Raw genomic sequence first — 72,089 nt, 5'->3', positions numbered from 1 at the left:
TTTTATATCATGACCTTGTTGTCGTTTACTAACACTGAGATATTGGTGGGGAGATTGCCCCATAATTCTCCCAACAAATCTCCTTAACTCAAATTTCAGTAAGCAGAGGTGGAGTGTTACAGTACCTTCTTACCCCAAAGGAGCTTGGGTACTTTATGCTAATACATCTACTCATCCCCACCATCCTCCAGTCCTACTTACGGGAGGGGGAACTTTTGCTAAGCTGTACAAAAGATAGGAGACCAGTTACACCCTTTTCTCCAACACCCTACATTTCTGCTGTTCAAAGGACCCCTCAATCAGCAGCACATCAGTAACTGTTTAATCTCCAGGCCTCTGAAAAAAATAAAAAGCCCTGATTGTTTATTAGCCAATTTCTATGGTGTAAACACTCTTACCAATTTCAGCCTACCAAGGTGATGCCATGGGCCTGGGAGCTGGAACTGGTGCATGCCTGGGCACACTCTGCTCTTCAGAGTCCAGCAAACTCCAGGACACTACTGCCTCAGGTGACCAGGCATGACAGAGATCTGCTCTGAGGGCACCTTTTGTCTTGGCGTACCAGAGAATTGCTAGAAGTATTTTCTAAGTATGTAAATAAACAAAGTGTACCACATTATATACTTAAAATGGGGGATCATACCAAACAATATATTCTCTAAACATTTTTGAAATAAAGCTTCTGGTATTCAGGGTATTTTTGGTAATTATCAAATACCTTAGAGAACCAGATTTATTTTTGTGTGCATATTTAATTATTAGGTTAAATAAAATGTGCCCATCACTTCAAGCACCTCCATCTTAACCAACTCCATCATTTATGCCTTTTCTTGATCCCTCCCCCATGCTTCTTCCCCCTCCATCCTTCCTGCCTTCCTTTATAACTGCCAGGGAAATCAAGACATTGAAAAGCTAAGTCCACTGTTCAGGCAGCTCTGAACTCAATTCCTAGACCCCCAAGACTTGGACGTTGTTGTTTAAAGCTGTGTGATATTTTGATGAAGAATCTTTATTATTTATTAAGCATTTAGTCCAGAGGTGTAATCAATATCTGGTAGCCCCCATTTCCTTTAGGAATCTTAGTTCTAAATTATGATACACATTTGCTTTAATATCAAAACTGACAGTTTTGTCTCAAAGACTATCTAAGGATTCAATAAAAACTAAGTAATACTATGAAAAACCCTTCTGCCTTTTCAGTGTTTTGAAAGATGAGCATTGGTACTGAACTACTGTGTTAGTTTGGCATCTGGTACAGAGAGGACCCCCTCTGGGCAGCTTCCTCCCACAGCCTTTTCCTTTTCTTCTGGGGATTTTGCCTATGGCCTTAAACACAGGTGGTAGTGAGATATCACTTAGTCAAAATAGGGAACTGTGTATTTATTCAACATGCTTTTATTCAGAGCTTACAATGTGCAAGGCACTGTATGAAGTGTGAGATTTTTCAGTGAACAAAACAGACAAAAATCCCTGTCATCATGGATCTTATATCCTAGTAAGGAGGGGCAGACAATGAAGGAAGGAAGGAAGGAAGGAATGAATGAATGAATGAATGAATGAATGAATGAATGAATGAAAGAAAGAAAAAATTAAGTGCTGTCTGTGCAAACAAGGACCAATGTCCCGCTGGGGCAGAATTAACTTTTTGCTAAAGGTCACAGAAGAGTCCTGGAGTCTTTCAGAAAGACTTCAAAACTCAGTTATTTTGTTGCAGGCTCTTGAAAGGCACTATTTGGGGTCAGGGAGATGACAAAACAGTTCTTGGCTTTCAAGTCACCGTTTCCATCATCCCTCAAGACTCATGGTGGTGGGCTGGCCTCCCTTCCTCTCACTCCCCTGCCTACTCAGGGAGCCTTGCACTGATGTAGTAAACAGGTAGCAGCAGAGGGAAGGGCAGAAGAAGCCCCTGACCCTCCACCAAGATGCAACCACAAGTCCCAGATTCAAGTCCTGGCCCTGCAATTTACTAAATGTAAGATTCCAGCTTGCTTACCTTCTCTGAATCTATTTCCTCACCTGAAAACAGGCCGCTAAATACACCTTGAGGATCATTCTGAAGTTTCCAATAGCTGATACATGGGAAAGCATGTTGCAAACATAACACGCTGTTTCAATGCAATCTGTTTAATGCTATGTTGATGATGAGCTAAAAAATCTGGTGATGGAGGTGCATCAGTTTGGAAATCTGTCACGTGCTTTCTTTGTGATCCTTTCTCTCTCTTGCCATGCAAATTGCATTTCCAATACAGTATTAGATGCTAAGCTATTTTCAAGTGGGGATTTAAGCCAAAGATTAAAGAAGCACGCAAGGCACTTTGTGATAGTGTGAGACTTCTGTTTAACTCTGAACCTCCTTTGTCATAGGAGAAGGTTCTTGGGATTTGACCTAACAGCAAGGTGGCAGTGGGGGCTTCCCAGGTCCTGGGGGCTGAAAGGAAGGGGTGGAGCTTCACAGGGTGTCGTGGGGCTCAGATGGAGGTGGGGTATTGGGTGACCAAGTAGTCGAGTGGAGAAGCACTAGAGGGAATGCTGCCTAGTCGGTTTGCACAGTGTTTTTTCACAAGTACGAACTTCTCTGCCATTCTGTATTACAGTCCATCAAATTTCATTGAATGGCATTAAATTCCACTCTGTAAGGTCTAAGAACAAGCCGTTTTCTGTGCTCCGGAGCTCTGAATTGCACACACAAGGTGTCCCTTGTTGTAACTTAATAACAAACTTACTTTTGGTTGTTACTTTGCCTGATACATCAGTGCTAACTGTAATCTATGAGCGGCCTTTTTTTTTGTCACGCTCAAGATGTTTATTGTGCTCTAAAAATATCAAATTTATATCAAGGCATTTGCATGAATGAAATGATCGCTTTTAAATTTGGTAATTAAGCCCTAACCAGTGTGGTTCCGTTGCTTGTGCTTTGTCCTACAAAGCAAAAGGTCACCAGTTCGATTCCCGGCCAGGACACATGCTTGAGTTGCGGGCCTCATACCGGGCGCGTACCAAAGGCAACCGATGGATGTCTCTCTCCCACATCAATGTTTCTCTCTCTCTCCCACCCTTCCCCTCTCTCTAGAAATAAATAAATAAAACCTTTAAAACATTAAAAAAATAAAATTTGGTAATTAAATCTTTTTTAAAAATATATTTTATTGATTATGCTATTACAGTTGTCCCGTTTCCTCCCCTTCATTCCCTCCACCTGCTCACCCCTCCCACCCACATTCTCCCCTTTAGTTCATGTCCATGTGTCATAAGTTCTTTTGCTTCTACATTTCCCATGCTATTCTTACCTTCCCCCTATTTTCTACCTACCATCTATGTTACTTAGTCTCTGTACCTTTTCCCCCTCTCTCTCCTTTCCATTCCCCTGTTGATAACCCTCCACGTGATCTCCATTTCTTGGTTCTGTTCCTGTTCTAGGTGTTTCCTTAGTTTGCTTTTGGTTTTGTTTTAGGTGTGGTTGTTAATAACTGTGAGTTTGCTGTCCTTTCACTGTTCATTTTTATCTTCTATTTCTTAGATAAATCCTATTAACACTTTATGTAATAAGGGCTTGGTGATGATGAACTCCTTTAACTTGATGTTAACTGGGAAGCACTTTATCTGCCCTTCCATTCTAAATGATAGCTTTGCGGAATAGAATAATCTTGGATGTAGGTCCTTGCCTTTCATGACTCCAAATACTTCTTCCCAGCCTCTTCTTGCCTGCAAGGTCTCTTTTGAGAAATCAGCTGACAGTCTGATGGGAACTCCTTTGTAGGTGACTGTCCCCTTATCTCTTGCTGCTTCTAGGATTCTCTCCTTCATTTCAATCTTGGCTAATGTAATTATGATGTGTCTTGGTGTGTTCCTCTTCAGGTCCAACTTCTCTGGGACTCTCTGAGCTTCTTGGACTTCCTGGAAGTCTATTTTCTTTGCCAGATTGGGGAAGTTCTCCTTTATTATTTCTTCAAATAAATTTTCCACTTGTTGCTCTTCCATTTCCCTTTCTGGTACCTCTATAATTCTGATGTTGGAATGTTTAAAGATGTCCTGGAGGTTCCTAAGCCTTTCCTCATTTTTTTGAATTTTTGTTTCTTCATTCTTTTCTGTTTGGTTGTTTCTTTCTTCCTTCTGGTCCACTCCATTGATTTGAGTCCCAGTTTTCTTCCCATCACTATTGGTTCCCTGTGCATATTCCTTCATTTCACTTAGTGTAGCCTTCATTTTTTCATCTAATTTGCAACCAAATTCAACCAATTCTGTGAGCATCCTGATCATCAGTGCTTTGAACTGATAGCTTGCCTATCTCTTCATTGCTTAGTTGTATTATTTCCAGAGCTTTGATCTGTTCTTCTGCTTGGGCCTTTTTTTTTTTTTTTTGGTCTTGATGGGCCTGTTACATTGAGGGGCAGAGCCTTAGGTGTTCACCAGGGCAGGGCAACCCAGTTGCTGGGTTGTGATGCTGTATGTGGAGGAGGGATCCAAAAGGGAACAATGGCGCTTGCTCCACTCTCTGCTCCTGGATTTCAGCCACTTTCGCTGCTTCTCCCAAGCAACCGGGGCTCTTCTGGTGCTGATTCCGGGTGGGTGGGCTTGTGTATGTTCTAGGACCCTGTGGGTCTCTCCAATGAACTCTCCTGTGAGGAGGCTGGGAGTCTCTCCGGGCACCTCAACCTCCACAGGTGTTTTCAATTAGTGTTTTGAGGCTTTATTTCCTGGCCCTAAGACCCTGGGTTGTGCAGTGTGTCTCACTCCTCAATTTTGCCTGGTTTATCTGCGTGCAAATGTGGGACTGCCCCGTCAGCCAGCCACCTTGCGCACAGTGCCCCACTTCACAATTGCCTCCTTGCTGGCTCTGCTTGTTGCCACCCCATGCCTGGGGTCTGCCAGTCGCTGCCCGTGCAGCCAGCGTCCACCTCCTGCTGCCTTGCGTGTCTGGTGCCACCGCTTTTTTTTTTTTGCCGCAACCCCTCTCTGCCAGGCCACTCAACTCCGCCTCTCCTGCCGGTCTGGATGAATGTGTGCAGAGGAGTTAAAATAACTTCTTGGTTGTCAGACTTCCATACAGTTCAATTTTCTATCAGTTCTGATTGTTATTTTGTTTCTAAATTGTTGTTGTCCTTATTTTGGTTGTGCGAGGAGGCATAGTATGCCTACCTACGCCTCCATCTTGGCCAGAAGTCCTCTGGTAGTTAAATCTTTACAGCTGGGGATTCAGGAGCAAGGAGAAGAGAGACAGCAATTGGCAGTGTATGGACCCAAGCCAATGTTTGGAACCATTATCTGTACTCTTCAACACCACATCTTTCAAGTGTGTGGACACATTGTGTTTAAAAACATATGCCAACCACCCCAAGACACATTATAATTAAAATGGCAAAATTCAAAGACAAGGAGAGAGTCTTAAAGGCAGCAAGGGAGAAACAGAAAGTAACATACAAGGGAGCCCTGATAAAGCTAGAAACTGATTTCTCAACAGAAACACTGCAAGCCAGAAGGGAATGTTAGGAAATATTCCAAGTAGTGAAAAGCAAAGGCCTGCAACTAAGGCTACGCTCCCCAGCAAGGTTCTCATTTAAAATGGAAAGCAAGCCCTGGCTGGTGTGGCTCAATGGATTGAATACTGGCCTGCAAACCAAAGGGTCACCAGTTTGATTCCCAGTCAGGGTATGTGCCTGGATTGCAGGCATGATCCCCTGTGAGGGTCGTGAGAGAGGCCACCACATATTGATGTTTCTTTCCCTCCAATTCTCTCTCCCTTGCCCTCTCTCTAAAAATAAATAAATAAAATGGAAGGTGAAATAAGGAGTTTCTTAGACAAAAGAAGGTTAAAAGAATATACCACCAACAAACAAGCATTGTAAGACATGCTAAAGGGACTGCTTTAAGAAGATGAATAAAAAGAGTGGAGAGAGAGGAACACAGGTACAAATGTGAAAAATGGCGATGAATAAGTACCTGTTAATAATAATCTTAAATGTAAATGGATTAAATTCTCCAACCAAAAGACATAGGACAGTGGAATGGATAAGAAAATATGACCCACATACATGCTGTCTACAAGACACCCACCTGAGAACAAAAGACCTACACAGACTGAAAGTGAAGGGTTGAAAAAAATATTCCAAGCAAATGGACAGGAAAAAAAAGTTGGGGCAGCAATACTTATATTAAACAAAATAGATTTCAAAACAAGGACCATAAAAAGAGACCCAGAAGGACACTTCATAATACTCAAGGGTAGTATCCAGCAAGAAGACATAAACATTGTAAACATATATGCACTCAACATAGGAGCACCCAAATATATACGAAAAATCTTTGAGGGCTTCAAGAAAGATAGAGATAGCAACACACTTAGAGTCAGGGATTTTAACATCCACTGTCAACAATGGACAAATCTTGCAAACAAAGAATAAACAAGAATATTGTGGCACAGAACAACACCCTAGATCAAATGGACTTAACTGATGTATATAGAACCTTTCACCCCAAAGAAGCAAAATATACATTCTTTACAAACACACATGGAATAGTCTCAAAGACAGATCACATGATAGGACGCAAAACAAGCCTCAACAAATTCAAGAAGATTGAAAAAATACCAAGCACTTTCTCAGATCACAATGGCTTGAAACTAGAAACCAACCTAAAGGAAAAAAACCCCAAATGGTCAAATTCATGGAGAATGAATAACATGTTATTAAACAATGAATGGGTTAATAATGAGATCAAGGAAGAAATCAAAATATTTGATTAATAAATAAATAAATAAAACAAACACATATTTATTTGGAAATAAATAAAAACAAACACAGAACAGCTCAAAACATATAGGACACAGCAAAGATAGTCCTGAGAGGGAAATTCATAACAATATAGGACTACCTAAAAAAGATAGAAATATTTCAGATAAACAACCTAATCATACATGTACAAGAACTGGAGGAACATCAACAAACAAAGTCTAGAGTGAGTAGAAGGGAGGAAATAATCAATATCAGAGCAGAATTAAATGACATAGAGATTAAAAGAACATTTCAAAGGATCAATAAATCCAGGAGCTGGTTCTTTGAAAAGATAAACAAAATCGACAAAGCTTTAACCAGACTCATCAAGAAAAAAAGAGAGAGGACCCAAATAAATAATATCAGAAACAAAAGAGGAAACATTACAACTGATACCACAGAAAAGCAAAGGATTGTAAGAAATTATTAGGAACAACTATATGTCAAGAAATTTGATAACCTGGGCAAAACAGACAAATTTCTAGAAACATATAATCTCCCAAAAGTGAATAAAAAAGAAGCAGAAAGCCTGAATAGACCTAAAACAACTAGCAAAATTGAAACAGTAATCAAAACACTCTCAGCACACTAAAACCCTGGGCTGGATGGCTTCGTAAGAGAATTTTACCAAACATTTAGGGAAGAGCTAACACCTACCCTGCTCAAACTGTTCCAAAAAATTCAAGAAGAGGAAAGACTCCAAAACTCTTCTTATGAGGCCAACATCATCCTAATCCCCAAACCAGGTAAAGACACAACAAACAAAGAAAACTACAGGCCACTATCACTGATGAACATAGATGCATTAAATTCTCAACAAAATATTGGCAAATCACATCCAGCAATACATGAAAAAGATCGTATACCATGATCAAGTGTGATTCATCCCAGGGATGCAAGGATGGTATCATATTTGTAAATCAATAAATGTAATACATCACATAAACAAAATGAAAGACAAAAATCACGTGATCATATGAATAGATGCTGAAAGACATTTGATAAAGCACAGCACCCATTTATGATAAAAACATTCAGCAAAGTCGAAGTAGAAGGAACATATCCCAACATAATAAAGGCTACACACGGGAATCCTACAGCCAACATCGTACTCAAAGTACAAAAGCTAAAAACTTTCTGCCTAAGATCAGGAACAAAACAGGGATATCTGCTTTCACCACTTCTATTCAACATAGTATTGGAAGTTCTAGCCACAGCGATCAGACAAGAAAAAGAAATAAAAGGCATCTAAATTGGAAAGGAGGAAGTGAAACTGTCATTTTTTTCCCAGATGACTCCACCAAATAAACTATTGAAATTAATAAGTGAATTTGGTAAAACAGTGGGATACAAAGTCAATACTCAGAAATTGAGGGCATTTTTGTATACCAACAATGAAATATCAGAAACAGAAATCAGGGAACAAGTTCCATTTGCTATAGCAACAACAAAAATAAAGTACATAGGAATAAACTTAACCAAGGTGGTAAAAGACCTATACTCAAAAAACTACAGAACACTGAAGAAAGAAATTGAAGAAGACACAAATAGATGGAAGCATATACTATATTCATGGATTGGAGGAATTAATATTATTAAAGTGTTAATGCTACCAAAAGCGATCGATAGATTCAATGCAATACTTATTATAATACCAATGACACATTTCATAGATACAGAACAAATATTTCAAAAATGTATATGGAACCATTAATGACCTTGAATAATCTTGCAAAAGAAGAACGAAGTAAGAGGGATCACAATATCTGATATCAAACTATATTATAAGACCAATGTAATCAAAAGAGCCTAGAACTGGTATATGAACAGAAACATAGGTCAACAAAACAGAATAGAGAGCCCAGAAATAAACCATATTTCTATGGTCAATTAATATTTGACAAAGGGGGTAGAAGCATAAAATGGAGTAAAAAGAGCCTCTTCAATAAATGGTGTTGGGAGAGCTGGACAGGTACATGCAAAAATATGAAACTTGACCATCAATTTACACCATACACAAAAAATAAACTCAAATGGATGAAAGATTTAAATATAAGTTGCAACACCATAAAAGTCCTAGAGGAGAACATAGGCAGGAAAATTTCAGCTATCCCTCACAGCAATATTTTCACAGATATGTCCCCTAGGGAAAAGGATTTAAAAGAAAGAATAAACAAATAGACTTCATCAAATTAAAAGGCTCCTGCATGGCCAAAGCTAACATCAACAAAATGAAAAGGGAACAAACTGTATATGAAAACATATTTGCCGATGACACTTCGGATAAGGATCACACAACTCCACTCCAGGATGACAAACAATAAAATAAAAAAATAGGCAAATGACCTGACCAGACACTTCTCCAAGGAGGGTATACAGAAGGCCCAGAGTGATATAAAAGCATGCTTACCCTCACTAGCCATCAGAGAGATGCAAATTAAAACCACAATGGGATACCACTTCACACAAGTCAGAGTAGCCATTATTAATAAATCAACAAATAACAAGTGTGGGTGAGGTTGTGGAGAAAAGGGAACCCTAGTACACTGTTGGTGGGAATGCAGACTGGTGCAGCCACTGTAGAAAACAATATGAAATTTCCTCAAAAACTTAAATTTGGAATTGCCTTTTGGCCCAGTGATTCCACTGTTGGAATTATAACCTAAGAATTCTGAACCACCAATTCAAAATAAGATATGCACCCCTATGTTCCTAGCAGCATTATTTACAATAGCCAAGTGCTGGAAACAGACTAAGAGCCCATCAGTAAATGAGTGGATCAAAAAAAGTGTGGTACATTTGCACAATGGAATACTATGCAGCAGAAAGAAAGAAGGAACCCTTACCTTTTGCAACTGCATGGATGGACCTGGAGAACATTATACGAAGAGAAATAAGCCAGTCATAGAAAGACAAATACCATATGATTTCACTTATAAGTGGAACCTAATCAACAAAACAAACAAGCAAGCAAAATAGAATTAGAGACATGGAAATAAAGAGCAAACTGACAGTTATCAGAGGAGATAGGGGAGAAGGATAATGGGAAAAAGAAGGGGAGGGGTCAAAATAAGGAACATGTATAAAGGACACAAGGACAAGGACAACGGGGTGCTGACTGATTGGGGGAGTGGGGTGTGGGGGTAGATGGGGCAGGGGAGAGCAATGGTGGTAGGGGTGGCGGTGGAAGGGAGACTACTGTAACTGAACAACAATACAAAAACATATACCGAATGTTTAACAATTAAACATCAACTAAGGTTTGAATCATTTTTTTCCATGATAATGGTTTCACTATTGCTGGAAGGAGCCTAAAGCACTTAATGTATTATGTAGTCCTAATACTTTTGGAAATAGGATATGGGTTGTAGTTATTTAAAAACAAGAAAACAAGCTCAGGGAGGGAATACTATTTTCTTCTGATACAAAATGACAAGCGAGGCATTATAAGAAGTCAGCTTTTTAACTAAACAAGTACCTGTTACAATTTACAATAAAATGTGTACACGGTTCCTAGCCTGTACTGTTCTCTTTCATCTCAGTCCAGCTCTTTGGGCGGCTTGCCCCTTTCCAGTCTGTCTTGAGACACTCTGGAATTTCTTCTCTCTCTCTCTCTCTTTCTCTTTTTCTTCTTTCCCCTCTCCCTCCCTAAATATACATTTAGCACTGATTAAATTTATTTCTCAGACCAAAGATGACTCACAAGACAGGAGCAAAGAAAAAATGGGACTGAATTATTTATGTAGTAGCAGACTTCATGTAAATAAAACAATCAAAAATCTCTCTGAGGATTTCTAGGGAGAAGCTAGGAAAAAAACAGCCCAGATGTGGCCTGCAGGTTGGCACAGCAGTTGTTCACAGAAATTTCTTTAGCTGTTTGTGGAAAGGGGTACCATGTTGAGGGCAGAACAAAGAGAGCCATCATGCCTTACATCCTTGGACCTAAGAAAATCTTGGATAATTAGTTCATTCTTTCCCTTATACTTGCAACCTCAGCCTGAGTATGCAGGTCACAGTGACCCAGATCACTGCAAGGAGCAAAGTATTTTCCACAGTGCACCATTCCTTTTTCTAAATGGGAAATCTCGTTATATGGAAGAGATTCCAAACTGGCTTTTTGTTTTACATTCAAATTGCTGGGGCAGCTACAAATGACTCAAGCAGTGATTCCAGCCACGTGCACAAAACAACTTTCTGCCTTTTTATTACCTAGAAATTCAGGCACTGGAGTCTATCTGATGTTATTCTGAAGTGGATTCACAATTCGGAAATGACTCATAATGCTCACATTCATACACACCTTATCTGTAATCTGGCACTTCATGTGCTCTGAGACTGTCCTAAGAACCAGCCAATAGCAAGTGGTGATTTTATTTTCTACAGTGACAGTTAAGTTCACTTAGACAGCTCATATGCACGACCTTCCCCATCCCACCCCCACCCACTCTGGGCTTTAAATCGCTTACTCAGTGCATCTGTCTTGTTGTTAAGTAGCAGTCAAGCGGGTTGCTTTCCTGCCACTTTCGTTTTAGCGGTCAGGCTTCTCATCTGTCTGCTCCATCAAGTCTGATTAGTTCTCGCAGGATGTAGCTTCCTGGGCTGCTGCTGAGGGGTAACCTGTGCGCTTCCCGCTGTACATCGGTGGGTGGTCAGCCACGGATGGAGGAGGGGAGGAGGGGAAAGAGTGCAGTGAATTCAGGTGTCATCCAGGAGAGGAAGGGGCTCGTGCATCCCTCCTGTGGTGTTTAATCTCATGCAAGACAAAAGCTAATTAGAAGTGAGGGCAGCTTGATCAAGTAAGGGAGGGTCTGGTTTCAGGGTATGAAACAGGCCACATATCACTTTGTTTTTGAGGAACTGTGTTGCTTATGCTGGGGAGGGGGAGGCAGTGATGAAATTTTCACCATCTCCCTCTCCCAGATATACTTAGGCTTCTCAAAACATTCTGGTCAGAGAGCGAGACTACTGTCTCTGCAATTCTGTCCGATTCTTATAATTTCACTATGACTCCTTTCAACGGAATGGTACCAGTACTCCTTAGAAGTAGCTATTTTTATTAACAACTTTACTGAGATATAATTTACATTGCATAAAGTTTACCTATGTAAATGCTCTTTAGTATATGTACAGATTATATACGCACCACCACAATCTAATTTCAGAATATTTGCATCATCCCCAACAGAAAACTTGTACTCATTAGCGGCCAGTTCCCATCCTTCCTTCACACCTACCTTCTCCTTCTCTCAGCCCTGGGCACCCACTAGTCTTTCTACCTCTATAGATTTGCCTACGCTGATCATTTTATATAAATGAGATCATACAATATGCACTCTTTTATGACTAAGTTCTTCACTGAACATAATTTTCTGGAGTTCAACTATGTCATAGTTGACCAAGGTGTAGTTACCTGTGTATGCCATTCCTTTTATGGCTGAATAATATTCCACTCTATGGTATATGATATTTTCCAAATCCATTTATCAGCTGATAGACCTGATTGGGTTGTTTCTGCTTTTTGAGTATTATAATGCTGATATTAACATTTATGTGCGAGTTTTTTTGTGAACATATATTTTTGTTTCTTTGGGGTATAATACGTAGGAGTGGAATTGCTGTGATGTGGTAAGTTTATATTTAACATTTTGAGGAACTGCCAAACTGTTTTCCAAAGTGGCTGCACCATTGAACATTTCCTCCAGCAATGTACGAGGGTTCCAATTTCTCTGTGTCCTCATTGACGTTGGTCTTTTGATTTATAGCCGTTCTGGTAGGTGTGAAGTGGTATCTCAGGTGGTGTTGCCTTGCATTTCCCTGATGGCTAATGATGTTAAAGATCTTTTTGTGTGCTTATTTAGCCATTTGTAGATCTCATTTGGATAAATGTCTACTCAAGTCACTAGCACATTTAAAACTGCATTGTCTTATTATTGAGATATGAGTTCTTTATATATTTTGGATGTAAGTTTCTTATCAGATACCTGATTCACAAATGTTTTCTCCCAGTCTGGACCTTTGTGTTGTCTTTTCTTGATGGTGTCCTTTGAAGTGCAAAAGTTTTGAATTTTGATGAAGTTCAATTTAGCAGTCTTCTCTTTCATTGTTTGTGCTTTAGGTATTGTATCTCAGATATCATGGCCTAATGCAAAAATCATAAAGATTTATTCTTACATTGTCTTCTGACTGTTTTAGTTTTAGCTTTTATATTTAAAACTATGACCCATTTTGAGTTAAGTTTTGTGAGGTAAGGATCCACCTTTATTTGTTGCATGTGTCTATACAGTCATCCCACCACCATTTATGGAAAAGACTATTCTTTCCTCTATTAAATTGTCTCTTTGTCAAAAATTAATTGACTGTGAAATTCAGGGTTCATGTTTGAACTCACATTTTCATTCCATTGATCTACAGGTCTATCCTCAAATGTCCTATTTCAGAAAAATCTTTTTATTAACTATTATATGTAGAAAATCACATATATTGAAATAAAATAATTTAATTAATTTTTGCAGGTGAACACAACTGTGTGGCTACAACCTAGAAATATGACTTAGAAATATGACATAACTACTACCCCATTGCTTCCCTTGTCCCCTTCCCCTTGTACACTGCTCCCATAGGTGACTGCTCTCCCAAGAGAGTGGTTTTAGTTTTGTCTTTTCTTGGACTATTTATAAATGGAAATATATAGCCTGTACTATTTCCTGTTTTGCCTTTCTTTCAACATTATGTTTGTGGATCTACCCATGTTTCATGTGGCAATAGTTAATTAATAACTAATGAGATTTTTAAATTGTATCATAAAATATGATATTTAATGATGTTCATAATTCAACCAATCAACAATTTTCAAATGATTAATGCATGGGAAATATCCACTGAAAGTGCAATATCAACTTAACGTGCAAGATACACCATTTAAAATGCAATTTGATGTAACAGAGTTTTAAAACTAATGGTTTCAGATTCCACATTGCATCAGACCCTTAAGAAACCAGCACTTGCAGAGTTTTGGTGTAGTATCACAGAAGAGTAGCCACAAAGCTATCAAATTTCTCCTTCCTTACCAGCTAAGTATCTGTGTGAGGCCCGAGTTTCTTTATGTATTTCAACCTAAAAACATAACACAACAGATTGAATGCAGAGGCAGATACGAGAATATATACTATAGCCATCTCATATTAAGTTGGCCATTGAACAAATTTACAGAAATGTGAAATAATGCCACTTACCACCAATTTTTTTGAAAAACATTGTTGTAGTTTTTTTAATACAATACTATCATAGTTTTATTATTGTTACTTTAAATGAGTATAAACATTTAAGCATTTTTTAGTTTAAAATTTTAATAGGATAAATATTAACAAATATAACCCAGATAAAGAAAAGCTCTTTGGCGTTATTGATAATTTTTAAGAGCATACATGGGTGCTGAGGTCAGAAAGTTTGGGAACCACTGTCTAGTGAGTAGTAGGCATTTAACACAAACCATACCCATAAGTACATAATTGAAACTAGGGTGAGTGATATAGAGAAGAACAAGATGCTAAGAAAGAACCTGGGAGACCTACTAGATGCTGGAAGCCATCAGAGAAAGCCCTTCTGAAGAAGTGGTTCTTAAGCAGAGATCTGAAGAACAAAAAGGGGAAAAGATTATTTTGGACTTATGTGCAAAGCCCCTGAATTGGGGATGATCTGGCTTGGGTGAAATACCAAGAGGAGAAGGAGAATGGCACGAGATGAGGAAGGAGCTATATCTTACAAGCTCTTGTAAATCATATTAAGATTTTGGAATTTTGTTCAAAGTACATAAAATGGCTCTAATATAAATTACTATACTATGGCTTCAAATTTTAAAAGAGAACCGATTGCTTTGTTAAGAAATGATTGGGAGGGGACAAGAGAAAAGATGAGGAGAGCACTTGGATGGCTACTTTAAAAGTCCAGGTGAAAGACACTGGTACCTGTATCAGGAAGGGGTGGTACACATGGAGCTATTTTGGTTAGTATTTATAGTTCTTGCTGTCCCCATTGGAGTGGGAGAGGAAGAATCCTAGGTTACATCAATCCTACTCACCAGGCTTACTGAACAATTCTAAGTATCGCAAAGATTAAATATCTGTTACATAAGTTTTATAGTTATTTACTTTGCATGTGGATGTGTGTTGTAACTAAATTGCCCATCAGGCTTCCAGTCAAGAGGGAGGTGTAGGTAGTAAACAAGGCTCACCTCCTCTTACAACCACATCAAAATTACACCTAAACTACAGAACACCTCATTCAGCACCATCAGAAATCTAGTTGAATGGAAGTCCTACAACTTTGAAATTAAGGAAGAAGTTATATTGAGACTGGTAGGAGGGGCGGAGATGTAGAATAGGCTGGTCCTACACCTATGTATGGTGGATAAAAATTGGAAGGGCTCAGGAGTGAAGGGTCCCAGGCCCACAGTAGCCCCCGTCCCCCCGCCCCCAGGGTTCCAGTGCCAGGAGGAGAAGTGGTTATAATCTATGGCTATAAAAACACATATATTGAAATAAAGTAGGGATTAAGGCTGTAGAAGACAGAAAATGCTGCACTCCCTGGCAGTTTCTCTTAAAAGGCCCACACACAGACTTGGTGGACTCTCTCCCTCTGAGCTTTAACACTTGGGCAAAAAATTGAAAGGCATCAGAGACATGTGGGGAGGAACTGAATGTTCCTGTATGGGGCCAGAGCTGGGGAGCAGCTTTTTTCCAGACAGAAGTGCTGACAGAGTCTGTCATTTCTTTTTAGAGTCCTTCCCCAACAGAGCTGGCAGGCAGGCACCATATCTGAGACTCCACTGTTTGGTCCACCCTGGTGATTCCCTGATGCCCTGCCCCACCCAACTTTTAGGGCCATCCAAGCTGTTTCCAGTGGCTTTTCCATATGAATGTCTTGTCTTTGCCTATGCTTCAGATTTTTCTAAATTCTTTCAAACAAACAGCATCTGGCTACAGCAAGCCCTGTACCTCTCACTAAATTGTCCCAAGCTCACCACTAGCAGCAGCTGATCTTGGTTCACCACTTGGCCTTTCCTGGGCACTGCCAAGCCCAGCAGAAATAGTATCCATCTGCAGATTACTTTATAGCTAATGCTTTGTGACCCCAGACAGAACACAGGTGGTGGCTGACCTTGGACACACCAATAGCAATCAAGGCTTAACTATAAGAGGAGGGTGTACACAACCCACACAGTGGGCACACCTTGAGTACCCAGGTTGGGTGATAAGGGAGGCTATTCCACTGGACACTACAGGACACTTACTACATTGGGCCACTCTACTAAGCCTGGGAGATATAGTAGCTCTACCTAATACCTAAAAAAAAAAACACCCCAAAACAAAAGGAGACTGCCAAAATGAGGAGACAAAGAAACATGGCCCAAATGAAAAAAAAAAAAAACAGACCAAAATTCCAGAAAAAGACCTAAACAAATTGGACACAAGCAAGCTACCAGATGCAGAGTTCAAACCACTGTTTATGAGGATGTTTAAGGAATTTAGTGAGGACCTCAAAGCATAAAAAAGATTCAGTAAGAAANCCTAATACCTAAAAAAAAACACCCCAAAACAAAAGGAGACTGCCAAAATGAGGAGACAAAGAAACATGGCCCAAATGAAAAAAAAAAACAGACCAAAATTCCAGAAAAAGACCTAAACAAATTGGACACAAGCAAGCTACCAGATGCAGAGTTCAAACCACTGTTTATGAGGATGTTTAAGGAATTTAGTGAGGACCTCAAAGCATAAAAAAGATTCAGTAAGAAATTCAGGATACACTAATTGAAATAAAGAACAATCTATAGGGAATCAACAGTAGAGTGAGTGAAGCTGAGATTCAAATCAGTGATTTGGAACATAAGGAAGCAAAAAAATAACTCATCAGAAGAGCAAGAAGAAAAAAAATCTAAAAAAATAAGGATAGTGCAAGGAGCCTCTGGGACGACTTCAAATGTACCAACATTTGAATTATAAGGGTGACAGAAGAAGAAGAGAAAAAGGAAGAAATTGAAAACCTATTTCAAAAAACAATGAAAGCAAATTTTCCTAACTTGGTGAAGGAAAAGACATACAAGTTCAGGAAGCACAGAGAGTCCCAAACAAGATAGACCCAAAGAGGCCCACTCCAAGACACATCATAATTAAAATGCCAAAGGTTAAATACAGAGACAGAATCTTAAAAGCAGCAAGAGAAAAGCAGTTAGTTACCTACAGGGAGCCCTCATAAGACTGTCTGCTGATTTCCCAAAAGAAAGTTTTCAGGCTAGAAGAGATTGCCCAGAATATTCAAAGTAATGAAAAGCAAGGATGTACAACCAAAATTGCTCTACCCAGCAAAGCTTATTTGAAATTGAAGGGCAGATAAATATCTTCCTAGACAAGGAAAAAACTAAAGAGGTTCATCATCACCAAAATAGTATTGCATGAAACGTTAAAGGGTTTTCTTTAAGAAAAAGATCAAAATATGAACAACAAAATGGCAATAAATACATATCTATCAATAATTGGATCTAAAAAACAAAATAAACACAAGCAGAACATAAACAGAATCGTATATACAGAGAACATTTTGACGATTGCCAAATGGGAGAAGGGTCAGGGGGATGGGTGAAAAAGGTGAAGGGATTAATATATACAAATTGGTAGTTAGAGAAAAGTCATGAGGATGTGAAGTACACCATAGGGGATAGAGTAGCCAAAGAATATATACGCAAAATGCTTGGACATGGACCATGGTGAGGGGATTGTTGAGGGAGTGGGGGTGGGGCTGAGTTGAGGGGGATAAAGGGTGAAAATTTGGGACAACTATAATAGCATATAGAATAAAGTATAATTTTAAAAGTTAAAAAATTGCTCATAAATATGTTGATAATTATGTTGGATAATGAGAGGAAAAAAGTCACTCTAATAGCTCCATCTTGTGGAGTTTTTAAAACTTCATCTTGTAGTCAAGTTTTTTGTTTCTTGTTTCTTTTTTTTAATTGGGTACAGTAACAAAAACACCTAAAAACATAGAAAGTTCTCCAGAAGGTTTACCAGTTATCAGCCACCCTGAATCCTTTTTGGAAGGAGTGGGATACGAATACATTCTACAGGATTAAAGTTACACTGGATATCCTAGAAATAACTGGCTGGATTGAATAAAAAAAAACAACTTAATCCTCTCTGGTTGATTTTAACACAGAATCATTGACTGAAAATGCTTCATTCATTCATTCATTCATTCATTCATTCACTCAATATAAATAGTCACACAAGTTGCAAAAATTCTGGGCCTCACATAACCAGGAGCTTGAAAACACCTTCTATTTGGCTATCACCTACCTGCCATCTCCTATATCTGGCTGGGTCTTCTCTGCCCCCTTTCCTGGCTGTTGCTAGTCAAATATCTCACTTGACTACTGACACTGGAATTCCACAGGGCTCAGTTTAGGCCAAGTTCTCCTCTTGCTTCATACTCTCCTTTCACAGTTTTATTCCAGATCATTGTGCTGCTTACCATCACTGACTCCCACACATATTTCTCTGGTCCAGACCTCTCCTCTGAGTCCAGATCCTTAATTCCAATCCATATTCTACATGTCCTCCAGATGAATGGCCATGTCCAAGACTGAACTTGTGACTTTCTCCCCTCACAATCTGTTTTCATGTGCAATGGAGGCACAACCTTCCACCCGGTTTTCAAACCAGAAACTTAAAAGTCATTCCTGAGTCTTCTTTCTCCTTCATCTCCCTCCCCCACAATCAATTTCTTGCCCTTGTCTATTTTATCCCCCAAGGGGAATTTCCTGAGTGGACCACTTTGCTCTATGTTTACTGTTTCCATTCTATTCTGTCTTGTCTTTTCTAGACCATTGCTACAGCTTTCTAACTAGTCTTTGCATTGACTCTGGGCTGTCTCTACCCCATTCTCCACACTAAGCCTTTTTTTTTAATGCAAATCTTACCAGGCCACTTAGAATCCCCTGAAATTGCCTTGCCTCATCTATGCTGCCTTGTGGTGGGTCCTTATTTGCCCCTCCAGGTGTTCTCAGCCATTCTCCACCTCGCTCTCTGCACTACAACCCTACTGGCTTCTTTGTTCCTCAGGCTCATTCAGCCCAGGGATTTGCACCCTCTGTCCCTTTTCCCCTCTCCTAGTAATCTTTACTCAACCTTCCAACCTTGGCTTAATGGTCTGTTCCTGAGATGTCATTTCCTAAACTTTCAGGTTTTTATTAAAAGATATCACTCATCAGAAATCCCTTCCCTCCACTCATCTCAGTTTTCAAGTTCATACTCAATGAAGTGTTTTTGTTTTTATCATCATACCCCCAGAAGAAACTAAGCTTCATGAGAGAAGGGGGACCATGGCTGGTTTTGCTCACTGTGTTTCTTCAGCCTCCAGCCTGATATATAGGAGAGGTTTAAGAAGTTCCCCGAATGAATGAATGAATGATTGTGTCTCTAGGGCCCTACAACAGTCATCAGTGTTCATAGTTTTTGTTACTCACTTATAGTAAAACCAGGTCCAGGTGTGACTAAAGGCTGCGTGTAACCTGGATGGCATAAACCAGTGTGTGATGAGGGAACCTCAGGCCTGCCTGCCCCCTGGCCTGGTCCCACCTACCTTCTCACACCGGTGAGTATACACCTGCAAAAATATTACGCACATCTTCTTGCAGAACAAATAATGATTTTGAGGAACATTCTAGTCCAAATTGAGACTTGAGAGAAAAAAAAAACACTGTATTTGCCATCTCTTTCAGGGGTTAGTTCCACTACAGACATAGTCAGTTTAGGCAACTATTCAGAAAAATTATTACCTTAGATTTCAAACAAATGGCTCTCTCTTGCTCTGTGTCTGAGAAGGTGGAAGGACAACTAAAGCCATTCTTCTCAAAACACAGGAAGTTCAAAGGTGAACTGATAGTTCCAGGACATTTCTAGCTACTTTTACATAACATGTTTTTACCTTCAAAAAAATCAAGTATAACTGGGTGCCCTGTTTATAAGATAAAATAAAAACTTATTTTCACTGAACATTGATGTGCAAAGTTTTTAATACCTATATATATATATCAAAATTGTATACCTTTATGCATAAAACATGGATTCTTAATCTTCCCTCTATTATTTTACTTATTTATAGATTTGTTCCACCAATAACTTAAGATGGACTACAACACCTATAAAATATGGCAAAATAATACATGTGATAAATAAATTAAAAATTCGAAGGAAAAATAGAGTAGGGACAAAAAGTAAATTCAGAAATGAGGCCAATTAAAAACCGTCTTTTAAAAGAATGAGTACACCGGCAGCATGCAGCACTGCTGGCTGCCTTCGCAACAGTCATCCTGCTTCCTCCTTCCGCAGGAATCGGGCGTCCAGTGCTCAGTCCGAGAGGATGAACCGTGACTGATCTAAGAGAGACAGGTACCCGTAGCTGGACCATTCTTGTCAGAAGGGGAATGTCCTGGTGTGAGACACTTGCAGTGAGATCTGATATTTGGGGCTGGGATCTTTCTCATGAATGTACTTGCTAGGGTTTCTCACTTGGCAATAAGCTAGCCAGCAGGCCACTCCAAAGGGGACATTTAGTTAGGAACACCTCAGTGTCCCCGAACAAAAACAGGGCTGCATGCCAGGGACAGCACAATATTGCTAAACTGAGACCAAACGAGACAAGGGTCTGTAGGGGTTCACTCGTTTGTCTGATGTATTTAAAATCCCAAATGAAAATACCCATGGTACAGATGCTGTATTCAGCAATCTGAGCCAAAATGGCTTTCTCTTCTGATGTAATTTATTATTCACCTTGAAGTTTCATTTTTTGCATGCTCCTTAAGTTAAAACATGCTTTTGGAGCCAAATGAAAATGCATTAACAAATTAACTTGGAAAGTACAAGCAGAAAAGTTGTTCTTTACAAACTAACCTTTGGCGTGTGAATACAAAGCCCTGAAGTGTGTGAGTTGGTGGATCAGTAGGGCGGGTGGGAAAAAGATCTGAGTGGTTCCTGTACACTCCTTCAGGAAGAATATATGTCTTACTCTGTGTAGTTCTTCAAAAAAAAAAATAGGCATTCAACAGGACAGGGAATGGTCATATTCTAAAAAGAATGATTTCTCCTACAACACAAAAAGCAGCTGCAGAGGGTTTAAGAGACAAAAAACATGACATAAGAAGAGATTTTATTTTATATATAATTTAGTTCTATCTAGGAGTCAGACTTCTTCCTCAGTTTGTCTGTCTGTGTATTTTTATCCAGTGTATAAAGAGAAGAAACAAACAGCTCTGATGGAAAGAATGTCTCCTGCTGTGTGTTTGCCATGACCACCTGAACCCACGAGGCAGCTGCCACAGAGGCCGGCCCACTGGGAACAGCGCCGCACCCAGCCCGTGAAGCCCATTTACTATTTTAATGGCAGAACTTGCTAATGTGGGCACACGAAATGTGACCTTCAAAAGGAATGCTGTCCACACCAGGAAGTCTTTGAGAACACTTGAGTTCTTGCCATAGCTAAAAATCTGATGATGCATTGCCAATGACTTCATCTGAAAAGAAAGCTAGCTGCCTGCAACTGTAGTCCTCAGGGAGAACTACATCAAAAAAAGACTAATTGGGAAATAACATGCAAGCAAGAGACTTCATTTTCCCATTTGAATGAATGAAAGAGCTGGTCTACGTGAGTATAGAGCAGGAGTGTTAAACTCATTTTCACTGGGGGCCACATCAGCCTCACAGTTGCCTTCAAAGGGCTGAATGTAATTCTAGCACTGTATAACTACAGTCCTAATGTAGTTATACAAAATGTAACTACTCCTTAACTAGGGGCAAGGAGCTAGGCGCTGCCACCAGGTAGAAACAAGGTGCTGGATGAAAACAGGTGGAGGGCCGGATTCGGCCTGAGAACCTTGTGTTTGCCACCTGTGGTGTAGGGGATACAGCTTGCAGACCCTGCTGCAAGGACCACTGTTCCTCCTCCAGCTCTGAAAGCAACTGCAGAGGACCTAACATGGATGCCTCCCAAAGAATGCTAATGGGGGTTTTCTGTGGGTAATGTAGATGTGAAATGACGTCCCCTCAAATTAATCTTTGTATTCCCAGCAGTTTTGACACTTCACTGCACATCGTGGCTTTCTCTTTAGAAGAAGGGAACAGCTCCTTTCCAGCTGATGGTGGCCTCTCTCCACTTGGTTCTGATCGCCATCTCCACTGGAGAAAACTGTCTTCCTGGTCCATGTTCATTCTCACGTTGGTTCCTTTCCCAGGGATGCGAGTGAGTATCTGAGGGAGGAACAGCCAGCATTTAGACCTCAGCCCATGTATACACCCTTCCAGAGGAAGCCAGGAAGGAAGGCAGACAGGATGGGTGGGCAGGAGCTGGACTCAGCAAGTGTGTTCCTAGAACTGGTTGGGCAGGGGAGATGGTACATAGAAACACTGGGTTGCTGTGTGTTTTGGAACATGAGTTTTGATGAGTCAGGCAATGCGCGTGGCCACAGCATGGTCTAACACACACAGCCGGGTGTAGGTCACTGGATGTTGTTAGGAAAAAGGGAGAGCTGTCACCTCTCAATGTTTTTACGGGCACACTTGCATTATGAGGTGAAGAGCAAGGTATTCTAGTAAGGTAATTATGACCTGGGTTCAAGGCTCAGATCTGTTTCACACAACATTTGAGAAGGTGTTGAACATTTCTCAGCATTATTTCTTCAATTAGTAACTGTTGGTGATCTCGGTTTCCTCTATGTACAAATATTTATCACAGCATCGCCTCATATAACTATTGGGAGAACTTAATGAGATAATGTAAGCAAAGCTTTTAACACAGTGTCCAGGACAGAAAGCTTGTGATGCATGTGAACTAATAAAAAAATGATGCTCTTCTCTGCCCTGACTAGTGTGGCTCAGATGGTAGGAGCATTGTTCTGTAAACCAAAAGGTTGCAGGTTCAATACTTGGTCAAGGCACATGCCTAGGTTGTGGGCAAGGTCCCTGGTTGCAATGTATGAGAGGCAACCAACTGATATTTTTCTCTCACTCTCTCACTCCCTCTCTTTAAAATCAATAAGCATGTCCTCAGGTGGGGCTAAAAAGAAAATCATGCTTTTCTCAAAGAAGACAGTAAAGTAGAGATGATAATATGTTTTAATGAACACATTGCCAATGTCCCACTAAATTAAATGGGACTAATATATATTTCTCATAATGTATATTTCCCACTAATATATATTTCTCATAATTAAATGAAAAGATTAGGATCTGTACAGACCAATCAGTCACTAAGATACTTTTTCAGATTTGGTCATGATAATGAACAGGCTGATGATATCAACACAAGGACCCAGAGATCAAACCAACAAGCCTCTGTGTGAGGCGGAGCTACCGGACACAGACCGGCGCTCTCATCACTTCTTCTCCCTCGTCTGAAAGGTCAGTGTTAAGACATGCTAAAGTTAGACTCTTTTCCTCACAAGTTTAAATTTGTGGTTGGAATAGAATGAAATGATCTGTGTGGTTTTCTGCCTGCCCCGTTGGACTAGAACCTCCTAATACTGTGGGACCATGCCCGAGTTTAGTCGGCTTTCCTGGAGTTTGGCAGAGTGCCTGGCACTTGGTAGGCGCCCTAAAGGCTTTTTGAACTCATCTGAACAGACATGCACCATCGGTTCGGTTACTTATGTCACAGGAGGATCATCTGATGTTCGGTTGTGGGACAGAATTATCCAACTGGAACTCTTCTTCCCAAATTCATTTGTTTTCTTTCTGGTTCTTTCCTCAGGTTTTAAATACCACATGCTCAAAGATGTTTTTGACCCTGGAGAAGGCTTTTTGGACATTTGACTGCACCTTTTGTTTTTTCTTTAACCTGTAAGTTATTTGTTCCTTGAGCTATTTCTAACCCCTGCTCTAATCCCAGCAGGCTTGGGACCCCCAGGTTACAGCGCTGGGCTTGGGGCCCATGGGGCTCACAGGTGGGTTTCATTTCAGAAATCAAACCTGAGCATTTCCCCGCAGACATAGCACGAATATCCACACAGCTGTTAAATGTCTCTTTGAGCACATTAAAGCGCACAGCACGTGGAGTTGGAAATGCTCACCTACGGTAAGACGGGCAGGCTTTTTCTGGGAGGGCTGCCCGCTGTAAAAGTACAGATCAAAGAGCCGCTCCATTTTCCAGTCTGATAAGAGCTGCCTATTTGTGCTGAAAAGGACACTGCAATTTCCCCTGATGTCGCACAGCCAAATCGGTAATTTGGGAGTCTTCAGCATGCTGCCCACCTGGAAGGGGAGAAGTAAATGCAGATGAATATATAGAGATTTTGCCGACTGTATGGCTGATGCTGATACATTGTCATGATCAAAAGCAGCTTGGAGACAGCTCGGTGCACTCCCAGCTCTACCCGGCCCTGTGTGTGGAGGGAGACTGGAAATGAAACTTCATGAATGAATTTATATTTATGAATGGTGTGTTCTGGTGGTGATGCTGTCGGTTTTCTTGTAATGGATTTTATTTAAAAATTGTTTTTGAGGGTAGCCTTGTGGAGGAGGCAGAAACAGCTCAGTTTGGGTGTGAAGTGAGATAGAGAACACAGATAAATTGAAATATAAATGGAGGGATGGAATAAGAGAACTTCGAGTTTCTTTGTTATTGACTAGCATAAAGGCTCCTGTTCCCAAGACAGGACAGGATACATTCAGCAGGTGGCCAGACTTCTAGCAGCTAATCATTCAGAATATGGAGAAAAGATCATTTAGCTTATAGAAATATAGGGTATTTTGAATATAGAAAAAAGCTTCTGGGAAATGAGGTGAAAACACACACACACATGCTCACACATATATACACATATCTGTACGAGAACACATAGATGAATTGCAAAAATGTATTTAGAGCTGAATGTGCTTGTTTACTATAACATATGGTAAGTTTATGGCTATAACCAGATTGCTACCTGTTCTTACCAGGCAACAGTCAATTCGGCCTTGAATTCTCATAGCTGGTGGCTCAGATGCACAAAGGCGCCACTCTGGGAGCCCCGGGGTAAAGAGTGTGCGCACACTGCTGAAGCCCCTGAGGGTGTCCCAATGTGATGGCACATTTCTATTAGCAACCGCTACCATTTTGTTTAAACGTGCAGGGAAGCACATGTTTTTTAAAAGATGCTGTTAAAGCTCATTAACATTAAAACTTTTTTTCCTACTTAGATGACATGAGCTACATGGAAAACCCCATCATGTCCATGTGAGCCAGGGAGCGCAACTGGACCCTCTGCCCTGGTGTGGCTCCTCGTAATGGTAGGGTCCAATTCTGTCTCTTTTCTCCTCAGTCCTCAGAGTTGTGCTGTGTGTTCAGGAACAAACTCTGTTTATGGAAAATCCAGCTTTGGATAATTATGAAGTGCTTTGTAAACCCAAGCATTAAAGAATAATAACTCGATATTTGATTTCTCAGTAATTCTATCCAACTGTCTTCGTGTTTTTTTTAAATCCCTCTGTTATGGGATTTAAAAGTAGGTGAATCAGAGATGCTTTTGCCTTTAAGTGTGTCACTTTTCACTAACACAGAAAAATTATGTTATTGTATTTGAAAGAAGTGACCCCAGTTTTAGTTGATAGTTTCAAAGGGGGAGCAAGCCTAGCACCCTAATCTGGACTTGCTCATAGCAGGTGCAGGATTTGCACATCTACTCACACTCCAGGTGACCCCTTTGGGCTGCATATGACACGAGCATCTCACATATCAAAGGTGATGCAAGTCGCCCACTGGCTGCACTGGAAATAAAACACTGAGGATGTGTCACTGAAGCGGCCGTATGTGTTTGCCTCCCAGAATCCACCCCCAAATTCCAAATAAGACTGCAGCCATTCATTAGTTATAACATTAGCACTTTCCTTCCTAGGCCTTCTTGCCATGGCACCTTCTGTACTGTGGTTACATGTCATCAAAATATGATCCACAGCACTTGGAGTTAATGGGTTGGTAAACTTGGATAAGCTAATTAGGAAATCGATGGCTGTTCATACTGTTCATAATAAGAGGTCACTCCTTTTGAACTTTAGATAGATATTCTTGCTGCCTTTAAGCCCATGAGTGTTCCTGTAAAGTATGTCTGGTTGATGTAATAGAATATAGACCCATATGATACTGTTTCACAGAAACTTTGTAATGTAGGCAAACTTGAACCTGCTCTCAGATAGCATACTCTGCAAGGTGCTGACACCACACTAGTGTTACTTTATGTAACAAAGCAACAGTTTCCTGGACGCAAAGCTACTTAGGATTTTGTTAGAAGAGGAGGAAAATAAAGGACAGTTGGCCCTGGAACAGCATGGGGTGGGAGGTTAGGCGCTGATCCCCTAGGCAGTTGAAAATCCCTTGACTCCCACAGAACTTAAATTGTCCCTTGATATCAGCAGGGGATGGGTTCCAGGACCCCCATGGGTACCAGAATTTGCTGAGGTTAAGTCCCCTGTATAAAATTGTGTAGATCAATGCAGACTATAAGCTTCCCACATCCAGAATGCCAACTGCAGATAAAAATAGTGCAGATATTTATTGAAAATTATCCATGCAGACATGAACTGTGGAGTTCAGACCCATGTTTTTCAAAGGCCAACTGTATATTATAAATACAACAAACTCCAACCCTCCAGAATGGCCATACAGGGACCACACAGAGCGACCACACTGAGCGGGCAGAGCCTCGCTTGCCTTGGGATATTCTGGTAAAAAAGAAAATGTCACTCATAACTGTCATGGTACTTTGGGCATTAACTTGAAGAGGCGAGCCCTGTGAGTGCAGCTGAGCACCCACCTGGCTTAAAGTGAGTCCTTCAAAAATGCGACAGAACACCCCCAGTCGAATCCAGCCAAATATTTCATGCCCTTCCTTTCTTGGCAGACCTCATAATCCGTTTGGCTGGGATTTTCAGTCAAGAATTTGTATTGTGTTTAGGTAGTTTATCAGCCACCCCCTCCCCCAACAAAGCAAGATTCTAAATATGTTTTATTGGTGAGATTCCACCAATGCAGAATTGGTGCATGCTGCCTCATGTTGCTATGGTAAAAAGGAAATTAAATTGTGATACAGTGGTACTATAAATAAAATACCTTTCTTCTTAAGTTCACTCACTGTGCAATAAGCCCGATAGGTTCAGCGTTCCATGCAGCCACGGAGCCTTTCATAACATATATCATTTAAACCAGTGTCAAACTATAAGGACAGGAAAAGGGATGGGCAAATTCTAACATCAGAGGGCAAGATCCAAGTCCATGTAACTCTTTTTCCATGCCACCTACAATGTGCCTTGGCATAACAAGCTTGATATTGTAAGTCTCAAGGCCCCAGTCTGGTAATGTGAACAGGAAAAAGGGGTCGGAAACCTTGTGCTTTCTTTGCCGATTCCTGGGGATGATCCATGCACAGAACTGTTACTGGTCTGGCTCTCAGCTCTGCCTGGAGCACCAAGCTGATGTAACTTCTGTGAGCACGCTTGCAGGCGTGTTGTTGTGCTTGCGGGACACTTCCTCAGTGGCTCAGGGGCAGAGTACATGGGTGCAGCTCCATTTGGTGCTTTTATGGTTGGATTCCCATCGGTCTCTTTAGAGGAAAAATGTGAAGAGCAAAGAGAGTACCACAGGGAGGATGCTGCGCTCTGCCAGGGCGGCTGGGGCCATCATTCCAGCCAACCTAGATGGCTTCAGCCCTTTCTAAAAATCAGAGTTGATTTTTCTTCTCAGTGGCAGATGCGAAGATAATGTGAACCTCCTAAGGCTTTCCAGATGGTGTTAGACTCAAACTGCTTTATGTTCTCACTTAGGTATTGGAACCTCACACTCAAACCTGTACCTTCAAATAGAGAAGTGACAGGAGGCCTCAAAATAGTGCCCCGTCCTGTGGGTAGCTGGCTGTGTTCCGTGGGCACCGTCAGTCTGCTGGGCTCTGGGGGGCTGGCCGTGTCTTCTAATGAGAACTGCATTTTTAAAGGAAACCTCCCCCACTGGGCTGTGACATTGGGGCTGAAAGCCGTGTGTTTTGCTGTCTCTGCAGTTTTATCACAGAGAAAGAAGAGATCCGCTCCGGGGAGACAGACACGGCATTATAGATGGGTTGCACCTCAGCAGAATCTGTCAGGCGGCGAGTCGGTTTTCTTTTGAACTCAGAAACCTCCCTTATATTAGGTTTTTATTATCAGTGCATACATTTACTCTTTCAAATTTACAGCACCCGTCCTGAGTAGGAGCCCCTAAAAATTGTAAAACTCTTCTATGGCCAGCTGGCAGATCCAGTATGGGGTCAGCCTGCCTCCAAGCAGAAAGGAAGGGGAGTGATTGTGGGGTCTTCAATCCAGTGATACTAGAGTACTGTTCTAGAATCCCGTCCAGCTCTCTCCTGAGGGAAATTCTGCTCTGCAAGGTATTTCAGGCTACAATTGAATGCTGTGAAATGTTAGACTCCTGGATACACTGCAGTCAGATGGCCTTCAGGCCAGTGCACCGCTGAGGGCCACTGAGCTTGCCCTCCCGGCCCGCAGCTGATAGGTGCAGCCTGCCATGCCAGCAGGCGAATGGGGCAAGACACCTCCTAGGGTGTCCAACCTTGTGGCGTCTCTGGGCCACACTGGAAGAAGAAGAGTTGTCTCGGGCTACACATTAAATACACAAACACTAACGAAAACTGATGAGCAGGAAAAAAATGTTTTAAGTAAATTTGCGATTTTGTGTTGGGCCACATTCACAGCCATCCTGGGCCACATGTGTCTTTCAAGCCATGGGTTGGACACCCTGCTTCGATAGCATGTGTCCCAAGAACCTGCAGGTCTGTCACTCAGACTCACCAGTGCTTTGACCTGGAAGTCAGCGGACCAAGTGCTAGCCTGTTCAGCACAAGTACATCCATTCTAAAACCTAGCCATGATTTTATCACCACCCAAAGGTCACAGCCCAACATCCACGCACCTGGAGTGGACGTTACTAGTGGTTATGTAATATGAGTCTACATCTATGTGTAAAGATATAGATATGTTAAGTTATAAGAGCACTCAGAGTGTCATTCCAAGAGTGAGCATTTTGTGTTTACCGCTTTGTCAGAAGACAAGTGAAAACTATAACAACAGTTGGTGTGGCACCGTGGGTGGGGTGTGGGCTTCTGGTGTCGGCAGATCTGGGCTCACAGCCCTCGCTGTGACACTCACTCAGTGTGGCCGTGGGCAAGTCCCTGTACCTTTCTCAGTCTGGAGTTTCCCATCCATAAATGAATGACTAGACAACTGGACTGAAACTAACACTGATTACCACTTTGAGTGGAAGTGAGGATTAAATGAACTAAGGTACCATTGCAAGTGGCTCAGAGAGAGCCCGGCAGGCCGCAGGGCATGCCGGCACAGCAGTGAATCAGTAAGTTTCATATACAAGGAAGTCCTCATGTAGTGCCGTGGGTAGGCTCTGGGACTTGAAGCACAATGATGTACGATAAAACCAATTTTAGCGCTGACTAGTTGATATAAACAGGAGTTCAATTCCTGTGGCACCTCATCAATGCTGTACCTAAACACACTGAGTGAAATGCCACCTTTGGAGGACCTGCTGTACTTTCTTTAATTACCATTTTCAAGGATGGTGAAAAAATATAAAATTGTTATACATATAAAATTACTGTATGTATAGTTATTTTAATCATAGAAGCAAGTTATGTATTACTTTTATCTTAAAATAATGAGCTGATCTACAAAGAATAAAAAGCACCTTCAGATAAAATCATCTTTACACATATACAAGTATATGTCCAACATATTCATGTCTCAGCAGTTTAAGTCAGAAAACTAACTGCCAGCCTGTATTTGCTCTTTAATACATTTGTTCTGAAACCAAACTTTGACAGCCTGACAGACACAACTTAATCAACATCCTCAAGGCTTCAAGCCATTAGTGTACGATTTCAGGCAATTTTCACCGAGGCCAGGATTCGTAGGAGCTCCCTGGGGAGAGAGCCCTGAGTCCGGAGAGGAAGGATGAAAACCCACATTAGTCACTTTTCTGAAAGATGGAAGCATTGCAGATTTGATTTCTATGTAGATTTCAAAGCTAACCTGAGCAGTTTCCATCCGGTGCCCACTTTAAATTCGTGGGCAAGCTTGTGACGGTGGCCCTGTCGTCTCATATGTTTTGCCCTCTTCCCAGCAGGAGAGCTCTTATTTCTCACCTTAGGCCTCAGCCTCTTCGCTGACTTTAATGCTGTGGCAAATATTAAGGTCCTGGAGAGCATTTCAAGATCTGAGATAATTTTTGTTAGAGTATGATTTAATGGCCCCATTGATCTGAGCTGACTTGTGTAGAGAGAAATGTGATCCTGAGAAAATGGTAGCCCTGAATGCCTATAAATTCTTGACTCTGTGAGTCTCTCTTTCTCTTTCTCCCCATCCCTCCCTCCCTCAACTTCCTCCCCTTTGGTGGCATGTTCTTCACACAGCCACTTCTCTCAGCTATTTAGCAAACACCTGTTTAATTTTAATTTAAGATAAGGTCTGAAACTTGTCCCCAGAGCTCTGTGAATGTTAAAAGGGAACAGAAAGCTGCCAACCTTTCTGATACCGATTAAAAGAAGATATTCTTTTTTGCAATGTCAGTTGAAATAGCCAGTTTTCCAATTCTATTTGCCATAGATTTAAGGATCTAAACTTAACCAGCATTTTTCTTCTTCCTTTTTTAAAGGATTTCTTTTACAAGGATTTTATTTATTTATTTTGAGAGAGAGAGGAAGGGAAGGGGAGAAAGAGGCACATCAGGCTGCTGCCTCTCACACAGCCCCAGCCGGGAACCAGGCCCACAACCCAAGCGTGTGTCCCGACCAAGAATCAAAATGGTGAACTTTCACTTCGAGGGAAGAAGCCCAACCCATGGAGCCACACCAGACAGGGCTTTTTCCTCTTTCTTTAGAGAAGTGGTTCACCTGGGGCCATTTTGTTCCCCAGGGGACATTTGGTAGTGTCTGGAGACATTTTCAGATGTCACACTGAGGGGTGATGCTCCTGGTGTCTAGTGTGCAGGGGCCAGGGGTGTTGCTAAACATCCCACAATGCACAGAACAGCCCCCACCACAGGGAATCATCTGGTCTAAACCATCAGCCATGCCAAGGTTGAGCCTCCCTACTCTAGGACAGAGGTTTCTAACCTTGGTGGTACATTAAAGCCACCTGTAGGCTTTAAAAAATTCTGATGCCAAGGTTCTCCCCAGACCAAATAACACAGCATCACTGTAGGGCCAGCCAGACAATTTGTGGAGGCAGTGCCAAATGAAAATGCAGGGGGCCTTGTTCAGAAAGATTAAGAATTTTAAGATGGTGGCAGCAGAGCATTAAGCCCAGTGTTGGGCCTTCTGAGTGCACGGCCCTTTGCGGATGCACACATCTAAACACGAAGGTGACACAGTCCTGGGGGAGGACTGACATTGATAGTTTAAAAGGCTCTTCAAATGGGCCCAGGACTTTAATAGACACCTCGCCAAAGAAGATATGTAAATGCAAAAAGCATATGCAAAGATGCTCCACGTCATGTATCATCAGGGAAATGCAAATCAAACAATGATGAAATACCAGTACGCACCTATTAGAATGACCAAAATCTGGAACGTGAACAACACCAGGTGCTAGTGAGGATGTGGAGCAATGGGAAGTCTCATCCGCTGCTGGTGGGAGTGTAAATGGTGCAGCCACTATGGAAGGTACATAGCCATTTCAGATTGGCTTCTTCCATGTAGTAATATGCATTTAAGCTTCCTCCATGTGTTTTCACAGCTTGATAGCTCGTTTATTTTTTTAATTTCATTTTATTTTTTTATCCTTACCCAAGAACATGCTTGAGGAGGGGAGGGAGGGAGAGAAACACCACTGCAAGAAAGAAACATCTGTTGGCTGCCTCCTGTATGCACCCTGCCTGGGGACCACACCCACAACCCGGGCATGCACCCCAGCCAAGTTTATGGGATGACACTCCAACCAAGTGAGCCACACTGGCCAAGGCAAGGGCTCATTTCTTTATAGCACTGAATAATGTTCCATTGAAATACTGTAAATAATACTCCAATGAATAAATAACATTCCATTAATGCACCATAGTTCATTTATCAATTCACCTTCAAAAAACAACTTGGTTGCTTCCAAGTTTTGACAGTTATGAATAAAGTTGCTATAAACATCCACATGCAGGTTTTTGTGTGAACATAAGTTTTCAAATCCTCTGGGTAAATACCAAGGAGGGCAATTGTGGGATTGTGTGTTAGGAATATGTTTAGCTTCGTAAGAAACTGCCAAGCAGCCTTCCAGAGTGGCTGTGCCATTTATTGCCTGTATTCTTCCTGTAGCAATCAGTGTGTGTATATGTTGGCCCATGTATGACTCCCCTCCGTATCAGACACAGAGCCTTGTAATTAGTAGATACTGAATGAACATGGCTGAATAAAGCATTGTATTCCTATGCTTTGTCTTCTATTATAAAGTCTTACATGTATATAGGTCATTTCCGATTTCCAACAGGCTTCAGCTTTCATGATTTATTTGCTCTTCACATCAGTCCTGTGGTTGCAGGACAGGTGTTAGGACACTAGTCAGTAGATGAGGAAATGGCCTTGGAGAGGAGGTGACTCCCCCAAGTCACACCCCTGGGAGTGGCAGGGCAAGGCCTCCACAGAGTCTCCTGGTTTCCAGGCCAGGGCCACACCACAAGAGCTTCCTCCCTTTTATACCAGGTTTCCAAAGTGTGGTGCAAATGCCCACTGTTGGCATGGGGGATGAGGTCACTGGCACAAGGGGTGAACTTTTAAAACAAAACATGTTTATTTAACTATGTATCATGGAAAAATAGCACCTCAAGTTAGTGGCATGTATTACTGCTACAGAAAAGGTTGGATTCCAGTTTTAAGAGTGAGTTGGTTTAAAGAAAAATATTAAGCAAATAATAGCAGAGGCGGTGTGGAGATACGACAAAGCTTGTGAATTACCTACTCAAATGACTGAAATATGAGTAACACTGCTTTAAATCTTTGTAGTTTATAATGAGGATGTAGGGAAATAATTTTACAAAAGAGCTTTGTAATATTAGACAATGCACTAAAATTATTACTGTGGGTTTTGTGCCGTCCCTCCTTGAAACTTGCCTTCAGTGCTTCCTGCCATTTTTCTCCACACTGAGTCTCAGCATAGTACTGGGCTCGGGTAGGTACAGAGTGCTTGATCATGGACATCAAGGGACCATGAATAGTTGAAAGAAAAGAAAGATATGTAAAATGAAATCTGTAAGTCCCCTATTCTAGCTTAGTTTTCCTAGTTATTATATATATAACAAATTCTAAGATGAATTCCCAAATATCTGGAACAAGTGATTAGGAAATTTATGATGATATCAATTACAAATCCAGTCTCTGTTCTAGATACATTCAAAGTACAGTCCTTCACACTCACACAGTGGAACTCTTTGCATCCATTGAATATGATGAAGGATATACACTTACTGACATATAAAGATATTTGTGTTAAATGAGAAAGGCGAGTTTCAGAAGAGTAGAATAAAACATATGTATAGTAGAAAGAAAAAGAAAGGAGGGCACTATTGAAAGGATTGTCCCCTGAATTATGGGATTGGGTTCATCTTTTTTATTTTTAGCTTATCTGTCACTTCTTATTTTTCTATGATGGACCTAAATTTCAAACTTGAGGAATGATAAATAAATGTTTCAACCCCATTTGTATACAAAACATACTAATTCTGCTATAGCCGCACACTACTGTTCTGATGCAATGGGATGCATGGTTTGCATGTGTTGTGAGATGCTGATTTCATGTAACCCGCGTCTAGAGCCAGCAGGAGCGGGAAGGATGGACGATGCTGAGCACATAGAAGGACCTTGTCAAGTATGCAGGCCTGCACAGAGGAATGGGATTCTGAGCTTGGACTGTGAGGGGACTGTGAGGCCTGGAGAGTTGTGTCACCATCGTATTGGATTACATCCCAGCTAGTTTCAAGGCGACTCCAGAGAGTTAGTTGCTTTCACAGAATCTGCCTTGCCTTCCCTGGGTTTTAGGAGGAAATTTTTTTGCGAAAATAGCACTGAAGTATCTTTGATTTGTGGTTTGGGGCGAGTGTATTTGCTTTCTCACTCTCTCTCTCCTGTTTGTTTTTATGGAATATCATCTTACTGAGCTCTCTGGTTGTGCTTTTCAACAGCACATTCTATTTTCTGATTGTCAGAGGTTGTGACTTGCCTGAGCTGGGAAGCTTTGGGCAGGAGTTTCACAAGTGGGCCCCTTTCACTCGGCTGTGCCCCTGAAACTAATATGAAATAATACTGAATGTTAAGTGTAAGTGAAAAATAAAATAAAAAATCAAGTGGCCCCCTTTTGAAGCCCAGTGATATTTTTAAGGCTTTGAGCAATAGATAGAATATATGAGTTCATTTGCATAAATAAAGAGTTGGGAAGCTATCCACTAGCTACAAGCAGTACTGACTGAGAAGGGGCTGTGCCCAGGTGGGAATGCAAGGGGACTTCCCTTTTATCTGTGTATTTCAGGTTTGTTTTTAGTTATTTGCATATTACTTATATTACCTATACTCTATATACATATAATACATAAAATATGAAGCAAGTAGAGTTGGATATTTGTTTAGCCCCTGAAAGTCTGTGTCTGTGTGCGTGTGTGTGTGTGTGTGTGTGTGTGGTGGGAGGTATGCAGGAAAGAACTAAAGGTAAGCTTAGATTTGAACTGCCTTAATACAGAGACTTAAAAAATGTCTGGTTGTGTGGTTGAGCATCAGGACACACCCACCTGCGAAAGCCTGTCATTCTCTGAGGTGTCCTTGCTCCATTGCAAATAGCCGACGTCACTGCGGGTCAGGACTCCATGTAATATTTCTTGAGACTTTCCATTTTGACAGCCATTAAAGACGTGTGGACTTGCTCTTCCAGTTAAAATCAAGTTCAGAACTGCCTAGATGACATATTTTACAAATATATTTTTTTACCTTTTACTTTTTTTATTGCTCAAGGACAGTTGTCTGCATTTCCCCTCACCCCAACCATCCCCACCTCCCACCCCTGATCCCACCCCGCCTTGGTTTTGTCCATGTGTCCATCATAGATGTTCCTGAAAACCCTTCCCCTTTTCCCCCATTATCCCTTCCCACCTTGATATTTTACAAATATTTACATCTTAGGTAGCAATGACTGAAGGACATAATTTTTTTCTAATGATCATTTTAAAATTATCACTTTACTGAAAAGAGTGAAATAATACAACATATAGTTCTAGAAAATGCATGTCATGAACAATTGCTAGGGTTAAAGCAATAGCTTACTGAGTTTTCCCCTGTGCCACACCCCTAACTTCCCATTACCCCGCTGGAATGCTGTCGCTTGCCCTCCCTTTACATTTCTTTGGAACTTTGATTTTCATAGTTATGACTGAAGAAGCATGAAGTTATGGTGTTTTTATAGTAGTTTTCCTTCAGTTACTAGGGGCTTCTGGTGGGTCATGGCAAGGTATTTTCTAATGTTTCTGCAGTCTTGGGGATGTGGGGTCTCAGAGACAAACCAGAAAGGACTGTAATGGAAATTGGAAGGTAGAATCTGATAACGAACTCAGAGAAGCATCTTAGTTTTTCAAAGACAACTTGGTATCTCTTCACTTAAGAGAGAATATGCTTTATTGGGGGGAAAAAGCCTGATTCAGACCACAGAAAGCCAAAGTTTTTCAACCTACCTGTCTGCATAGGAAGCCTCCAGCATTTGGTTGTAACAGGTGAATGGTGGAGACATCTAGGTCCTTCTGAAGCCTACAGGGTGGTGGAACCATCAGCATTTGGTCAGAGGGGATGACACCACTGAGAACCTGAAGCCACTCCTCCCTCCACTCTCAGCCCAGAGCAGCAGTCCTGGAGGCTCACCTACTCACTGCCCCCACCCCCATGTTCCTCGCCTGTTTCCATCTCTCACAGGGAAAGCTTCTTGAACTGGGGCTGCATAGGGAAAGTGATGGGTACAGCTGGGAGAAGCCAGTGGTAAGCAGTGAGGGTGAAGGGAGCGGCTGCAGACCTCACATGTTGGAAAGTTTGTGCATGTATTCTGATGCTGGGCTCAGTAGAGAAACCGCTCATGGACCAGGGATGCTTTGCTTAGGGTATCGACACGTGACTACTCCAGAGAGTGCTGGCCCAAGGCAGAATTGAACAGACTCTTCAAATGGAAAACACCAGCTTGGGCGTTTAGTCCATTTCTTGGCTACAGAAGGGCAGCCTCTATGTTTCATCAGAGAGCAGGGGTCAGGTGTCTACCCTGGCCAATGTTAAAGTCAAGGTGCCACATGGCTCCTGCTGCCACCCAGAGGGAGGTGCTAAGTGCTGGTATGAGAGCTATATGTGTTCTTGAAAGGCTCTATTCACAGAACTAGAGATCAAGCCCTTCTGTACACAAGACCTAAAGACTTGGGTCAAGCATGGTGAGTGCTTTGGAGGCATCAGGCATAATTCAGGGCAGTGTTTTCCAAAGTATGGTATGATTTTGGATGGTATAGATATGAGCATTTAAAATTTTTAGAGCAATGTGTTTAACATATATTTTCTTTAGTACAGCAAATACATGCTTTAAAGGATAATGACATTTAGAAAGAAGTTGATATTCAAATGTGTGTTGATTTAAATAAAACTTAAGTAACTAATAATATAGATCACAAAAATGTGATGGTGGTATATGAAAGAGAAGTTTCAGGAACACTGAATAAATAATTTGTTGGCAGCCAATATTTATAACCACAAAAAGAAGAAACGTATTACTTCACCAGAAAGGCAGATTCAAACTTTCTCGATAACATCCGCTTACCCAAACTGATTACAGAAAAGGATATATCAACAAAAGAGTATCCACCAGAAAAAATTGCACTTGTGTTCCCAATAGGGCATACGGGTATTTTCCAACACAAGAGTACACAGCTGATGTGATCCTGGAGCTATAGGAAATACCTGTGCAAATATTTGTAGACTTTACCTTTCGAAAGTTCTGGAGAAGACCAGGCTGTAAAGAAACAGGATGACCCCACGGCTCCCTTCTCCACTGAACTGTTTAGAAAACAAAAGAAAAGCAAGTTTGCCTACAAGCAGTGCAGCTATGTATATCTGTGGGCATGGGCTCAAGGATTTACAGCTGGAGAGTTTTATTTTCCAACGGCTTAAAGGACAGCTGCAGCTCTCCCTGCTTCCCAGATCTAGCTTCACTCTCACATGCATTCTCCTTCCTTGCCTCATGCCTACCAATGGCACTTTCATTCAATTGGTTTTCAACCTATCTTTTTTTCCTTCACTTTTGTCTTGTGATTCTCTTCAAATCATGGGTAAGATGTAGCAGCATATCTTTCCATTTTTCCACTGTCCATGCTAGCCTGGGTCCCTGGGCCTCTCTTGGCTGGCACCGTTTCGAGCTTCTTCTCAGTCAGTACAGCCCTCCTGGTTCCCCATTAAACTCTGGGGAGCAGAAAGGCTTTATGGAAATAGCTCGGAGTTACTCACACCGGGGTTCAGAATTAGTCCTACCACTCACTAACCCCTAGTTATTTAATTTCCTTGAGTTGCAATCTCCTCATCTGCAATTGCAGATAAGAATATCTTTTTCCAGATTTCTTGCAAAAGTGAAGTGACATTAAGCACGATTCCTACCTTGCTTCTTGGAACATGCTAGATCCAGTGTCTGTTCTTCCCTAAGGCACTTCTCCGCTCTCTCTTTTCTTGGTCAGTTTGCTTTTCTGCTCAGAACTTTCTGAAGATGCCCTGTGGTCCCCAAGGTCAAATCCAAATTGACCAACCAACATGCAGGACCTCTCATTATGAAGATAAGTTGGCCTTATCTTCATTTTTTTTGTTAATACTCTACCTGCTGAAAAGAAGCTCCTTGGCTGGCATTTGAGGTGCACAGGGCTGATGCCTCTCCCTCAGAGACATTGTATCAGGAAGGCTTTGGTTAAAACGCCTCTGCTCTTGCTTTTATGGATTCATTTTTTCCCTTTACTATCTGTGACCTGGGAAGAGGACAAATCCCTGTGCCATAGGAGCCAGACAGGAAGCCCAGTGGATATACAGCAGGTCACGAGTGAGTGAAATGGGGAGGGCCGTGGCCTGAGGCAACCTGGAGAACATGTGTGCATTAATTTTCCATCGCTGCCGTGACAAATTGCCACAAATTTGGGGGGCTTAAAACAACACCAATTTATCATTTTACAGCTCTGGCGGTTAGAAGCCCCACCTGGGTGTCACTGAACTCACCTCGAGCAGCTGGCAAGCCCGGGTCCCACCTGGAGGCGTTATGGGAGACTCTGTTTCCTTCCCCTTTCCAGTTTCTAGAGGCCGTCCTTGTTCCTTGGCCCACGATCCCACATCACACAGCCACTTCTTCATCTGCTTTGGCAGCACTTCTCTTCCTCTCCCTCTCCTACCATCCCGTTTTCTTACAAAACCTTGCTGATTCACCAGGGCCACTGGGATAAGCCAGGGTAATGGTCCCTTCTCAAAATCTTAAACTTAATCTCACCGCCGAGTCCTTTCCACCAGTGAGGTAACATCATTCAGTCTATCTCAACTTGTCCAGTGAGAGTCGCTGTCAGTTAATTGAGGACATGCCAAGTTGTAGGTCGAGGGCAGGCAGATTTTATAATTTGGGGAGAAAAGCTAAAATCCAGGTTTACACGTGAGATTTTTCTGATTGTTTTTGACTGTTACTGACTGAAACTTTTAAAAATATGGCACCATGTGGGTTAATGCTGCAGATGTAGGTATATTGCTTTCCTAGGGTTTCTATAACAAATTGTCATAAATTTGAGTGACTTTAAACAATAGGAATTTATTCTCTCGTGGTTCTGAAGTCTTAAATCCAGGTGTCAGAGCAGGGCCCTGCTTTCTCTGCAGATGGGGGGGAGGACCCTTCCTTGATCTTCCCAGCTTCTGGTGGCTGCTGGCCGCCCCTGGTGTCCCTTGGCTTGGGAGCTGCATCACGCCAGTCTCTGACTCCATCATCACATGGTGTTCTCTCTGCCTGTCTGGGTGTCTATGCGTGTCTATGTTCAAGTTTCCTTCCTAATCCAGTCATTGGATTAGGACCTGCCTAAATCCAGCATGACATTATCTTAACTTGATCACATCGGCAAAGACCCTATTTCCAAATCAGAGCACATTCACGGGTACTAGGAGTTAGGACTTAAACATATCTTTCTGGGAGGATGCAATTCAACCTGTAACAATAGGCTTACTGCACACACGTAGCCCTTAGTCATCTAGTTTGAGATCTGTGTACACAGGTGTGTTTTGATAGTGAATGATGTTTGGTAAAAAGGTGTGAATGGGGGCTGATCACAATGAGCAGCCCCTGGTCATGGTTTGTACCTTGCTCAGGAAATGGTGCCCAGCCCTCCACAGTGTGGCTATGGGAATGGTCAGCTTGCGTTGGCTTGACACAGGCAGCACTTGTGTGAAGCCCACCTGTGATGGACAGTCTGCTTCTGTTTAGAGCGTTTATTATGTATTCCAGCTCCACTCTTTGTCTTTGTTCAGGGAAGCCCATGAGTAGCTTCAGCTCTGATCTTCTGATTCTCAAGACTGGAAGAATCCCTTGTGAATGGACAGAAGGGAAGGGGGTCCTTCCTATTGAACCAGACTCTCCCAGGATGGAGTTAAAGAGATGGAAGACAGAGAGGGAAGGATTTGCCTCTTCTACCTGCAAGGATCATTTACTTCTTATGCTGCTCCTCTCTGTCTGCATAACCCCATTAAACATCCCTGGCCCACAAGAAGGAGTCTCTAAGCAGGTTTCCAGCTTAACATTTCCCATCAGATATTAAAAATCTATCACACAGTTCTTATTGTTTCATATTGCTGCTGTAACAAATTTAGTAGCTTAAATAATACAAATTTCACAGCTCTAGAGGTCAGAAGTCTGACGTGGGTCTCGCTGGGTGAGAATGAAGGGGTCTGCAGGGCTGCGTTCCTTCCAGAGGCTCTGGGGGAGAATCTGTTTCCTGCCCTTCCCACCTTCCAGTGGCCCTCTCTACAGTCCTTGGTTCATGGTCCCCACCTTCCATCTTCGAAGCCACAATGGTGACACTCTTCTCATTGCACATTGCTCTTCCCCTCTCTTTTGCCTTCCTCCCCCACATTTAAAGAGCCTGTGATTATGCTGGGCCCACCTGGGTAACCCAGGCTGTTCTTCCTATATTAAAGTCAGCTGATTAGCAACCTTAATTCCCCCTTGCCATGTAATGGAACATCATAAGTCTGGGGGTCAGGGTACAGACATCTGTTGCGGGGGCAGGGGATGGCATGCTTCTGCCCATGGTGCAGACCTGTGAGACGGAAGAAGAGGCAGGCCCAGGGGAACTGGTTTAACCAAGATCATGGGTAGTTAGCATGGCTGAGAACACATGCCAAAGTGTTCCATCTCTGAGGCCTTCGAAAGGAATGGAGCAGTGAGCTTCATGGATCACTGTCCCCCCCCCACTCTTTTTTAAAAATATTTTATTTATTTATCTTTAGAGGGGAAGGGAAGGAGAGAAATAACAATGTATGGTTGCCTCTCGTGAGTGCCCTGCTGGGAACTGGCCTGCAACCCAGGCATGTGCCCTGACTGGGAATCGAACCGTGATTGTGTGGTTTGCAGGCCTGTGCTCAATCTGCTGAGCTACACCAGCCAGGGCTGTTCCCCTTTTTATACAGTCCACAGTTATACGGCATTCTGGCTACCCTGCTAATTTCATTGCCTCCTGCATTCATACAGTAGTATCCTGATTCTTCAGAAAGTCAACCTTTATTTCCTGCTCTGCAGAGGAATCTTAAACAAACAAACAAACAAAAAACCCTTCCATTTTCAACCCCTGCTGTCCTTTACTTTGTCCCCTCCCCACTATGGGGGAAACATCCTGTCGAAGATGCTGATAGAAAAGTGAAAACAGGGACACTTTTTTCAGACCAAAGTAATCTCATTGGAGTCAGTGTGAAGGATCATTTTGGCAATTCAGGTTAGAGCCTTAGTTGGCTCCCATTTTGTGTTTTATTCATTAGATGAGGCGAGACTACTTTAATAACACTTTCTCTCCCCACAAAAAAAAACTTGGCATATGCCCTCTACAGTATTGTTTTCTGGGTTTGATTACCAAGGAGAAAGAAGTATTTTTGAGTGGCCTGTGCGTGATCTGCCTCTTTCCAGGTTGCGGGGATGGAGAGGCGGGCTTCCTTTCTCTCGTTCTGCCCTTCCCTAGCCCTCAAGATGGTCTGGGTTTCTTAACAAGCATCATTAAAAATACACTTTGTAAAAGAAAGAAGGTTCTTGTAAGATCAGTTCAACATGAAAGAATTATCTCAATGCTTAAACACTTACACATTGTAAATGATCATAGATGAATTTCTCAGTGGCTTCTTTGTCTAAAACTTCAAACAGCTGGAGCTATAAATCAGGAATAGAAGATAAAAATGAAAAGGAAGATGAAAGCCACATCCATAAGGTGCCACTGTTATTACCTCAAGGGAGATTTCTGTTTCATTGCAGAATCGCATTGCTAAAAACTGACATGCCGTCTTGCACAAGGCCATGTACAATGTACAAGGTAGATCGGGTGGCCACTGGCCTCACTTTTACCTCCCTCAGCTTTAAATCAATATAATATCTTGAGCAATAAAACCTTAAACAGATTTTTCCCTAATAGGTAGAATTTAGGTATGTTTAAGACAGTGGACATGGAAATGCCACTCATGATGATTTCAGGTATGGGACATTCTTAACTATGGTGAATTCTGGAAGGAGAAATCTGTAGCCAGATTCTCTGGTTTGGATGCTTGGCTCTCTTACAACTTTGGACCTTTTATGTCCTTGCCTCTTTGGATGGTGCCTTTGGCCACATCAGACACGTATAGGAGCATCCATGGGGCTCCACCCCCATTTTTATGGTGAGTCTAGTACCCACTCCGGCTCCATCGGCCCTCTCTCTGGAAGGTCAGGCAGGAGTGCACTCACCCGCTCAGTGAAACTGTCTGCAGAGTAGTCAGGAGTCGAGACGACGTAGGTGTCTTCAGTGACAAGACAGAGGGTGGCCTTCTGAGCTTCTCCTGCAGTCCACAGGATACCAGCGAGGGCCACAGCCAGGGCTTGCTTCTGCTCCTGCTTGCTCACTGCACGCAAACTACAGGAAGGAGGTGAGGTGGGAAAATCTTGGAGTGGACTGTCTGAGTGCCGGGTCCTCCACTTCTGTGAACTCTTCTGAAAACGGGGTGGATCCGTCTGGTTCCTTTGTCAACCTACACTGCCGGAATGTCCTGGGGAGCCTGGTCCTCTGTGCTGCCACTGGAGCTGGCGTCCTCACAGCACATGCTGTTTCTCCTGGTAACCTCAGCCAGCCCCACCCTGGGTACTATCGTCCCCACTGACCCCCTCCACTGTCCTCTTTCTTGAGCTCCAGCAGGGACTGGTCCTAGCTCTTCAGTCTAATGATAGGCCTTTCCGAGCACAGCCCGGGCAATTCTTCCGGTTTTATCTCCCAGATTTCTATCTCATAAACCCTCTGCCCCAGATGGACTAGTCCCCCAAACATATATCCCATGTTTGCTCATGCGCTTGTCTGCCTTTACTCTGCCCGCCACACCTGTCTTTTCCGCCTGATCACATCCTGTGCATCCCTGGAGGCCCCACTGCAGGTTGTCCTCACCAACCTGGAGCTCTCACTCAGTGGGCACTCACTGGGCCCAGCATCGTTCTGAGCACTTCACACAGATCTCCTCATTGGATCCTCACAACAGCCTGAGAGGTAGATACTATTGCTACTCCCACCTTAGAGGTGTGGAAAGAAAGACAGAGAGGCTGGATGATTTGCCCCTGGTCATTCATCTGTAAAGTGGTGGAGCAGTGGTTTGAATGGGCAGTCTGGCTCCTGACGCCAGAGTCTTAACCATTACTCTCCACTGAGTAATAATCCCAGGCTGTCAAAGCTCCCAGGAAAGGGGAACCCATCCTGATGCAGTAGACCTTTACTCTGCCTGTTTCCTCGGCATTTTACATCGACAACTGTTGTCCCCAGGAAGAAACACATGATAGAGTTTTATTAATGAATTCAGCAATAATTTATAGAATCCATCTAGTTCTGTGGCCATGCAGAAACGAGGAACAAGGAATCTCACATTGCAAAACCCTTGCTGGAGGCAGATGAGAATTAAAGAAAGTGCGTGAAAGGACAGGAGAGGGAACTTGTGACTGGGAGGGTTCAGGGAGGCTTCATGGAGCAGATCTGTCAAAGCAGTTACTCATCAGTATGTGTTTAGTAGGTGCCACATGCCAGGCCCGTGTTAAGTGCTTTATATTTGTGCAGCAAATATTGTGTGTGTTCTGTCCAGATTCCCTGGGATCCCTTTTATTTTAGTCAGCTGTCCTGGTACTGCTGCTACTGGCTCCTGCTTTCAACTTTCTCTGAAGAACTGGAACCACCGGCCCAGAAGTGACAGGAGTTGTGCCCCCTCCTGCAGGACGGCCCTTAGCCAGGGCTCCCTTGGCTGGAGATGGGACAGTGACACCCCAGGGAAGCCCTGGAAACCATATTCTTCTCCAGCTTCTTCTTTTATGTGGGGCTCTTCCCACACTCTCCCACAGGTTTCCCCTGGGGCCATTCCCTGCAGACACCCTTTGTATAAAGATTTCCCAGCTTTAGCTCTGCTTCTAGGGAACCTGGCAATGCGCCGTCTTAGGATACGTTGCACATTTAGTTCCAGTTACTGGTGCTATCTTATCTTGCTTAGGAGAAGATAGATGTCTTTTACTTGTTTACAGTTTCTATAATATCAAACATAGAGCTTTGCAAGTGATAGGGGCTTGTTAACTTCTAAGAATAAAGTAATTTGAATGGATTTTTAAAATAGGCAATGACCAAACACTGTACTTTGATAGCCTGGTTAAATAGGAGGATTAATCCTTCATTTATCAGGTTTTTCATTGCCCTTTTGTTCCTTCCTGGAATTGCTAGGTTGACGCTTCTCATCAAATATTGTCAAGTAAGGCCACCTGAGACCTGGTGCTTCCTTTCACCTGACAGGGTGGCCTGCAGCAGAGCATAAAAACTGTCAGCAGTGTTCTGCACCTGAACTTGGAGAGGGACTCCAGGAAAACCCTCCTTAATGAAAGGGGTATGAAATGCAGCCCCTCTGGGAGAATCGGCCCCATTTCTGTCTTTGGAGCAAGGCCCCTTCCTGTGAAGACCCAGGGGGATTTTCCTGCTATTATGTAGCATATAAAGATTCCCAGGAAATGAGTAATTTTCCAAATACTTCTCAGGGTCCTCTTACCTGTGGAAGTTACAGTCTTCCCCTTTCCTTGTAAACAACAAGTATTTGATGACGGATCCTTGTACAGCCATCTGAATGCTTCGGGCACCCCCCTGGGAAGGCGAAGATGAATAATGAGGATGGGAGCAGGGCTTCACAGTTGTAACGGAGCCTCTCGGTGCTAGCAGTACAAAAGGGAACTCTGGAAAATGGATGTCATGATCTGTTTTTCTGTGCAGCCCTTTTCCCTCCTGGTGTACAGCATCCACTAGGCTTAGCAAGGGACACTGTGCCACACGGTGCCATCCCTCCCCATGGGCTCCCAGCGGGCTACAGCCTGCAGTGACCAGCCTCTCGTGGAGCCCCGTAGACCTGGGGTATGTATCCTCCTCAATCCGCCACCACAACGCCCCTGCTTTATATTGAGCTTTCAGATGTGTATCAGGTGAGGAAATAGATGGCTAGCTCTTGAAATTCTGTGTGACTGCCGATCAATGACATGAATTATTGAGGTTTTAAAAAAGCCAGAAAGAAGTTGCTAGGTCTCCTCCTGCCTCTATGTCCTTGGGGATGCTTACGTCTTAGAGAAAAGAGCCAGGAAAGGTAGAATTTCGAAGAGGGGAAGGAGGAGAAAAAGGAGTTTGAGTCTTTGTTACAACCCAGACAGTGAATTTTAAGCAGTGTGTTATCATTTAGGCTTAAATTGTAAATTCTCAGTATGTTTCTACAGGTGATTGTAATGAAAGCTTGCATCCACGTGGATGAGGGTGAAAGGAATCACAGATAGGGAACGTGGAATTGGGACTTTTAAAAACGGTCACCTGCTCTTACCTTTCCTGCTTCCAAAGCAAAAGCCAGGTCAGAAAAAGGGTCGTGGAACCTGAAACGGGCCTCTTGCCAGTCACAGCTGAAGGTGTGGACTGTGTTTCCAAAGAGGCTCTGCCGCAGCCTCTGAGAAGAGGGGAGAGAAACGATTCACACCGATGAAGGTAATTCTTCTGAGACACGTTCCCCATCGTTCCATCTCAAGTGAAACTGTGGAGTCATGGAGATGGACCTGTTCCCTTCCTACATTCAGGCTTCCACATTACTCCCGTTCTCTATTTTAATTGTAAAGTCCCGCACAAAAGATCCACATCAGGTTCCCTTAGGGTATGTCATCTCAAAGACTCAGTGTGTCGACCACACTCCTTGCTGTCCCTGTTTGAGTCGTGTCCCTTGCGTCTGTCTCCCCTTTCATTGCCAGCTGCCTGTCCTTCACACCCTTGCAGCACACACCAGCCTGCGGCTCGGTCCTTGTGCCTGCTCCGCAAGAAAAAGGAAGAGACAGGACTCCGTGTCTGTGGCCTGAGTACCACAGTGTTTTAAATGATATTAAACAAGTATTCTCTGTTCTCTTGCCCCAGAATCTTTAAGGTTTTCCAGGATGCTCAATACGATGTGAAGATTGGAAACCATCTTTAAAGCTTCCCCAGGGAAAACAAAAGGAAACAAGCCTGTGTAAAGCAAACACATGCCAAAAAGGGAATCCATTCATCATCACAGGTATATCAATAACATGTGCGAGGTCCTGTGTGGGACACAGACATGTAAAAAGTCTAATATCGCACAACTATGTACAAGACAGAAAGCGTGAAGTTCCATAAGTCAAGTGCAATCAACTGCAAAGTTCTTCCATGAAAAACAAAGGAAGGAGGGAGAAATGCTGACGGAGGTACCCAGGAAGACTTAGGGAAGAGGTAACCTTTCTACTAGGCTGGCAAATGACATCTAGCTTTTATTGAGCATCATCTATACACCAGGCACTGAGGTAAGTGCTTTACATTCACTGTGTTAATATAATCATTTGAGATAGGTACATTACGATCCCCTTTTTACAGAGAAGTAGTTGCCAGAGGTCACCCAGCTGATGGACAAAGAGCTGGGATTTGTGCCCATTCTTACCCACTGCTTTGTCTGCCCAGCTTTAACCCTGTGTGTGCTGGACTATGATTGCTGTCACTTCTGTGTGTAAGGCATTATTTAACTAAACTCCTTCATTAGTTAGGGCCATTCTTTATAACTTAGAAAGTTATAACTTAACAGGGATACTCTGTATTACCTCCTTAAATGAAAATCAAAATCACTTGCCATGCATGATAAAAAAATACAGTGGAAATAAAACAACGTTGTTGAATGATGGCTAGAAGCTGTTGCCTATGAAAGCTCAATCGGAACTTGCACTTGTTTTAGTTAAAAAAGGAGGTAAGAAGCATTGAAGAGGTGTGAACGAATGCTGCCCTGGCCTGCCAGAGTGGAACAGGGGCTGACTTCCCCAGCAGATGAAATAATTCAGGTTGTTTAATATGGTGACCCCATGCTTCAGCGGAGACATCCATCCCACCGTCTGGGACAGGCCATAGAGGGCCTGCTGCCTGTAGCGAAGAAAGGTCAGGCAGAGAGAAAGATCTGCAAACACACACCCAGTATTTAGGGTGTCAGGGCATGGGGAATAGTTCAGTGGGACTGGAACACTTGTGTTTCACGGCCTTAGGGTGGGAAGTTAGTGAAAACTGAGACTGGAAAGTACTTTGGAGCTTGCGCTGGCATCCAGAGTCTTAGCCAAAGAACCTGGAGCCCAACAGGACCAGAGAGAGCTGTGGCACCTCTTCCCAGCTGTGGAGGGAGCTGGCCCTCATGTCTCTAAGAAGAACAGATGCAGGAGAAGCAGGCATCTGGAATGGTCTTCCCCGCGTCAGACCATGGTCTGTTTCCATGACCAGAGTTTCATTCCTGTACATCTCTGCTCCTGCCCTTGAAAGAGAAGATTGTCTCTCCAGAGAACGAGAGGCAGGTGCATTTCAGTGTGAGCAAGGGCCCAGAGCTGCACTTAAGGAAAAATGACCCATCTGTGTCTCAGAGCAACAGCAAACTGAGAAGAGGAAGCAGACGGGCACAGAGGCTGCTCTTAGAAGACATAGACTCAGTGTGTACCACAGCCAAAGAGGACCACCAACCCAGCAGAGGATTGGAATCATGGAAAGTGCTCCCTTGGCATCAAGGCTACGAAGCTGACCAGTGCGGAGAATCCCAGTTATGCTCCCTGCTGACCATGTGAACTTGGACCGAGTGCCTGACCTCTGTAAGACTTTATTTGCTTATTCCCAAATGGGGAGAACCCCTGCTAGGTCCACATCTTGGCTATCCTTGAAAGAAAAGACGTACGGAAAAGGGCTTTGGGACCCAGAAGTGCTGAGTAAATCTGGAGTGTTATTACCTTTGTGAAAACACAGCCTGCCTGCTCTGGAACAACTCATGCTGTAGGAAGAAAGTCCTAACACAGGTGGAAAAAGACCAGAGACTGGATGAAATCAGGGAGGAGAAGCAGTGTACGAATGTGAAAGATCACGATGCTTGAGACTGAGAAGGCTTAGAACACATACTCAGTTAGAAAAATTCTGCAAGCCGAACCACCCCTTTTCTTGTTTCTGTTGTCAGCTTCCACCTCCATCTTAAAGAGCATCACCGTCTAGAAGCACCTGGGGGAGGCTAAGAACAGAGTGGGCTGCCGGTCTCTCAGGCCAAACCCCACTGGTTAGCATAACAACAAAGGTGATCCGTCTCACCCATTTACTTTCATATTAAATATAATTTACAACAAGATTAACCAGATGCATATTCAGTGATCTACATATGTCGTTGTGCTGCCTAGTAACTAGACAGAACAAGTGGTAAACAGTCCTACCAAATGACTGCAGTGATCATTGTTATTTAACACAATCAAGCACAGTTTACAGTTTTTCTCTTTTCACTCTTTCTTTTCTAGGATTTGTAATGAATACCTCTCTCCTGGTTGCAGTGATGATGATAATAATGATGATGATCATTAACACACACACATAAAGGCAGAGGTCCTGGATCATTCTTCCCAACAGGCTTAATTTACTTACCCCTGCTGCGTGTCCCTTGTCCCTGGGCTTAGAGTTTCCCTGTGACAACCTAGCCTGGTCCATCTTCAACCCCACCTCCACCACCTAACATGAAGTAGACTCATTCTCTTTGAAGCTCTGTCCCCAAATCTTTCTTTTCTTTTGCCTTAAAAATTACTGGACCATTAAGGAATCAGAGATTTTAGAACTAGTGAGTCCTGAGAAGGCATTTCTCTCCTAGCCCATCAAATACAGTACTAGGCTCTTGGCTTGGCTGTTCATCATGGATTTGTCAGATCCAGAGTAGTGCCTGGTACAGAGTAGCTCGCAATAAGCACTTACGAAATAATTTTTAAAAATCGAATTCAACCCTTTCATTTTATAGTTAAAGGACTTGAGGTCCAGAGTAGTTCAGTGGAATGCCCAAGGTCACGTACTTAGTAAGTGGCAGTGCCAAGACCCAAATGCAAGCCTTTCAACTTGTACCAGTCAGGGTCCCAGCAGGTCTCTCAACTCAGGCTAATTAACCTGAGGGAAGTTTAATATAGGAACTACTTACAAAGATGTGGACTACATATGGGGAAACCACAATAGCTAATGCAGGGTCCCAGGGCCCAAAACACTCAGAAGTGGTTATCTCTCCTAGACTTAAAGAGCAGAGGGCAAGCGTGGTTACTTGAACTGGGAAGGAGAGTGCGAGAAGACTGCACTGGGGGAGGCAGAGGGGAGTGGCGGCGGCAGGAGGTGGAGAATCCGGCCAGCTGTGTACAACCTGACTTCATTCTCTTCCCCCCTCCAGTCTCCCTCCACAGCTCTCATTGGTCAAACTCAACAGGAAGCAAGAGGACAAGGCAGCACTGTTGATCGAGTCCCTACAGTCAGTCTCCTGGGCAGAGAGCAGGCTGGAGAAGGAAGGGAAGAGCAGAGAGTGCACCTGAAGTGGCACAGGATGACACCTACCACTCCACAGTCAGGTGTCTCTCTAGAGGATTGTCCAGAGCAGTGAATTAACAAATTAAGTGAATACTTCCTGAGGCCCATCTATTGGCCGGACCTTATGCTGGGGCCACCAGGCTGTGCTTCCTGTTTCCCAAAAGTTACCTCATTGCCTGTTATCCTCTATTACAGCCTCGTTTGGGTCTCCCCCCAAATATTTGCTCTTCCAGGATGGCATTTTTAGTATGATCCTGCTGGGTGGTGGTGCAAATGCACCAGGGATTTGATTACTGGTTGCTGATGAAAGAGGCTCCAGGAGTGTGTTACGGGCTGGCTCCTGGAGAGGAGTCTGGTTGTGGAGGATGAAAAATTGCTACTGGGGGAAAGGCAGGCAGTGGAGTGAGTCTGGTGGAAGAGTCTGGAAGCAGGTGCTCCCCTCGTCCTCAGTCTCACCTGGGCCAGCAGTCTTGCCCAGAATTCACTGAAGCACACACACCATAAGATGTTAGGCTGGGGAGATGAAGAAGGCTGTGATATTGGAACTAGGGCAGCAAAAAGGTGAGAAACAGGAGAGCCAGGGAAAGCGAGGGTACATAGCATGCTTCACCCACACCTACTTTCTCAGTAGATTCCCAGCAAACAGTGTGTGCCAATGTCAGGAAATCCCACGCATCCCTACCTCAAACAGAAGGCGGAAAGAAAACAACAGAATGACAACAAAATGCATTTGTAAGTGGGTATTAGGAGCCAGTAGCTCTGATAATTGGCCAGGCAGCTGCATCGACTGCCGAAAGGTCGATTAGAATTGGTCAAGCTTCCAAAGTGCTGCCTGGAGCACACACATCCAGAGTCCCAAGGCTCATCATGTCCCAGGGTGTGTTTAATCAATGCTACCACTCTTTAAAGGACACAGTATCATTTGACCCACATAATGGGAATAAGTCCCTTTTTTTTTTTAAGAAAAATCAATTATCTCTACTTCTGGGAGTTCCTTAATACTCCACCAACTCCATTTCAGGCTATAGTAGTCCAATTCTTTTTGTCTCCCCACCTTTTCCAAAGGTACAGAATTACCTTGGAAAAGTCATTGGGGAGGTCTTCAGTTGCATCACATTTGTGTTTAGAGAGAAGTGAGAGCATTCAGACCCAGATTCTCCTGTCTCTGAAATACAGAGAGACACACAGAGAGACTAGAAGACTTTGAAAGCATCTGTGAATGCTTTTTTCTATATTTAAAATTTGTATGTGTGTTTTTAAAAATAGGTTGTACTTTCACATGGTTCAAAGTCCAGAGTACAAAAAGGCAGCTGAGAAGACTCCCTCTCACCCATGACTCTTGTCCCCGTCCTTCCCCCCCCCAGGTCACACATTACGAAGTCTTCTGGAACTCCCGAGTGCATATGCAGGCAAATTCCAATGTAGAACCATAGTTTTCTCTCTTATTTACACAGAAAGCAGCCTATTTACTATATATATATTTACTATGTATATATATATATACATTTTTATTATTGATCATTCATTAAAAACTTTATCTTGTCCAGTAAAATGCAGGCACTTTTATCTTCTGGCACAATGTGGTAGCCTGACCACTGAGGCCGGGCACAAAAGGGTGACGCATCACCTGTCTTCATTACCCACAAGGAGAGGATTCATGAGGTACCTAAGACACAGGTTAAGGCACCACCTAGGGACAGTGAGGCCAATGAGCAAAGAATAGTATCTTCTGAGAGCCCTGTTGACTTATCCTCCTGTGACATCTGGCATTTGAGCAGAAGAGAGAAGGTGAATTGAGGTGGAAAGGCTTTTGATGAGAAAGAGCAAATGTGACGGTGGAGAGTGGCTCTGTGAAGCCTGTGAGATTACGCAGGATAAAATACAATGGGGGGGGGGGGGCTGCATCCCTACAGCTGATGCAGTTTCTTCTGGGGAACTTAGAGAAAAGCTATATTGAGAGTTGGGAATACTGCAGTCCAGGCCAGCTTGGCCTCTGCTCAAAAAGTAGATGGAGACTGTGTAGTTTTCCCAGAGGGGTTCCAGGCCCCCAAACCCCCTCAGCAGGGGCCATGTGTGCAGCGCAAGGACTGTGGAGTTGTAAGCACACAGTGGGTACGACAGGGTAAGTGTTGCTGGTCTTTGCTCAGATGACCAGGCTGATCTGGGGAGGTTTCTGTACCCACGCCCAGGTGGAGGGCAGCCTGTGCTCATGAAGGAAGTGCTGATCCTTCCTCTTGTTCTTAGGGCCCCTGGGGAGAGGTCTCTGCCTCAGGTTCTAGAATGTAGTGTGAAATTGGGGGGTGAGGTGAATGTGAGGGTTACTTTGGAGAGCTGTGCAGTTGGAGGGATCTCTTACTGGAGCTGGGGCTGTTTTCCTGGTTCCTCCCCTGGCTAAGCTTCCCCAGTTCCCAGCATTCCTCTTTGACCATGACAGCTGGTCCTTGGGATGTTTGCCAAGGCTTTACATCCAGCCCTGGCCTGTTTGATCCAATGAGATACTGCTAGTTTTACTTCCTAGCTGGGTCCCCATCTCAGCACTTCACCCATCCCTGGAAAAATTTTGAATTGAGTAAATGGTCCTTAGGACGAGAAGCTTCCAGATCCACTTGGATCCTCAAGTGTTCAGTTCTTTTCAAATGTGTGTATCAGTTGGCAGCCCCAGAAAATTCTTCTTTCCTGAGATTAGCTCTTGTCCCAGGACTGGGTCTGGTGTAGTTCCCCCACCTCCCTTCCTCCTGCCCACGCTTGGACCCCGTCCGGTCTCAGCCATCGACGTTATCTTATGCATTTATAGTGCTCACTGGTTGATCTACCCTACCTTATAAAGTGAATTATTTGACCTGAACTCTCATACTCCCTCAAATTTAACCCTAACCTAACCCTAACTTAGGGACTTAGTCAAATTTAGGAAGTGAATAAAGAGAGACGGAGTTCAAGAAGGGAAGATTGTAACATCACTGGTGTCCTTGAAAAATACTATAAATAAGTCATTTAAATTACATTCTCCTTTTACCAATAACGACCAGCTGTATTCTTATCTTCAATAATACTCTCACATGACAACAGATAAGATTATCCAGCTCTGTTGTTTGGGGAAGATTATGTTTCATTTCATGTTTAATTGACAAGCTATACTCACCATAGCCATTGCTGGGGAGATAGGAACGCCGCCTGATTTTGAAAAGATGATAGAGGAGGGGGTGGGCAAAGAACAAAGGCTACTTGATGTCAAGAGTCCGTGTCCTTTGGGCTGAGGTATTCCTGGCCCATCTTCACTTTCATCAGCAGATGCATGGTTGCATTCGTGATTCTGTGTAAAATGGGATCACCGAAAACAAAGCAAGCAGAGCTGTGACAACCTTTCCCCCACCTTTTCTTTCTTTCTCTCTGAAATATTTTTTTTCAGAAAATGTTGTCTCCCTTTTCAAGATGTCTAAAAATTGTGATAAGTAACAATAAAGGAGGCAGAAAAATCCCAGTGTCTGTGTCAAAATGTTTCTCATAGTTTTAGGCGACTTGAAGAGGTTAAATGTAACCTCTTGATTTTTGTTAATTATGCAAGCATAATTAATGCTATCAAGACCTTCACTTGAAATTATGTTTAGAGGAGAGTATAAATGTCACTGTGTCTTGTTTTGAGAAGACAGCATTTTATAAACAATGACTGAATCTTTTTGGTCTATATGAGGTATTTTTCACTATGTCGTTAACTGGACAATAAATGAAGTCAGGTTACCTTTTTTTAATTCTCTCAGATTCCCATTCCCCAATAAGTGAGTAGAGTTTGCTTCTTTAAAAAAAATTTGCCCCCCATCTTTAAAGAAAAACATCTATTTTTATTTTCCTTGACTGATTTTATGGCATTTAAATATAAGTTAGCATCAGCTTCTTCCAATTTCCTTCACTTCTACAGCGATGTCATGAAACAAATCTGCCCTATTGGTAGCTGAAGCATGAAGGAAACTGCCTTTTTAAGTGTTTCTGGCTTCCTAGAGGTGAAGATGCTTTCTTATCTCAGCAACACAGCATCCAAGTCACAGACTACTGGTGTGATAAGATACATTTTTGTAAATCATGTGGAAAATCTTTCCCTTTGTGCCAGGGGGTTTCCCCCACCTGTGTGAGGCATAACTTGGCATTTATTTATTTATTTGAAGATTATTTTATCATTTGAATATTCTATTCCCTCAAACGGTAGCTATCTCCAATTAGTACTTCCAGGACTAAACTAGAATCACTGTCTCCCTGATTAGACTATGTTACAACAGTGGCACAAATAAGGCTTTCGATCACAGGTTACTGGGACAAGATGCTTTAGTGGTATGGTTAAAATATTAACAATCCAATTGTTTGGTCATACCATACACTACTGAAAAGCACCTTGATATTTTGTGCTATATTTGTTCCATGATTGAATAAGAATCTGAAATACAGTCTATTACCTTCTAACCTTTTCAGGGGCATGAGTTACAAACATATTCCACCTTATATTGTAGAAGAGATTTTAAAATGCCTTTTCAACACCCGAATGCAGTCATCTTTCTCCCCTTTGAAAATGGTGAAAGAAAAAAGATTTCTCAGAAGCTGAATAAAGATAAGTATTTTCAAAACTATTTTTCTTCAGGGACACTGAAGCACTTTGTTGTCAGACACAGCATTATTTCACAAGTGTAGGGACACTCTAGATTCTACTATTACCTTTTTAAAAGTAATAGCCATATGGTGCTTTTAATGATGAAAACTAGGAAGAGATTTTGATGAAAAAAGGAAGCGCAAGAAAAGATCTTCAACAGGCTTTCTAGTTTTGTGTTTTCACATCTTAAATGCCAGGTGCCTGAATGACATTATGTGTCATAGAATAAGTGCAGATTTTGCTGTTAACATGGTTGTTTGAAGAAATAACTAGAGGAAAACACATTGTCTTTGAGAAAAGTAAATTACCTGAGAAGCTGTATTATTGGTTCCCAATCTAGAAATGAAAAAGGAAACATCAAGAAAATTACTCATTCTATTCAACCATCATATCCGCAAACCTCAATCCCAGCCTTGCTAGGGAAGCCTTTTTCTGAAAATCATTAGAACTGCAGTGTTTTTAATGTAAATCTATAATGGAGACTTCTCATGTAGCAAGCAAAAAAGCTGATTATTTAAACACTTAAAATCCCTCTGGTTCTAGAAAAATAAGAAAATGAGAACATCTTACCTGTGATAACTAAAGATTTCCCTCCATTTGTCAAGAAATGAAATTTTCCTAGTTATCTCCTCCAAATCCAGCTGTTGGGGGAGTTGTTTCTGGTCTGAGATCTCCATAGCCATTTAATTATATGATGTAGCTAATTGGAAGAAGGAAGTTGTCCAGATGAGAGAGAGGTCCGGCAGTAGAGAAGTGGTGGCTGGCACAGATGGCCAGGTAAAGAATTCTACTCCTACTTTTGACCAGCAAGGGGATCATGCCACATGGTTGCTGCCCTCTGCAAGCCCCTGCTATCAGATCATGATTAAACTTTCATTAGAGGTGGAATACTTTGTATTTTTGTTCTCTGTGTAGATGCCATGAATGTTTAATACAAGGCACAGATTTATAAACAAAAGGATTGCAATTACTTATCTGTATCAAAGCAACTGTGATACTTTAATTGATAAGAGACATGTGCTGGTAGAAGGTGACAGCACCTAATGCTGGGGTGTGTCTAGTAAGTGTTTGTTAACAGAAAATATGTAGCCAAAGGGAGTAAAAGCTATCTAGTTGATATAAAAACAAAACAAAACAAAACAGAACTCTTGTCAACTACTGTTGAGTAATATGTAGGCCAAGGAAAACACAGGCCAACAGATATTTCAGTTTTTAGTACACAGAAGTACACATGGTTTGAAGAAGGACCGGCTTGATTTGTTTCAGGGAAAGACAAATTGGCTGAATAAATTATAGCTGTAATAACTGGGATAGTAAAGAGTATTGCCCTGGACTTCTGGTCAAGATGGAGGCATAGGTAAACATGACTCACCTACTCTCAGAAACACAGCAAAAATTACAAGTAGACTACAAAGTAACTATCACCCAGAATCATCAGAAAATTGAGTGGTGTGGAAGTCCAACAACCAAGGAATTAAAGAAGTCACATTCATTTAGACGGGGAGGAGGGGCAGAGACACAGAGACATGGAAATGTGGATATGCAAAACATACAGTCCCATAACCACATGTGGTAGATAAAAGTTGGGAGAGATATCTTGGGAGCAAGGGATCCCAGCTTCACACCACATCATCCAGCCCAGGGTTCCAGTGCCAGGAGATAAGTCTCCATAATTTCTAACTGTAAAAACCAGTGGTGGTTGGGGTAGCTGAAGAAACTGCAGGATTCTCAGGCATCTCCTCTTAAAGAGCCCACAGCAGACCTAGGACTTATGCAGATTCACTTCGTCTAGGCTCCAGCACTGGGGCAGTAGCTGGAAGGGCACCCATGACATCAGGGAGAAACTGTGTGTTTGGCATCAGGGCAAATGCCAGGGGGCGGGAGGGGACAACTTCCTCCCAGAACAAACTTCACAGGCCAAATGACAGCCATTGTCTCTTTTCTGAGCCCCCCCCCTACACAGAGTCACAAAGTCTGAGACTCCATCAACCTGATTCATATGGGTTGCCCCACCATGGTGATTACCTAAGGCTCTACCTCACTCAACTTATAGGTGCACTTTTCTACAATAGGCCACACTAATAAGACAGGTGTCAAAGCAGCTCAGCCTAATACATAGAAACAAACACAGGGAGGCCGCCAAAATTAAGAGACAAAGAGATATGACCAAGATGAAAGAACAGAACAAAACTCTAGAAAAAGAACTAAACAAAATGGAGATAAGCAATCTATGAGATGCAGAGTTCAAACTACTGGTTATCAAAGTACTCAAGGAACTCACTGGGTACTTCAAGAGCATTAAAAAAGACCCAGGCAAAAATGAAGATTACACTAAGTGAAATAAAGAAAAGTTTACAGAAAATCAAGAGGGGAATAAAAGAAGCCAAGAATCAAATCAATAATTTGGAACACAAGGGATAAAAAAATAACAACATTCAATCAGAATAGCAAGAAGGAAAAAAATAAATAAAAATGAGGATGTGGAGGAGCCTCTGGGACAACTTCAAATGTACCAACATTTGAATCATAGGGATGCTGGAAAGAGAAAAGAAAAAGGAATAAATTGAAAACTTATTTGAAAAAAATAATTAAAGTAAATTTTTCTAAGTTGGTGAAGGAAATAGGCATACAAGTCCAGGAAGCACAGAGAATCCCAAACAAGATATATGCAAAGAGGCCTATGACAAGACATATCCTAGTTAAAATGTCAAAGGTTAAACATGAAGAGAGAATCTTAAAGCAGTAAGAGAAAAGCAGATAGTTAACTACAAAGAAGTTCTCATAAGACTGATTTCTGAAAAGAAACTTTGCAGGCTGGAAGGTACTGGCAAGAAGTATTCAAAATGATGAAAAGCAAGGACCTACAACCTAGATTACTCTATCCAGCAAAGGTATTATTTATAATTGAAGGGCAGATAAAGTGCTTCCCAGAGAAGGTTAAGTTAAGAGTTCATCATCACCAAGCCATTATTATATGAATTGTTAAAGAGAGTAATATAAGAAAAAGAAGGTCAAAGCTATGAACTTTAAAATTGCAATACATTCACAACTGTCAACAATTGAATATAAGAACAAATTAAGCAAACAAGCAGAACAGAAATAGAATCATAGATATGGAGCTCGTTTGGATGGTTACCAGTTGGGAAAAGGAAGAAGAACAGCGGAGAAAGTGCAGGATTTAGAAGTACAAACTGGTAGGTACACAGTAGGCAGGGGGATGTTAAGAATAGTGTAGAAATTTACACAATGGAATACTACGCAGCAGAAAGAAAGAACTCCTACCCTTTGCCACAGCATTGATGGAACTGGAAAGCATTATGTTAAGTGAAATAAGCCAGGTGGTGAGAGACAAATACATATGATCTCACCTATTAGTGGAACATAATCAACACAAGAAATAAGCAAGCAAAATATAACCAGAGACAGTAAAATAAAGAACAAACTGACAGTAACCAGAGGGGAAGGGGAAGAGGGATGACGAGGAAAAGAAAGGGAAGGGCCATCAAGGAAAAAGTATAAAGGACCCATGAACAAAGCCAAAGGTGGGTAGAATTTAGAGTGGGAGGTAGGGATGGGTGAGGTGGGGGAGGGTGGTGGAGGGAAAGTGGAGACAACTGTGCTTGAACAACAATAAAAAATAAATAAAAAATAAGATGTGTAAATAAAGTTTTTAAAAAAGAACAGTATAAGAAATGGAGTAGCCAAAGAATTTCCATGGACATAAGAAAATGGTTGTCTACTCTAGCAAAAACCTAAGCCTCCACCCCTTACATGTAACAGGTGCACTGAGACAAAGAAATATGGCCCAAATGAAAGAATAGATCAAAACTCCATAAAGAGAACTAAGCAATGTGGACATAGACAACCTGCCTGATGCAGAGTTCAAAACACTGATAATCAGGGTGCTCACAGATTTGATTGAGCTTAGTCACAAAATGAAGGAATAAATGAAGGCTACACAAAGTGAAATAAACGAAAATATATACGGAATCAACAGTGAAGGGAAGGCAACCAGGACTCAAATCAATGATTTGGAACAAAAGGAACAAATAAGTATCCAATCTGAACAGAATGAAGAAACAATAATACCAAAAAAAAAAATAAAACCCACAAGGAGAGGCTTAGGAACCTCTGGGACAACTTTAAGAACTTCAACATCTGAATCATAGAAATGCCAGAAGGAGAAGAGGAAGAGCAAGAAATTGAAAAGTTATTTGAATAAATAATGAAGAAGAAATTCCCTGATCTGGCAAAAGGAATAGACTTCTAGAAAGTCCAGGAAGCCCAGAAAGTCCTGAAGAAGTTAGACCCAAAGAAGAACACAGCAAGGCACATCATCGTTAAGTTACCCGAGTTTAAAGATAAGAAGAGAATCTTCAAAACAGCAAGACAAAAGGAGACAGTTATCTAGAAAGGAATTCCCATAAGGCTATCAGCTGATTTCTCAAAAGCTTATTTCTCTGACAGGCAAAAAAGAAGCTGGAAAGAAGTATTCAAAGTCATGAAAGGCAAGGACTTGCATCCAAGATTACTCTATCCAGCAAAGTTATCATTTAGAATGGAAGGGCAGATAAAGTGCTTCGCAGATAAGAGAAAGTTAAAGGAGTTCATCACCACCAAGCCCTTATTATATGAAATGTTAAAGGGACTTATCTAAGAAATAGAAGATCAAAAACTATGAACAGTAAAATGACAACAAATTCACAACTATCAACAAATGAACCTAAAAAAACAACACAAAAACTAAGCAAACAATCCCTGGCTGGTGTAGCTCAATGGATTTAGCACGGGCCTGTGAACCAAAAGATCGCAGTTCAATTCCCCATCAGGGCAAATGCCTGGGTTGCAAGCCAGTTCCCAGCAGGAGATGCACAAGAAGTAACCATACATTGATATTTCTCTCCTTCTCTCCTTCCCTTCCCTTCTAAGGATAAATAAATAAAATTAAAAAAATTAAAATCCATTGTGTACTTTAAAAAAAACTAAGCAAACAACTAGAATAGGAACAGAATCACAGAATGGAGATCATATTGGGGGTTATCAGCTGGGAGGGGGAGGGGAAGAATGGGGGGAAAGGTACTTGGAATAAGAAGTAGAATAGATAGGTACAAAATAGACAGGGGGGAGGTTAAGAATAGTATAGGAAATGGAAAAGCCAAATAACTTATATGTACAATCCATGGACATGAACTGTGGGGATGGGAATGCTGGAGGGTGAGGGGGCAATGCAGGGGGGAGGGGGATAAAGGGGAGAAAAAATGGGGCAACTGTAATGGCATAATCAATAAAATATGCTTAAAAAATAAAAGGTCTCCAGTTCATTCCTGGTTAGGGCACATGGCTGGATGGTGGGCCATGTCCTCAGTTGGAGGTGTGCAAGAGGCAACTGATTGATGTCTCTGCTGCTCTTCCTCTCTTTTTCCTTCTTTTCCTCCCTCTCTCAAAATAAATAAAAACACAATCTTAAAAAGAAGAATATTGGTGGTTATGATAGTTAATTTTATGTGTTAACTTACTAGGCTATGATACCCAGTTTTTGGTCAAGCCGCAGTCTTGGTGTTGGTGTGAATGTATTTTTTACATGTTTTAACACTTAAATAGTAAATTTGAATGAAAGGATTATTTGCATAATGTGGGGAAGCTTCATCCAATTAGTTGAAGGCCTTAAGAGAAAAGACTGGGGTCTCTGAAGGAAGAAGGAAGTCTGCATCCAAACAGCCTTCAGACTTAAATTGCAACCCTTCTCTTCCCTGGGTCTCCAGCCTGCCAGCCAATCTATCCTGTACATTTCAGAATATCTGGCCTCACACTCATGTGAGCAAATTTCTTAAAATAAATTCTCTCTCTCCCCTATTTTATTGGATCTGTTTCTATGGAGAACCCTGCGTAATACAACGGTGTTATCAAAAACAAGCTGCTTACAGTTAGTGTTCATGTTTATTCTGTTTTAGTTGAATGCTAAAATTGAAACTCTTCAGCAGGAGGTCATTTTCTCTATAAACGTTTCTGATTAGGAGTTTTGTAAAATCCTGAGAATGCTAACAGGTCAAAGCAAAGAGACTCTTTGGACTTATTATTACTAGAGTGGTCATGACCAGGAATTGAACCCTCAACTAACTGAGCCACACTGGCCAGGACTAGATTTAGTATTTTTATTGTAAACACAAAGGACATTAAAAAATTTTTTTTCTAGACTTCTGTTCAAGATGGAGGTGTAGGCAGACATGGCTTGCCTCTTCACACAACCACATTAAAATTACAACTAAAATATAGAACAGCCATCACTCAGAACTGTCAGAAATCAAGTTGAATGGAAATCTGACAACTAAGGAATTAAAGAAACCACATCCATCCAGACTGGTAGGAGGGTGCAGATGTGGAACAAGCTGGTCCTTCACCCACATGGGGTGGATTAAAATTCAGGAGAGATATCTTGGGAGTGAGGAATCCCAGCCCCACACCAGGCCCTACAGCCCAGGGTTCCAGTGCCAGGAAGATAAGTCCCCACAAATTCTGGCTGCAAAGACCAGTGGGGTAAATTAAGTCAGTGGAAGAAACTTCTGTAACCCCAAGCAGTTTCTCATAAAGAACACACATGGCCCTGGCTGGTGTGGCTCAATGGATTGAGTGCTGGCCTGTGAACCGAAAGGTCACTGGTTCAATACCCAGTCAGGGTTGTTAGCCAGGTTCAATACCCATGTCAAGGTTTAATACCTGGACATGCCTGGGTTGTTAGCTAGGTCCCACGTTGGGGGAGTGCAAGAAACAACTGATTAATGTATCTCTCCCACATTGATGTTTCTTTCCCTTTCTTTCCCGCCCCCCCACCCCCGGTTTCCCTCACTCTAAAGACAAATAAATAAAATCTTAAAAAAAAAAAGAACCCACACATGGACTGACCTACTCAGAATCACTCCCTCTGAGCTTCAGCACTAGGGTAGCAGCTTGAAAAGCACCAGTGGCATACTGGAAAAAACTAAAGTGTCTGGTATCAAGGAGAGCAGAGGCCATTGTCCCTTTTCTAAGATATGGCGCCAGCAAGCTGGTGCCATATCTGAAAGTCCATCAGCACTGTTTGACCCGCCTTAAGATCTCCAGAGATTCCACCCTACCCCACTTATGGGCCCACCCAAGCTGTTTTTTCATATGAATGGCTGGTCTTGGCTCATGCATCACAACTTCCTACATCCTCTCAAACAAGCAATGGTTGGCCTCAGTGAGCTTCAGGCTCAACACTAGCAGCAGCCAGACCTGATTCACAGCTTGGCTTCCCCTGGAAATCTCCAAGCCCAGCACAAGTAGCAGCCATCTCAGATTGCTTTATCGGTCAGGCAGGGTGGCCCCAGGCAAAACACGGGTGGGGCTAACCTTGGCCTGTGCCACGTGGGAGACTCAGGGCCAGCACACCCAGTGGACAGCTACAGACCACATTGGAGCACTACCACCCTGCCCCTGCATAGCTGATCCATCATAGGGAGTGGAGGTTTATGGTAAGTGATCACAGCCAATACTTGCAGTTGGCAGGCCTGGGTAAATCCCTCCCATTGATCTGCCAATAGCAACCAAGTCTCAACTACAAGAGGAAGGTGTACTCAGCCCACATGAAAGGGTGCACCTTGAGTACTGAGCTTGGGTGATAGGGGAGGCTATGCCACTGGACCCTATAGGACACCCATTAGACCAGGTGACCAAGACATGGAGTCAAAGCAGCTCTAACTAATACACAGAAACAAACACAGGGAGGCTGCCAAAATAAGGAGACAAGAAAATGTGGCACAGCTGAAAGAACAGATCAAAACTCTAGTAAAAGAGCTTAATGAAATGGAGATAAGGAATCTCTCAGATGCAGATTTTAAAACATTGGTTATAAAGGTGATCAAGGAACTTAGTGAGGTCCTCAGAAGCACAAAAAGTATCCAGTCAGAAATGAAGGATGCACTAATTGAAATAAAGAATAATTTACAGGGAAACAAAGTAGAATGGATGAAGCCAAGAATCAAATCAATAATATGAACATAAGGAAGCAATAAAACAACCACACAGAATAACAAGAAAACAAAAGAACCCAAAACAATGAGGATAGTATACTCAGCCTCTGGTACAACTTCACAAAGTCCAACATTCAAATCATAGGGGTGCCAGAATGAGAAAAGAAAGAGGAAGAAATTGGAAATCTATTTGAAAAAATATGAAAGAAAACTTCCCTAATTTGGTGAAGGAAATATACATGCAAGTCCAGCAAACACAGAGAGTCCCAAACAAGATGGATGCAAAGAGGCTCACTCCAAGACACATCATAATTAAATGCTAAAGTTTAAAGATAAAGAGAGAATCTAAAAGCAGCAAGAGAAAAGAAGTCACTTACCTACAAGGGAGTTGCAACAAGACTGTCAGCTGATTTCTCAAAAGAAACTTTTGCAGGCTAGAAGGGATGGACAAGAAATATTCCAAGTCATGAAAAGCAGGGACCTACAGCCAAGATTGCTCTGCCCAGCAAAGCTATCATTTAGAATTAAAATGCAGATAGAGCTTCCCAGACAAGAAAAATCTAAAGGAGTTCATCATCACCAAATCAGTATTATGTGAAATGTTACAGGGACTTATTTAAGAAAAAGATCAAAACTATGAACAATAAAATGGCAAAAAACTACAAATCTATCAACAATTGAATCTAAAAAATAAACTAAGCAAAAAGAACAGAGACAGAATCATGGATACAGAGAGCATTTTGATGATTGTCAGATGGGAGGGGTTTGGAGAATAGGTGAAGAGGCGAGGGGATAAGAAGTAGAAATAGGTAGTTACAAAATAGCCATGGGGATGTAAAGTACAGTATAGGAAATAGAGCAGCCAAAGAACTTATATGCATGACCCATGGACGTGAACAATAGTGGGAAGAATTGCCTGTGGGAGTGGGGGGTGTTGGGTGGAGTGGGGCTGAGGGGGCGAAATCAGGACAACTTCAATAAAACATGATCAATAAAATCAATAAAACATGATCAATAAAATCAACTTCAGCATGATCAATAAAACATAATTTAAAAAATAAAAATAAGGAAAAAGTCCTTCTAATTTCTCCCCTTTAATCATATTTTCCCTCTTTAAATAAAAACAGCTTTTTGTTTTCCTCTTTATAAATGTGTAGTTTTAATGGTAGTATTGTAACAGTATTTAATATTTACTCGGTACCCCTAGCATGAAAAAATAAGACATTACTTGATTCTTGTTCTCAAATGATATAGTTTAGAAAGTCATATTAAAAAATAAAATTTGGCCCTGGCTGGTGTAGCTCAGTGGATTGAGTGAGGGCCTGTGAACCACACGATCGCCGTTGGACTCCCATTCAGGGCACATGCCTGGGGTGCGGGCCAGTTCCCAGCAGGGGACTCATGAGAGGCAACCATACATTGATATTTCTCTCCTTCTCTCCTTCCCTTCCCCTCTAAGGATAAATAAATAAAATCTTTTAAATAAATAAATAAAATTTGGCTCTGGCCGGGTGGCTAAGTTGGATAGAGCACTGTCCCATACACCAAAAGGTTTGATCCCTGGTCTGGGCACATACCTAGGTTTTAGGTTTGAGCCCCAGTTGGGGCATGTATGGGAGGCAAGCACCTGATGTTTTTCAAATCGATGTTTCTCTTTCTCTCTCTAAAAATTAATAAACATATCCATGGGTGAGGATTAATTTTTAAAACCAAAACAAAATAAAAATAAATTCTGGGCCTGCCATTTAAATACCCAGACAACCCAACACCAAGAAAGGGGAGTAGTAAAGATAACTAGTTTGTATTTTGGGCTATGTCTGTGAGCTACTTCAGAGAGAATTCTGTGAAGGTAGATAAATCTCAGTGATTATTAGGCAGCTTACCACTGAACCTTCTCTTGGTTTAAAAACTAGTTTGGGGGTTCAGTAAACATATTTTGAGTATTTCTTGTGTGAGAGGCACTTGGAGATGCCAAGGTGAACACTGTGTGACCATGCTTTTCCGGAGGAGGGAACCAGACAGGCACAGGGGAAATGCTGGGCGAGAGCGGCTCTGGGAGCACGGGGGCCAGGAAGAGAGCGGATTGGCCAAGAGCATGGCTTCTGGGTCCAAACTGCTCTGAATCGAGGTTTCACCTTGCACTATTTTTATGGCTTTGGACAAGTTCTTTAGCCCCTCTACGCCTCAGTTCATTAATCTATAAAATGGGGATAACTTCATCCTTTTACCATGCTAAAATTTCTGCTAGTCTATAAAAATGGTATGTCACTTATTTAAACCTTATTTACCTTTCCATTGTTTAATCCCCAGAAGTGGAATGCCTGAATCAAATAGTATGGTCATTTTAAAGACTTTTGCTACATACTGCCGAATTTCATCATTGTCCTTGGGCATCCATTGTCCAGCCCCTCTTACTCCTTTTATTCCTGAATTAGAATTCATAGTCCCACTTTTTCTCTAAAGAAAAATGCTGTCTTTCCTTCCCTACCTTTCTCTCTCCTTTTAGTTAGACATTGGTAAGTGTTCTACGGAAGGAAGGGCTGGTCTCTGGAATACACCATGAGGTAAGCACATTATTCTCTCAAATCATTCTGTTGAAAGACTTAGACTAGGAGGTCTGGCTGTAAGAAATGGAGTAGAAAGGAAAGATGGTATTGGGAATCCTGGGCCAGATCTGGAGGAACAGGGGAAAGGAGGGGTATAGAAATATGTAGAGTCTGGACTTTTCCTCTGAAATATTTTTAATGCCCTTGCCTCTCTTATGCCATATGAAGTCACCTAAAACTTCTGTCCCAGGACTGCCCATGGCACATCGAAGGTTTGGGGTGAATATGGGGTCCCAGGTGGCAACAGCTAAAGGAAGTATATATATAAAGCAGGGGCAGGGGAGAGGAGGAGGATTTTTCATATAAGCAGGAGTGGGGTGGAAGGATGGTGGAGATTGCTTCCACAGAAAGGAAATGAACTATGTGAGTGAAGGAATCTGTACCTGAATCCCTTTGCTTTCTTTGTTGATAATTTTGAAAAGTACTATCACTGATTTCATAAGAAAAACTAGTATTAATTCCAAACTTGGAAATGAGTATGTAAAACTTAACGTTAGGAACAGTTGCTGTAGTTTCCCAGTGGCTATGACTTATCTTTGAAATTATTCACTCAATTTAGTCTTAAACTGAAATTGAAAACCTTTTGGTTGCAAGCATCTTGACGAGATTACAAAATTATCCTCAACCTTTCTTTTCTGCCTTTTTTCATAGGATGATTTATAAACAGGAATCCAGAAGCAGAATTTTAGAGCCTTTGATTTTTTTTTAAACAAAATCTTGTTAGTATTTAATTAACCTTACCCCTGGAAAGCTCTTCCTTGGGATTAAGTTAAATCCTTTATGTTTTAATTATCATTCATTTTCTTTAGTTCTGCTTTCTGTGGAGATGAAAATTTCCTGATTATATTCCTTCCTAAAAGAATTCTGCCAGTCCGCTGGAAAGTGGAAGATGGCTGATATATTATCCTTTTGTCATTTGGTATGGAGGAGAGAGATGGTGTTAGGCCCAGGGTCAAATCCCAGGGCCTGCTTGAGACTGTGTGACCTTGGAGAAGTTATTTAGCCTCTCTGAGCTTTACTCTTTATATCTCCTTTGACTTCACCCACAGAATTATAATGAATATGACTTATGTGAAAATTCCTAGCCCATAACCAAAGTTTTCTTGCCTCATATACATGAAAAATTCTCCTTTAAAAGTTTTATTTTTTTCCTGCCTTTATTATGTATGTTAGGGATAGCAACCTGGGCCAGGGTTAGAGTTAGAATTCAAAAGTCCCAAAGTAAGAGGACTGTGGCACTGGTCCTCATTCAATCCCATAGTCACTGACCATGTAGCCTTGGTCACTTGGTCACTAGTGTGAGTCCCAGGCATCATCCGAAGGGCTTAAAGATCAGTGTGGTATAAGGGAAAAATATATATTTGCTCATTGTCTCCAGTGCCCTGTATAGAACTCTTGAACCCTTAGAATTTCCTGAGTGACAAGGGTGATAAGACTGTCTTTTGTAATGAGGCTGGCTGCGCCCCTTGATGTCTTGATCACCAGAACAAGGGCTGGTCACCAGAAGGACCAAGCCTTCACGAAAAGCCTGACATCTTTAGCCCCAGACGCCAACCTCTAGGAAGAGGAGACTGGCTAGCAGTTGAGTTAATCACTGGTGGCCAGTAATTTGATCAATCATGCTTGTGTAATGAAACCTACATAAAACCCCTAAACAATGGGATTTGCAAAGCTTCCAAGTGGGTGAGCACATCCATGCGCCAGGGGATGGCGCACCCCAACTCCACTGGGGACAGAGGCTCCTGTGCTCAGGACCCTTCTGGACCTCATGCTCCCTATATCCCTGTTCACCTGGTTGTTCATTTGTATCCTTTATCATAAACTGTTACTGAGTCCTGTAAGCCATTCTAGCAAGTTACTAAATTCGAGGAGGAGGTTGTGGGAACCCCTAATTTATAGCTGGTGATCAGAAGTGCAGATGCCTTGATACTTGCTGCCGAAGTGAGAGTGGTCTTGTGGGGCTGAGCCCTTCTACCTGTGGAGTCTAACTCCAGGTAGTTAAGAATTGAATTTAATTGTAGGACATATAGTTAGTGTTGGAGAATTAGAAAATCGTTTGGTGTGGGGAGGTGGGGAAACCCTCTCATTCGGGGATTGGAAAGAACCTGAGAACCAGTATTTAAAGCATGTGTCCTACAGTCAGATTGTTTGGCTGGGAATCTTGGATCTTCTACTACATTAGTTATCTACTGCTGCATAACAAATTAGCACAGGTTTAGCAGCTTAAAACAATACTTATTTGTTGTTTCACAGTTTCCATGAGTCAGGAGTCTCAGCATGGTTTAGCTAGTCCCCTGCTTAGGGTCTCTCAAGGCTGCAGTCAAGGTGTTGGCCAGGCCGTGAGTTCTCATATAGGCTCAGGGTGCCCTGCTCCTCTGCTAAGCTCATACGGTTGTGCAGAATTCACTTTCTTGTGACTGTAAAGCTTGTTTCTCCAATGACAGCAGGAAAAAGGGAGTCTCTAATGCTTCACCCAAGATCTCTTATAAAGAACTCACTTGGTTAGGTCAGTCTCGCCTGGGATGATCTCTCTTTTGGTTAACTAAACGTCAACCTGATTAGAGGTCTTGATTACATCTGCAAAGTTCTTTCATCTTTGCCCTATAAGGTAACACACTTCTGGGAGTGACATCCCACTGCCTTTGCCTTATTCTGTTGTTGGGAATATTCAGATGGTCTTTCTTGTGTGTGGTGGCAGACTGTGTCTATCAAGGCCAATTTCATTTAGGTTATCAAATTTATAAGCACAGAGTTATACCTAGTATTCCTTTATTATCCTTTTAATGCCCATGGGATCTGTAGTGATGTCCCCTCTTTCATTTCTGATGTTAGTCATTCATACCCTCTCTCTTCTTTTCTTGGTTAGCCTGGCTAGATGCTTATTGATTTTATCAATTTTTTCAAAGAGCTACCTTTTGGCTTCATTATTTTTTCTCTATTGCCTGTTCTTAATTTCATTAATTACTCCTTTATTTTTTATTATTTATTTATTTTTTAACCTTACTTTGGGTTTAATTTGCTCTTGTTTTTTCAGTTCCCTAGTTCCCTAAGGTGAACACATGGATTATTAATCACAGATCTTTCTTCTTTACTAGTACTAATTTATTAATTATGCATTCAATGCTATAAAATTCCCTCCAAGCACTGCTTTTGTTGCACTCCATCAATTATGGTAAGTTGTGTTTCATTTTCATTTAGTTCAAAGTATTTTAAAATTTATCTTGAGATTTCTGCTTTGATCCATGTGTTCTTTAGAAGCATGTTTTTTAATCTCCATGTATTTTGAGATTTTCCAGTTGTCCTCCTTTTCTTGGTTTCCAGCTTAATTTTGTTGGAGTCTAATAGCAGACATTGCATGATTGCTATTCTTTTAAATTTGTTAAGTTTGTAACAATTCTAAGTGGTCATCCGGTCAACCAGGTAGATTTGTTTTTTGGCCCCAAATGTGGGCCACAACCTAACATTTATAGCATGTTAGGTGTGTGTTAGGGCCCCAAATGGGGTCTATCTTCATGAGTATTCTGTGTGACTTTTAGAAAAATGTGTATTCTGCTGTTGTTGGATGACACAGCCTATAGAGGTCAATTGTGTCCTGTTTGTTGATGGTTTTGTTGAGTTCAGCTATGTTCTTACTGATTTTCTGCCTGCTGGGTCTGGCCATTTCTGAGAGAAGGGTGTTGAAGTCTCCTTCTGAGAGAGGAGATTCATCTATTTTTCCTTGCCGTTCTATCAGTTTTTGCCTTATAAGATATGAGACTCTACTGTTAAGTGCACACACAGTAAGAATTATGTTTTCTTGGAGAATTGACTCCTTTATCATTAGCTAATGCCCTTTTTGACCCCATATTCCTCCAATAAGAAGCAGGTCTAGGACATTTCCCTCCAGCATGCAAGGGGAAGTGTTACACAGAAGCATGACTTACGCTGGACCTCAGGCTGTGTCCACCATATCAATGTGCTAGCAATGTCCTTGGGCCAATCATTTCAGCACTCGGGGCCTCAGTTTCTACTCTTGTAGCATGAGGATAATAATTGTAACCACCTTATTAGGTCATTGTGAGGATTCATTAATTAATCCCCCCGAAGCATTTAGAGCAGTAGCACATAGCAGGTGTGTATGACTTTTAGCTGTTTCTCTTCAAAGCAGGGATAACAGCTCCTGCCTGGTTGACCTCTTAGAGTTATTACAAAACTCAGGGGGATGCAAGGTCTCCATTAATTGAAAAGCACCACATGAAAGAAGTGGTTATTGCTTTAGAGCTTGTCTCCCTTATTCTTTCAACAAATGTCACTTTTCAACCACTGTTCAGTGATTGTGCAATGACACATAGTTGTCTGTTGCATTTGTGGGTGGAGGGAAGTGAAGGCTCTGCATTGATTCATCATGTTGGTGCTTCCCCTTCCCTTACTTTGAGATAGTTTGTGCCCTTTTTCCCTGTGTTTTTTAAAGATTTTATTTATTTATCTTTAGAGGGGATGGGAAGGAGAGAGGGAGAGAAATATCAATGTATGGTTGCCTCTCGTGTGTCCCCTGCTGGGAACTGGCCTGCAACCCAGGCATGTGCCCTGACTGGAAATTGAACTGCGGCTGTTTGGTTTGCAGGCCCGTGCTCAATCCACTGAGCTACACCAGCCAGGTCTGCCTTGTTTTTGAGGCTGTCCAGACAACTGAAAGGTCATGGGGCAGCAAGTAATGGGCTTATCAAATCTGCTGTGTGATCTTTCCCCTCTCAGAGAGGGGACATCATTTACCCTCTCTGAGCCTCTGGTGGTTTAAAAAAGGTGGGGGGAGTTGGACAACACTCTTCAGATAATCCCTTTAGTGTTTACCCTTTCTGGTTGTGTCCTAATTTGTCAACTATGCCTAACTCTACATGAAATCTCTAACTCAGGCCCAGAAACCTTCGTCTATGTATAGGCTGTTTGTGGTTTTGTATAATATTTTGTGCTCTCTCCCTGGACTTCAGATCACCAATTTTCAATGGAACCAAGAAAGCCCTTCAGAGACAGAATTCCTTCTCAAGAACATAATTCTAGGACCCAGAAGCAAAGTAATGCTAACAAAGTCAAAAGGCAGGCGAAATTAACAGATGCTCCCAGTAATGAACAAGGTGCAGAAAGGTTTTCGTAAAGACTGCCTCCGTGGAGTATAAATAGGAATGCTTCCCTTCCCTCCCGTCTCCCCTCATACCATCTGCTATTTATGTCATGCAGTCAGTAATTGCTATATGTGACCTTTGTTTTTGGTGACAGGGACAACACTGAACATTGCAGCTTGCCCTGCTTTCTCCCATCTCCTGGCAGCCGTGGCTATGAGGTTTACCTCTATCCTAAGATGGTAGATCAGGATTTCCCTGGCTCTTGTAACTAAATATAAACCAATCGTTCACCCTCCCTATTGGGAAATAAGTTATAAATAACAAGTTGGAGCGATCTTTCATCAGAGAGGCTGTGGTTACTAGGAAACGGGCACTGCAGTCAGGCTCTGTTGTCATTATGTATCCATATGGCATTCAGGATCAGTTCTGGTTTTCTGTCTTTGGCCTTTCAAGTGGTTCTGGAGTATAATGTTTTTGCCTAGTGACTCTTCAGTGTATTTTAAGGGACAAAGACTTGGGCTCTAATTTGGCCTCTCTCATCAATCTGCTGTGTGACTTTGGATGAATTAATTCACCTCTCTGGTCCTCAGTTTAATTCTCAGTAAAAGAATTGAGGTTGGGATGGGCCAATCATTTCAGCACTCTGTGAAAATGAGTGCTGAATTAGAAATGAGGTTGGGATACTTCTGGCCGAGATGGAGGTGTGGGTAGACGTACTGTGTCTCCTCACACAACCAAAATGACAACAACAATTTAGAAACAAAATAACAACCAGAACTGACGAAAAATTGAACTGTATGGAAGTCTGACAACCAAGGAGTTATTTTAACTCCTCTGCACACATTCATCCAGACCGGTAGGAGAGGTGGAGTTGAGCGGCCAGGTGGAAAGGGGTTGCAGCAAAAAAAGAGGCAACACCAGGAGCGCAAGGCAGCAGTGGGTGGGCCTTGGGTGTGCAGGTGGCGGTTGGCAGACCCCGGGCTTGGGGTGGCAATGAGCAGACCCAGCCAGGTGGCGATTGTGAAATGGGGCACTGTGTGAAACGCGGCTGGCTGAACGGGTGGTCCCACATTCATGTGCAGATAAAACAGGCGAAATTGGAGAGTGAAATAGACCGCACAACCCAGGGCCCCAGTGCCAGGAAATAAAGCCTAAAAGTACCTATTGAAAACACCTGTGGGGGTTGAGGTGCTGGGAGAGACTCCCAGCCTCACAGGAGAGTTTGTTGGAGAGACCCACAGGGTGCTAGAATGTACACAAGCCCATCCACCCAGGAACCAGCACCAGAAGGGCCCAGTTTGCTTGTGGAAAGTGGCAGAAGGGATGAAATCCAAGAGAGAGCAGAGCAAGTGCCATTGTTCCCTCTTGGACCCCTCCCCCACATACAGCATCACAACCCAGAGACTGGGTTGCCCCACCCTGGTGAACACCTCAGGCTCAGCCCCTCACTACATAATAGTTGTGACCAGACCCCCCCCCCCCCAAATGGCTCAAACAGAAGAACAGATCAAAGCCCCAGAGCCCATACATCTAAGTGACCAAGAGATAGCCAACCTATCAGATGCACAGTTCAAAGCACTGGTGATCAGGATGCTCATAGAATTGCTTGATNTAAAATAAAGACTATAATGAGAGACAAAAATGACATTACATAATAATATAGGGATCAACCCAGCAAAAGGATATAACCCCTGTAAATACATATGCACCCAACATAGGAGCACCTAAGTACTTAAAGCAAACCTTTATATACATAAAATGAGAGACTGATAGTAATACAGTCACAGTAGGGGATTTTAACACCACGTTGGCATCAATGGATGCATCTTCCAGACCAAACACCAACAAGGTAACAGCAGCTTAACCAACACACTACATCAGATGTATTTAGTTGATATTTTCAGAGCATTTAATGCCAAAACAGCAGAATAGACATACTTTTCAAGTGCACTAGAACATTTTCTAAGATAGGCCACATGTTAGGACACTAAATAAGTCTCAATAAATTTAAGGAGATTGAAATCATATCAAGGATCTTTTCTGACCATAATGGTGTAAAATAAGAAATCAATCACAATAAAATAACAGAAGAACACACAAATACATGGAGGCTAAATAACATGTTTCTAAACTGAATGGATTAACAATGAGATCAAGAAAGAAATCAAGAAATACCTTGAAACAAATGGAAATGAGAATGCAACAACCTAAAATCTATGGCACAAACCAAAAACTGTCCTGAGAGGGAAATAGATAGCATTATTGGCCTACCTCAAGAAACAAGAGAAAAACTCAAACTATCAAATTTTACACTTCAAGGAACTAGAAATATAGCAACAAAACTCAACATGAGTAAAAACAAGAAAATAATAAGTATCACAGCAGAAGTAAACAAAACAGGGTCTTAAACAACAATACAAAAAAAAAATCAATGAATCCAAGAGCCGGTTCTTTGAAAAGATAAACAAGATTGACAAACCTTTAACCAGACTAATAAAAAAAGAGAGAGGAAAAAACCTCAAAATCAAAAATGAAGTAGAAGTAACAACTGACCACAGAAATACAAAGGATTGTAAGAAAATATTCTAAATAACCCTAGCTGGTACAGATCAATGCATTGAGCACTGGCCTGTGAACCAAAGGGTTGCTGGTTTGATTCCCAGACAGGGCACTTGCCTGGGTTGCTAGCCAGGTCCCAAGAAGCAGGTGTGCAAGAGGAAACCACACACTGATGTTTCTCTCCCTCTTTCTCCATTCCTTTCCCTCTCTCTAAAAGTAAAATAAATAAAATCTTTTTTAAAAAGACACTACAAAGA

At 42.1% G+C, this 72,089-nt stretch overlaps 1 protein-coding gene across 1 annotated transcript; it reads right to left on the bottom strand.

Annotated features, from left to right (window-relative positions):
* Window positions 1–21,855: 21,855 nt before the first annotated feature.
* On the bottom strand, window positions 21,856–54,263 carry MINDY4B (MINDY family member 4B). Its single transcript, XM_037061786.1, has 12 exons — window positions 54,151–54,263; window positions 53,889–53,916; window positions 52,087–52,257; window positions 44,938–45,057; window positions 44,128–44,219; window positions 41,816–41,981; window positions 41,183–41,248; window positions 36,815–36,885; window positions 35,535–35,607; window positions 34,602–34,763; window positions 23,881–24,061; window positions 21,856–22,063 (listed from the first exon to the last, which is right to left on the bottom strand). The coding sequence occupies exons 1-12, from the start codon at window positions 54,261–54,263 to the stop codon at window positions 21,921–21,923; spliced, it is 1,386 nt and encodes a 461-aa protein (XP_036917681.1). The 3' UTR covers window positions 21,856–21,920.
* Window positions 54,264–72,089: the final 17,826 nt, after the last annotated feature.

Source organism: Sturnira hondurensis, unplaced genomic scaffold (genome assembly GCF_014824575.4).
Source record: "Sturnira hondurensis isolate 20B ecotype Veracruz unplaced genomic scaffold, ASM1482457v3 Scaffold0013537, whole genome shotgun sequence".
NCBI lineage: Eukaryota > Metazoa > Chordata > Mammalia > Chiroptera > Phyllostomidae > Sturnira > Sturnira hondurensis.
The sequence above is the reverse complement of the archived record's forward strand: the minus strand, read 5'-3'. Positions and strand labels throughout refer to the sequence as shown.

Bases quoted from the DNA above. Each gene is read 5' to 3' on its own strand.
- MINDY4B (XM_037061786.1), bottom strand. From the start codon at position 54,263: ATGGCTATGGAGATCTCAGACCAGAAACAACTCCCCCAACAGCTGGAT. The intron at 24,062-34,601 runs GTGGGTGTGTCC...CTCCCCTTCCAG, and splicing joins AGAATGACAGGCTTTCGCAG to GTGGGCAGCATGCTGAAGAC. The intron at 22,064-23,880 runs GTGAGCATTTCC...TTCCTCCCTCAG, and splicing joins GCCTGCCCGTCTTACCGTAG to ATACTCACTCGCATCCCTGG.